The sequence below is a fragment of the Cheilinus undulatus genome, linkage group 4, assembly GCF_018320785.1.
Source record: "Cheilinus undulatus linkage group 4, ASM1832078v1, whole genome shotgun sequence".
Taxonomy (NCBI): Eukaryota; Metazoa; Chordata; class Actinopteri; order Labriformes; family Labridae; genus Cheilinus; species Cheilinus undulatus.
In genome coordinates, this window is record NC_054868.1 from 45,804,082 (window position 1) to 45,859,282 (window position 55,201).

Consider the following 55,201-nt stretch of genomic DNA (forward strand, 5'->3'; position numbering starts at 1 on the left):
ACCTGTAAACAAAGAGAATAGTACAAAGACATTGAACTTCAAATCCTAATTGCATCAACACTGCATTCTAAAGTCACTTTACCTGTAAAATAAAAACAGAGTCAAAGCTGCAATAGACACAAGACATTTATTAAAACTTTGTTTTCATTACATGCTAAAATTTGTCAAACATGACTTGCAACAGCTTTAAAAATAGGATCCATTTATTACAAACATGTTTTGATATTAAAGATAATATTAACCTGCACTTTTAAAATGAATCGTAGTAGTCTGAGTTAAAACAAAGCCAAACATACTTAAAAGTAACATTAAACTGGCTTTAAGGCTCAGTCTGATATCTTCATAGAACAATGCAATACAGTGTTACTCTATTAATGTTATGAACTCCAGTAATTCACTGTCAGGAGAATTATGGCTAAACTGACAAACACCACGAGTGAAATAAAAATCTGGATTGGCACTAAACAGGACAATAATTAGAGCCTGTGAGTGGCTGCTAGCTAAATAAATCTACTTTTACACAGCATTTAGTAGTTATGAGTGACACAGACCACAAATATGAATACAAAACATGTTCAGAAATAAAGGACCTACAGCTAAAGATACAGGTAAAAGATGTAAAAGCACAACAAGCAACCACATACACAAGAGTCCACATATTTGGATATGACTCACGCACAGTCCTTAGAGTCCATTCATATTCTTAAGAGAGGATAGGCGAGGTTTGACTGAGTTGTTTCCCCCTCTCATGGACCTTCCTCCTTTTTTCACTGATGAGGTCTGATGTCTTGGTACCTGACACAGGTGGGGCTGATTCACACTAAACGTCTGAAATCACATGAACAGAAATAATGATAAATCATTTCAAAAATGTTGTTATTCATTACCTGTGAAAGTAAACTCTGTGAAAATAATAAAAAAATCTACGTCTGTCAGACGGTTACCTTGTTCAGCTCCAGTGTGATCAAAGCTTGCTCCTGATACCCCAGGCTGAAGATGTAGAAGTTTGAGGAGAAAGCTGCAAGTCACGCTGCAAGTTGGGATGTGAAGGCAAAACCACCTGACCATCTATACCCAACATCCAAAGAGCTGCTAGGGGAACTTCACCTGAAAAAATAATCATATTCTTAAGTTTACACACAGACAAATATACATGTTGTGGACACATGTCTTAAATATAGTCTCAATAATTCCAGTGCTTCACATCAAATTAAAAACAAAGGTATGCATACCTCAGACCATTAGTCTTGGACAGTCAGGAGGCCTCACTGTCAGCAGGTGACAAAACTGACAAAGACAGAGAAAAACATAAAAATCAAAATTCAAAAAGTCACTTCTCTTACAGCTCATCTTCTACTCCCTCAGCTTTACTGCTGGGAGTAGAAGAATAAAAAAACAATAAAAAACTTCAACCTATAATAATTCAAACTTCATCTCAACACATTATATAGAATGCGTGAAGTAAACAACAGTAGATAGTTTTTAATCTGATTAAATAAGCTTCTCTATTTAAAAGTAGAATAAAACCATTTCAAACATACCTTCAGTTCGCTGCTCTGAGGAATCTCAGACACTGGAGAGGTATGATGATGGTAGGAAGACCCTCCTCTGATGAATTACAGGTCATGATGACCAATCTGCAGATTTGGTTTCCACCGTGGTTCTTGCCAACTGGTTCAGGGGAGACTGTGGCTTAAACTCTGGTAGGATAGGTAAGACTGCTGCCACAGCTTGTCCTCCTCTGTTAACATCCTGATGACAGAAACCTGGGAGGAAATGATCAAATATATATTTTTTTACATCATACAGATTTTACTACATCAATTAGGGGTAATGAATGAGGCCTTCTCCTTGCTGTACAAAATTACATAGCAATTATTTTAATCAGCAGCTTATTTATTCTGCAGTGTAGTAGACCAAACAAACTGAGTTCAATTTCACTAACTAAATGGTTAAACAATCATTGAGTTCATGGTTCAGCGGTCTGATGATGTCTGAAAGCTGAACCTTTAGATAACAGGAATATGGTCTATTTTTCAAAAGGGTGTTCACTTTCAATTTTTGCACATTTTTTGTCATTTCATCCACCATAAAATAAAAATATGACCTTTTAAGACCATCCACTGACTTGGAGAATACATTTTAAGGGACAAAGCTGCTTGTATGTTGATTCCTGTCTGTATGATGATGAACTTTGACCTACTTAGTCTCTGTCACTGTCCGTGGCAATAAGGTGTTTCTATTTAATTGGTATCAGTTCATTATCAATATAAGTGCTAAATATTTTGAAAAATACGCTGCAATCAAGACATCAGTGCGCTGAATGTTAGAAAATTTATAATTCAATGTGTAACGTGCGTACGCGGAAAAGAGCGAGGGAGAGAGAGGGGGAGAAAGCACCAAAACAGGACTTGAATCGTGAAGCCTGACGGTGTTCTGTAAAACTATCGGGTCAATCAGAGATGTTTATGAAATTCCCTGAAATCTGCAGACACAAAATGAGCGCTACGAGTCATGCAGGCAGGCATAAACTCAGCGATCTGCGTAGGTTTACAGGTGCAGACGCAGTGCCTTACCTGCCATGAAGCCGCAGCCAGCGGATGCGTAAAAACGCAGGACAAGTGCCTGTAAACATCACTGCATCAACTTCTCTTCCCTCGTGATTTTCACGCCTGGTATCATTCATGTTACGTAACAGTGAAAACAATGCACTGTGCCACAAACATTGCGTGTTTCTGTTCATTCGGACATTTACTAAACTACAGAGCAATCACAATACCTTTTAAGATCATTAAGACAAGTTTAGAGCTCTCTGCAGACAGATGGCCTCAATACATAACGTTAACATTAGCCAGCTTTAGCCACAGTTAAGCTAGTTTTCGTTAGTTAATAACGGATAGGAACACTGCCGTATGAACTCATGTGTCATCCTTAATAAGACGATGCTAAAACACCAGTCATAATATAATAATAGGAATATATGTAACCTAAGCATGCTTAATCACGTAATAACCCATTTAGATAAGCCAAAAATACAGAGGATAATGCAGATTGTCTGGTTGTAGCTGATATAAAGCCTTCAGTAAGTCATCTCTCTTAACAGCCGGGGGTAAAGACGTAAACACTACTCCGAAGTTAGCGTTAGCCTCCGCTAACATTAGCGGAGCGGAGGCTAACGCTAGTGCTGAAGCTTTACTCCAAATTGTAACAATAGACTGTATATAACTTACCTTATTAACTGCAGCCATTTCCTCTTGTATTTTCGTTGCAAGGAAAGCGGTAGAATGACAGCTGTGTGGTTGTTTTGTCTCCGATCGATTGAAACACGTTGGCACACAGCATTGAGGCATTTTAGCCGGCAGGGCGTTTGGACCCGGAAGTAGAATTCCAGGGAGATTACGTCACAGCTTAACAACCGAATTGCATTTTATTGAAAGCGTCACAAATAATTAATTCTATGAATTAATCAAATCGAATTAATCAATTCGCCAGCGCAGCATGCGAGCATCTGCCGGGGTGTTATGAATTTAAAAAAAAAAAAAAAAAAAAAATTTAAGGATAAAAGACCTCCGTGTTCCCACGTGATACAGGTGGACTGTTGGTGGTGTAGTGGCATTGGCGCTCGTCTGCGGGGTAAGAGGTTGCGTGTTCGCGTCCCGGTGGAGGATGATGGGGACTCTCCAAACAGAAGGTACGGTACAGATGCGATATTGCGGTTGAAAAACTGCAGCTGAAGAGGGGGAGCTGGGACGTGCAGCTGTGCTCGATGTACTCTGTGCAAAACCGTAAACTGAGTCCGCAGACGAGCTCAATGACCCAAATATATGCTGAAATGGGAACTGCTACACTGAGTCCACCTTTTACATTTGGAAAAAACATATTGCATTTGCCAATCTCAAAGTAGCCTGGCGGAGGCTAGCTACTCACAACTCCATCCACTACCACCACTTAAAATAAATACAGAAATATTTATGGGTAGAAATAAATGAATGAATAAATAACTGCAGTACCCCATGAAATGACTTTAAAAAAGCACAAATGTGGAAATATTGATATATTTTTTTCGTCTTTTTTGGACCTTTCATGATTCATTTATTTATTTATATGCTTATTTATATATTTTCATATTTCCCTATTTATTTCTTCATTTTTTAAATGGTGTTCTAACCCAGAAGTAGAGTTCCAGGGAGCGGTTACGTCACAGCTTAACAACCTTGCGAGATTTAAAAGGTGATAACACGTGATTTTCCAGCTTTCCGCTGGATGTGATGGCGTTTGATTAAAAGTGTCCCAAATAATGAATTGTATCTTAAAACAGTTCCTGCAGCATGCCAGCATCTGCTGGGATGTTATGAATTAAAGTCTTAAATGAAAAAAAAAAAAAAGAAGATATTTGAAGAAATCTATTTTCAAAAATGAATGATTGAATTTTAAATGTAGACTTTTAAAATGTTTAGAAAATTAATTAAGAACAGTAATTTCTCAAAGCATGGGGAAACATTGTAAAATGAATTTGCAATTTGCATTGAATTCCTGAAAGTCATCTGAACAGAAACATGATGTATTTCTCGGAATTGGTGCATATGCAGATGCATTGTTTTGCATTTAGCGGTCAACAGATGTGTAAAAAATCTCCATGCAACTCTTAATTGTGAAAAACAAGGCAAATAACATTTGCTAAAATAAAACAAAGCAGGTGAGAAGTAGGAGAAAATATAACCCCGTATTTCTGTTGAAACATCACACTGGACTTAACGCAACATGGATTCTATGCCTCTCCACTCTCATTATCTGTTGTAACTACAATAACGCCAGATGTCATCAACTGAAAGTTACAGCTAACATGGTCACTCAATAAAATGAAAGACTGGGTACACTAGGCAGCCAGTAGAAAGACAATTTACAGATTGACTCAGTATTCAGTGCTAACAAGCTTAAATAACGTACTACTTGAGGTCAATGTTGATCTAAAAAGGTACATGACAATATACACCAAATCAGCACAGGAGGACAACTGACATGGCCAACATCACTCCAGAGAGCTGTAGTAAAATTGTAAAATAGTTTAGAGATTTTGAATGATCCTCATACACCCTGCAGTATTTTTTCTTTATTCTTTGATTGAAGTCTGTAAAAGAATGAAATCAAACGAATATATAGAAAAGGTTGCCTCCATGAGGACATTTGTGTACATATATTATCATGTCCAACTTTGTCTTGATGCAGTACTGATGATTTGATTGTGATGCCCTAAAACTCTCATGTCTGTGTGACTGTTTAAAAGGAAGATATTAGCTTGAAGAGTTGATTACTGGTAATGGCAGATCTGCAATTTCCACAGATATCTAGATAAATATGGTGGTAAATATGGGCCCGTATTGGTCAAATGTAGCAAAAAATGAGTGGAGTTTTAGGGTGGACCAACGGAGTGACTTTATCTTTTTCTTTGTTTATCTTTGAACTACTTACTAAGTCTGTTTTAGGGAGTAAAATTTGAGATGGGACCTACACTTGTATCCCTGGCTTGATATGGGTATCAGCTAAAATCTAGCTATGTCAACTTGAAGCAGCTTTTGTTTTTTTACTGTCTCACCTTTTCTCTGATGTCTTTGAGTTATTGCCATTGTCATTTATCCCAGTAATTTGATGCTCTCAAGAGCTGGGTGAAGTGAATTATGGCTTGTTGAGTAAAGAATGAATGAAGATTTGATGGTGTTTTTGTTCAGTTTTGTAGTTTTGCCACTAGTTAGCAGAACTTTAGCTTGTGACCTGGTAAATTGTGTCTATGCACTAGGATGTTCAGTCAGTCACTGACTATAAATTGTTTTTGATTTCTTCCACAATTAAAAGTGAAATGCCACACAATGTTTTTGTTGGCTTGTTTGGCTTATAAAGGAGATTTGGTATTATATGAATAATGCCAAAAAAGTGAAATGAAAAAACATCATACTTAGCCGCCCGACATCCGCGAACTCACGACCTCCGGATTAAAAGACGAGCACCTTTCCGCTGTACCACCGTGACAACGTGATATGTGCTCGAAAAAAAAAGGGATTTTATCCTTTCATCATATAATACCCCAGCAGATTTGTGGGGCAGTCAGCATGTGTACAACTTAATGGATGACTTTATGACTTTATTTCCCGAACTTCGGCCTGCTATGGAACCAGTTATAACTAACATTGTCAAGCCACGATAGCTAATGTTGCTAATATCAGCAGAGACGCTTACAACGATACGGATCAAGCAATAACGTCAAGCTAAACCGGCACAGTCAAGCAGACCCGGATTTGTCCCCAAAACGACAACATAGAAGCTAACTAACATCGTTGTCGACAAGGGGCTTCAAGTCCGGGTCTTCTTCTTCTTTGATTTCCGGCAGACTAAGCACTGCTTGGTGCATTGCTGCTACACACAGCTGGCTACACGCTATTGTAGCTTCCTCCTCTGAGGCCTATATTCTCCTATACAGGCCTGTTCAAAGAAAGTGAACTACTGATTGTGCACTCCCCCTCTCACCCAATCCCTCACCCAGCATTGTTGCAAGTGAGAATGATTTAAGCCCCATCTTTTCCAAATTGATGAATAATATCCTTCTCTGCTCAGCGTAAGCTGGACATTCCATTATGACATGAATCACTGTCTCTGAGGTTTCGCAGTGTTCACACTTCCCATCAGAATGTTTCCCAACTAGTACCAAGCCACTCGCTAACCCACAATGCCCCAGCCCAAGCCTTGTCAGCTTGACGTCCTCCGCCCTCGTCATTTGCACTCTCTTTATGGGTCGTACTGATGGCTGAATTTGGAACAGTTTCCTCCCACTGCTGTCTCCCTCCCACTCCTGCTGCCACTGGTAGTGGAGTCTTTTATTAATGATGCTGCGACATTCCATTTTTCCCAAAGGGACTCTGACATCCAACTCCTTCCTGCCCAGACTGCACTTTGCTGTCCTATCTGCCACCTCATTCCCTTCTATCCCAGCATCAGTATCTCCCCAGCTATATCCACCCTAGCATTACCTCCCTCAGCTCCCCTCAGTGCCATTAGAGCTGATAGACAGTCTGTACATAAAACCACCTGATCCAACCCCCCATCCTGGACCCACCACAGGGCCCACAGTAGCACTATCAACTCTGCTGTAAAAATAGAGACTCCATCAGACAGTCTCTTGCCTTGGCAGATGTGGACATGTGGAATATATATTCCAACTCCTGCTTTCCCACTCTCTGGGTCTCTTGACCCATCTGTGTAGATCTTAATACACTCCCCCTACCTATTCTCAAGGTATCTCCCTACCCCTTCTGCCAAATTTCCTATTGCTCCCTCTTGTATTAAGTGTTTTACTGACACATCCACATCTGCCTCAGCCCATAACCACTGAGGGACAGGTGGGCAGCACACAGCGGGTGCTACACTAACCTCCTCAAGGCCCAGCTCCTCTGTGTATTTCCTAACGGATTCCAAAAAACTGACCCTATTAAGTCTACTCTGCCCATTCTCAAATTCCCAGCATTTAGACATCAGGCCATTTGAAGGAAGAGCTGATGAGAATCCTTTCAATTTTACCCAGTAATTGAGTGCTAATTTCTCATGCCGCAGCCTCAGTGGGGTCTCCCCTGCCTCCACCAACAGCGCAGAGACTGGCATTGTCCGGAAAGCCCCAGTGCACAGCCTCAGGGCTCTGGCCTGCACTACATCCAGTTTAGAAAGATTAGTCTTGGCTGCTGAACCATACGCCAGACAACCATAGTCTAAGATGGATCTAACCAGCGCCTTGTAAATCATCAACATTGCAGTCCTATCTGCCCCCCAGGGACAACCAGTAAGACATCTCATGATATTGATTACCTTCTCACACCTACTCACCATCTTGTCCACATGCACTCTACATGTTAATCTCTCATCCATCCATACCCCCCAAAATTTAAAAACCTTTACTTTGTCCAGTAGTGACCCATATAACTTGAGGCCCTCACTGCCTACTGTCCTTTTCCTACCAAAAATCACATAATTTGAATTGGCAACAGAAAGCCTGAACCCCCACTTATCAGCCCAATCCTGCACCTTATTAAGTGCTCTCTGCATTAATTGATTAATTGTTGAAGCCATTTTAGTTTTATCATACCATTCATTGCTTCAAAGTCAATTACATTTAAACCACCACCTTTAATGGCTTAACTACATCATTTCTCCTAACATAATGATGTTTGTTTTTCTACTCCAAGTTAACAATAATTTGATTAATTGATTTAATTACATTTTCTGACATAGCCAATGAAAAAGCAGGATATGCTCATCGAGAGAGTATTTCTATTTTAGAAATCAGAACTCGTCCAAAAATTGACTGATCTCTTCGTAACCAAGAAGTAAGATTGGGTTTACTTTTTTTGACAGTCTCAAAGTTCAGTTGTTCTCTGGCTTTCATGACTTTTGTTATAATAATAAATAATTAATTATTATTTGTACATATATATATATAAAAATAGTATATATATAGATATATCACCACTTGGCCCCTGCCCGTACTGCCAAAGGTACCAAAAGCTGGTTCAATGACCATGGTGTTACTGTACTTGATTCTGAGAGGAAGATGAGAGACTCCAGACCCAACAATGCAGATGACCTGAAGGCTACTATCAAAGCAACCTGGGCTTCCATTACACCTGAGCAGTGCCACAGGCTGATCGCCTCCATGCCACGCCGCATTGATGCAGTAATTCATGCAAGAGGAGGCCCAACCGAGTATTGAAGGCATAGAAATGAGCATACTTTTCAGAAGCCTTACATTTCTGTATAAAATATCATTTTTTATTGATCTTAAGTAATATTCAAATTTTTTGAGACACTAAATTTTGGGTTTTCTTATCTATAAGCCATAACGATTAACATTTCAAGGAATCAAGGCTTGAAATATTTCACTCTTTGTGTAATGAGTCTATATAATAAATGGGTTTCCCTTTCAGAAAAGAGTGACAAAAAATATTGAACTTTTCATGATATTTTTTCAGATGCACTAGTTTACTAGGGCTTGGAAATGGATAAAAAGTAAACTTCAACAGAAATTTGGGACCAATAACTGACCCTAATCTCAAATAATTGAACTTTGATTAAAAATATACTTTTTTGTATTTCCTATATTATATAAAAATGAACCACATAAGAAAAGATTTTGTATAGTTTATTGAATCAACCCTGTACAATGGTGAGCTTGTAGATTGGATATTTTCACTTTTTAGTATGCCACCATTGTACAGTGAAGTATAATACAGAGTTGGTTCAATGAACTGTACATCTTTTAAAATTTTTTGATTGAAAACAGGTGATCTACAAGCTCACGTGTCACAACGTTTTATGAGCTTGTATATGGACTGTTTTCATTTCATATTAATTTCAGTCCAGGTGCAAGTTTGAAATAATCAATATATTGATTTGAATCATATCACCCAGCTCTATAGTATACAGTAGCACTATATTGAGATCATGATGAGACTACTTAGATTTTGATATCAATTACTTAGATTTTGGATATCAATATGTGGCATGTGTTGTCTTAAAGGCAGCATTTCAGTAAAATAATGTCATTTTCTGACCTAACTACACTATTCTAGCTGGTAAATTGATTGTTGTTACTCCCAAAATTGTGATACATTTGCATATTATCCACCCCTAGGTGAATGTCCCTGCTCAGCCAAATCCAAGTCTATCCGCCAGGCAGCGGAGAGTAGGGACTTCTTTCTGCAGTTGGATGAAGTGACGGGTTCCATGACGCTAAAAAAATAAAAAAATGAAAAACATCACACACACTACTGGCATCAGATCCAGGGCAACCTACACCTGACCGGAGCCAACATTTGTCACCTGGCTGTGTTGTCCCCTCTTGACCTTGTCATCCTGCCAGTGCTGAAAGACACAATATGGGCTGAAAACATTGATATTCTGGAAACATTTTGCAAAGATTGTTTCCTACCAAAAATCCTGTCAGAGTTGTAACAAATTGAAGATGCTAAAAGATTTTCAGCTCTATTTCATTATTGTTATTAATGATGAAGCTTTGGCACTACACAACATTTTTTCTACCAATGTTTCAGGGTATAAAGAAGAGCAGCACTTTAATTCAATATTGCTTTAATAAAAGTCTTCAAAGTTCAGACATGAATTTGAGTTCATTTCTTTTTCAAACCATTCATTTAAATCATGAAATTTCACCAAAAATGGCTGTTTATAGGTTTGTAAGACACACACATACTTTCAAAATCTTGCTAATGTTTTTTCTGAACTGATATGGGATATGGTCATGGCAATGGAGATGAGTTTGTTTTTCTTCACTTCTTCCTGTGTGAACTGTCCATTGACAAGGAAATATGGGATGTTCAGCAAAACTCCTTCTGGCAAAATGTCCCCAATTGTGAAGCCCTTATCTGCCATTACCATATCACCTGCTTGTAGATGTTGGAGAACACCACAATCTGCTGTTATTGCCTTGTCTGACGCACTCCTGTCATACAGGTCACTCGCAAACACTAACAAATTGACTGTAGAATTTACAGTAAATACCTGGCAAAAAAAGTTGCCAATAATGTCCTGTAAAATTGCTGTTTGTTACTTTAAAAGAAATTACAGTCATTTACAGCTATTTATCTACAGTTAAATATTGTATTAGAATTACAGCTGTTTATTGTAGCTGTTTTACAGAAACAACACCTAACTGTAATCCAATTTACAGCATGTTCTTGTATTGATCTAAAATACAGAATTTACCTGGCAACTCCAATTGCCAGGTAATAACCATTAAATGTTCCCTACAGTATGTTGCTGTAGGAAATTTTACACTTAAGTTTTGTTTTAACATTAGCTGTGCAAGGTTTACCTGTAAACAAAGAGAATAGTACAAAGACATTGAACTTCAAATCCTAATTGCATCAACACTGCATTCTAAAGTCACTTTACCTGTAAAATAAAAACAGAGTCAAAGCTGCAATAAACACAAGACATTTATTAAAACTTCGTTTTCATTACATGCTAAAATTTGTCAAACATGACTTGCAACAGCTTTAAAAATAGGATCTATTCATTACAAACATGTTTTGATATTAAAGATAATATTAACCTGCACTTTTAAAATGAATCATAGTAGTCTGAGTTAAAACAAAGCCAAACATTCTTAAAAGTGACATTAAACTGGCTTTAAGGCTCAGTCTGATATTTTCATAGAACAATGCAATACAGTGTTACTCTATTAATGTTATGAACTCCAGTAATTCACTGTCAGGAGAATTATGGCTAAACTGACAAACACCACGAGTGAAATAAAAATCTGGACTGGCACTAATGCTGCTCATACCTGTAAATTAAGTTAAGTCTGGCCAGCCCGTGTCCAACTTTTTTTTTTTTTTTAACCACAGTGAGGAAAATTCTCACCTCCAGTAAATCAGTAGCTGTCTTTTCCAGGTATTGGATACAGGACAATAATTAGAGCCTGTGAGTGGCTGCTAGCTAAATAAATCTACTTTTACACAACATTTAGTAGTTATGAGTGACACAGACCACAAATATGAATACAAAACATGTTCAGAAGTAAAGGACCTACAGCTAAAGATATAGGTAAAAGATGTAAAAGCACAACAAACAACCAGATACACAAGAGTCCACATATTTTGATACGACTCACGCACAGTCCTTAGAGTCCATTCATATTCTTAAGAGAGGATAGGCGAGGTTTGACTGAGATGTTTCCCCCTCTCATGGACCTTCCTCCTTTTTTTCACTGATGAGGTCTGACGTCTTGGTGCCTGACACAGGTGGGGCTGATTCACACTAAACGCCTGAAATCACATGAACAGAAATAAAGATAAATTATTTCAAAAATGTTATTTATTACCTGTGAAAGTAAAATCTGGAAAAAAAAAAATTCTACCTCTGTCAGAAAGTTACCTTGTTCAACTCCAGTGTGATCAGAGCTTGCTCCTGATACCCCAGGCTGAAGATGTAGAAGCTTGAGGAGAAAGCTGCAAGTCACGCTGCAAGTTGGGATGTAGAGGCAAAACCACCTGACCATCTATACCCAACATCCAAAGAGCTGCTAGGGGAACTTCACCTGAAAAAATAATCATATTTTTAAGTTTATACACAGACAAATATACATGTTGTGGACACATGTCTTAAATATAGTCTCAACAACTCCAGAGCTTCACATCAAATGTAAAACAAAGGTATGCATACCTCAGACAGTTAGTCTAGGACAGTCAGGAGGCCTCACTGTCAGCAGGTGATAAAACTGACAGAGAAAAACAGAGAAATCAAAATTCAAAAAGTCTCTTCCCTTACAGCTCACCTTCTACCCCCTCAGCTTCACTGCTGGGAGCAGAAGAATAAAAAATAAAAATAAAAAACTTCACCCTATAATAATTCAAACTTCATCTGAACACATTATATAGAATGTGTGAAGTAAACAACAGTAGATAGTTTTTAATCTGATTAAGTAAGCTTCTCTATTTAAAAGTAGAATAAAACCATTTCAAACATACCTTCAGTTCGCTGTGCTCTGAGTAATCTCAGACACTGGAGAGGTATGATGATGGTAGGGAGACCCTCCTCTGATGAATTACAGGTCATGATGACCAACCTGCAGATTTGGTTTCCACCGTGGTTCTTGCCAGCTGGTTCAGGGGAGACTGTGGGTGCGTCTCACATCTCTAGTTATATGGCTTGTGTCTATGGCGAGAGTCTTTTCATTGAGTCCTAGTCCCGCCCACCAGAGACTCATGAAAAGACCAAGAGACCGAGGAACAGACGTGGAAGACTGAAGCCACAAGACCGATGATTAACGGTCCATGGGACGTCCTTCCCTCTGCAGCGTCACGTGAAGCAACGTCAATTTATGATGACGGTGTGCTGATCATCATTCAGCTGATCATCATTCAGCTGTCAGGAGGCAGAAACAGCTGTGTCTGCATAATTTGTACTGTATTTATTCAAAACAAATATCCACATTTACAGAGTTTTGTCTCAGTGTGGGATCAGAAAACACCTGCATGAAGAGAAACCTGCAGCAAACATCAGGAGTTTTAAAAGGCTCAACTGATGGGCGGGGATTTTAAAAAGTCTTTGAAAGAAGCATTTATAGTGAAATATTGTGAATAAATTTAATAAAATCAATAATAAAGAGTGAATCAGTGGGGTTTAATATTTTATTTGATTTCTGATTCACCTTTAAACATAAAACATGTTGAAAGCTCATAAAATCAACAGAATGAGATATAAAACTTCCCTTTCCCCCCAAACACCGACATCGTTTAGACGTTTTTTTCTACATTCGGTTAGTCATAACCCTGAATTTAGACAAAAGATAGTCGTAGACACTGCAAAATACGGGGGGTCTAGGGGGGTCTGAGACCCCTTAATTGACACAAGGGACCCCTTGAAACCCTCAACTGCAAAATTTTTTGGGGGGGGGGTCTCTTGAGAAGTATTTATAACGTCATATTTTCACTTGCTATTGTCACTACAAATGCCATTTGAAAGCACGTCATGTTTGTTTTAATTAAGTTCATTGTAAAGAATTTATTCACATATAAGAATACGGAGGAATAATGTCTCTGATAAAGCTTCCAAACGTGGGGGGCGCTGTTTCAAATGCTCCGCAACAATGACCTCGCGTAACCCTGCCATATAGCTTGTGTATTTCTTACCGCTTTGGTCACTCCCCTGAAATTGTGGACTCAGTGTGCTTAAATTCAGCGAAATATGTCAAAGAGAAAGCAAAGTTCTTTGCTTGAAAACTTTGGATTCACATCTCAAAGACTAAACCAAAACAGTGATGAAGATGGAGCAGAGACATCCCGAGCTAATTCTGGCGAAGTAGCTACTAGCACATCTACCGGTGAGTTGGGGTCTCCAAAAAAAAAATCTATTAAATCCAGACTTAATTAACTGATTGTGATAGACCTGCTGTGCTTCATACTGACATAAATATTTCGCCATACATCGGTTGCCTGGGTTCATATGTGCACGTATGCGTGTGTATGTGTGAGCGCGCGCCCGCACAAAATGGACGCGCAAGTGTCCTATTTGATCACAGAGCAGAGTTGTGCTGTGGTCCTGCAGCTTTGTTGACAATGATGCTAGACTGAGTGATGTGTGTTTAACGTGCGTGTATGTATTACTTGTGGTCCTGTATACTGCATGCTGTCTAAGACTTCAGCCTGATACTGGAGCACTAGTTAGGGTGGACCCCCCCGATTGTGGCCGGGTATTTCGCACACTGGTCGTAGAAAATTATTAAATTATTCTGTCCACCTGATTTAGACCAAATTTAGCCCAGTAATAGTCGTTAAAATATGACCACACAGCGACGTCTTTACAGAGAAGTCTTTTCAATAACCTGAAATGACATCTTTTCACCGTTAACTTTTCTATTAAATCTAGACGTTGTTTAGACAGAGTGGAGATGATTTTAACGTCTTTACAACCTATTTTTTGATATCCAAAACATGCAGACTCTTTCTAACTACAAATGCTATATTACAAAAATTATTTATTATCCTAAATATTCAGTGTGAAGGCTATGATCAAACCTGACGCTCACTATCAGACTGATAGAAACTTTATTAATACCGCTATGATTTATACGCGGTTCATCTTAAAATCAGACAGACTGCCGCTGTCTGACTATAACACCCAGCAAATAATATTGGTAAAGATGTAAAAAAAAACCCGTCTCCACTCTGTCTAAGCAACGTCTAGATTTAATAGTAAAATGAACGGTGAAATGCAGTCATTTTCAAGTCGTTGAAAAGACGTCTCTATAAAGACGTCGCTGTAATATTGTCATTTTTAATTAGACGGACAAAACATGGCTCACTTTTCTACGACTATCTTTTGACTAAATTAAGGCTATGGCGGACTGAATGTAGAAAAGAATGTTTGAATGATGTCGGTGTTTGGTGGGAAAGGTAAGATTTATATCTGAATCTTTAGATTTTATGAGCTTTAACATGTTTGATGCTTGAAGATGAACCAGAAAACTAATCAAATATTAAACTCCATTGATTCACTCTTTATTATTGATTTTATTAAATTTATTTTCAATATTTCACTGTAAATGCTTGTTTCAAACACTTTTTAAAATCTCAGTCCATCAGTTATTGAGCCTTTTAAAACTTCTGATGTTTATATTCTGTTTACAGTCCGTTGAGTCAGTTTACCCTCTGTTATAAACACCGTTTCTCCTCCATTATTTTTCTCTGGCGGTGCTGTGAAGTTTCACTGACATCCACTGTGTAGCAGCGTCTAATCAGAGAGTGATATCAAATAAGGGGACGTGCCTCTGAGTAACGAGAGTTCCGGGAAACCTCCTCTTATGTGTCTTTGCTCATTGGTCTTAAAATCTCAGTCCTCGGACTTATGGCTTGAGTCTCAAAACCCTGTAAGGGCATTGGCACAGCCGTCAAGATGGCGGATCGGAAACTACTTCCGGTTCGAGCGAATCCATAGGATCTGAGGCCGATCTATAAGCGACTTGGGAAGTGGCCTTTGGCAAGCGGCAACCTCTGGTCTTAAAAAAATGAAGCCAATGCGAAAATAAATAAATGGAAAAGCGTTTTTCTCCATTTGTGGTCTAAAACGAAAAAAACGGATTAAGGACAGTTTCTCCTGTTTCCTCAGTCATGGTTTCAAACTGAAAAACGAACTGCCAGAAAGTACACTGACCGTTTACACCACCGCCGGGCTGTTCGTGTGTTTGTCACATAACGGGATGGAAACAGCCACCAGGTACTGTCAAAAGCCAGGTAGAAAAAAATATACGGCAGTGTCACTCCTTTTTGACCTAGTTGGGACTATTTTACCTTAATAGGCCGTTAGCTAGCTAGCCATTACTGATTTAATGGTAACGGAGCAGGTTAGTAGGTAGTTAGGTTAGGTTAGTTAGTGGGATAGTATTTACTCTGTAATGTGTTTCGGTGTTAGCACTATCATACTCCTCTATTTATCTCTGTTTAATCAGCATATACTATATTGTAGGCCACTTAATGGCAACAGGTAGGGTATGGCGGTTGTTAACATGGTTACAGGCCTATTTTATGACTTCCGGAGGCACATTTCCAACATGGCGTCCACTCAAAACTGGTGTGACCAAATTGTGACAAAATTATCATAAACCCCTGACTGCAGCTTGGTGGTTGTTGTACACTGGTATTTGAAACAACTCAGAATTCAAACATTTATTCGAAGCAAAGCTAATAATTAGCATTAATTTAATCATCTTCTAGGGGCAGGTTTTAATCAGCTTTTCAGTGGCAGCAGGTCATTAGCTCAGTTAGGGTCATTAGGGTCCTAAGGCCTTTGCACACAAAACATGATCGAGCTCACGTTTTTTTCATGGTTACATCAATGCCAAACAGGTTAGATTTTATGCAAATTTACACATCAGTCCAAGTCATTGATCGATTAAATAGGTGGTCAATGACTCAAAAGTGCGCCAGTTGCTTCCTTCTCACTCTGAATCTATAATGAATATTTAATCTTGAGGGAGTGCTGGTTATACAGTGCTTAACAAGTATATTAGACCACCACCCAAAGTAAGGTTTATACCACAGCTGCCCTTTATTAACAGCATTGGTAATTATCAAAATCATTTTTTATGTTTCTGCAATGGTTAATACACCAATATGTAGAAGCTCTTTAACCCAAATGATATTTTTGATGCTAAAATATAATTATAATTGTTATCCATGAATTTTCAAATTTACTGATTTACAAAAAAAAAAAAGAAAAAATAGTAAAGCACATTAATATTTCTTGATTAATATATCAAATTATAATTATTTACTTGTATTCTTGAACAGAAAAATTAGTTTTAGTGGTTGAATGTTATGCTTGATTAATTTCTGACTTCTCAGAGAAGCCCAGTGAGCCGGCTCAAATTTGGGTATAAAAAGGTGAATTCAGTTTGAAATTCCGCATTCCTGTTCAAAATGGTAAAACGTGGAGAGCTGACTGAAAATGAAAGAGTCCGCTTAAAGCACTTCATGATGCTGGATGGGCTCTGAGACAAATAGGGAAAGACGTAAAGTGTTCTCACAGTGTGGTCAAGTATGCTTTGGAGTCAATTGCCGAGACTGGTACTTACAAAATATGCCAAGGAAGAGGCAGGAAAGGAAAGTTAATTGAAGCAGATGTCAGACATCTCAAGATTTGAAGTACTAGAGACAGAAGGAAGACCACAGCTGATCTTCAGGCAGAGATGAATGCTTCTAGATCAGAGTCTGAGAAAGTCTTCAGAATGACCATAAGCAGACGACTGATGGAACAAGGCTTAAAGGGAAGAATAGCTGCTAAGAAGCCATTATTGAGGCCTGCAAACATCCAGAAACACCTCAGATTTGCCATGTTTTGTTCAATTAAAAACATTAAAACATATCATTTTTTGTGCAGTATTAGTTTAAGCAAACTGTGTTTGTCTATTGTTGTGAATTAGATGAAGATCGGAACACATTTGATGACCAATTTATGCAGAGATCCAAGAAATCCCAAAGGGTTCACATACTTTTTCCAGCAACTGTACCAACAAGACAATAACCCCAAGCATACTTCAAAGCTGTGCAGAGACTATTTGACCAAGACAAAGGAATCTGGAGTACTGGAACTGATGGACTGGCCAAGTCAAAGTCCGGATTTGAATGCTATTGAACAAATTTGGGATTTAGTAGATTCAAAGATTGATCACACAAAAGTTTCATTCAAAGCAAGTCTGTGGGAACAGCTAGAAACTATTTAGGACTCAATAATAAAAGAGACTGTGGAAAAGTACATAAAAACGATGCCAGCAAGAATGCAAGCTGTTATCAAGGCCAAAGGAGGCCATACAAAATAGGAAGTTTTTTGGTTATTATGTGTGAAAAAGGACTATTTAGTTGTTTCAGTTTGTTATTTGCCAAATAAATAACAATAACATTTTTAGTTTTAAACAAGATTTTGAAAGATTTCTAAACTATTTATGTCTTCTTGTTTTTAAGACAGGCGGTCTAATACAATTGTTAAGCACTGTATATCCAAAGTGAACCTTTCAGTTTTTTCACAGGCTTTAAGAAAGATGAAAAAAAATGTATCATTGAACATACAAAACAGCTTTTAATTGCCTTATTATCAAAATGTGCCACCATCAATAAAATTCAGAAATAATAACATCAAAGTACAAACAATGCAATACTAAATAAGGGCAATTCATGCAAGGATAAAAACTGAAAAAAATGCTTAACTAAGGTTGAAAAATAATAGGATGCTATAAATATACAAACCTTCAAAAAATTATTTTATAGCACAAAGGTTGTATTTCAGTTCTTTGGAATTATAGCCAAGATCATTATCAGCGTTTGCAATATTTTTCTATATATCATTTAAAAAGTAATACAGAAAATGCTATACAAATACATTTCATACAAGTTTAACAAAAACAAAAAGAAAGATAAAACATGGTAAGAGAATAATGAAATGGGAAAGAAACTTACTTTTTCTGTACAAAACAAATCATTTTCGTATTTGAACATACATGTCTAACTGAATGCTTTGTTTTATGTCAACATACAGATATTCCAATAAAGATGTCACAAAACAAAAGTGAGAAAAAAGTTAAGGTCAAACCCTTAATTGCACTGCTAGGCCATCAGTTTATAGTGCACCAAAAATATTACACTTAGTAGTTAAAGGAAATTGTGATAGCTTCATAGCTGTTGAGATGTTGTTACAGTTTGGCTCATTGCCTTTCAGGAACATAATCGTACCTTTTATAGTGCAAATTATCAACATTTTTGATAGTGCATGCTGTCCATTTCTCACTGTGGAGATGGTTTGTATCGGTCACACCTGTCTCCAGTCAGGTGGCGATCACAGGTTAGAGTGTATTGTATCTCCACACCACCATTCTTTGCTGGACACGTGTACCTTTGGGCCCCCTGCCTCAGGTACCTCACGCATGATCCCAAAAGGTCATCATAGCGCACGTCCTCATCCCAGACTTCAACCTTCAGACCCGAACGTGTGTCCACCTTTATAAATTTAAAGGGAAAGGTCACAGTGTGCTCATATGTAGAAAATGGTTTTTTTTTAACAGGTAATCATAAACAGTAATTTTTAATCTGTTTGCCCAAAAGGGCTTTAGCCACAGGTGTGCCAGGGTAAGAAACCTCAAGTGTATTGTAAAATGTAAGGAACAGTAGAGAAACCTTTAGCTAATATGCACTCTTTAATATTTGTTTGATTCATTAACAAAATATTACAAAGTAATCACATTTAGTGAAAATTGCTAATATGATCCAGACCTGATGTGTACACAAAATAACTGCAATTTTTCTGGTTTGATGTCCTGTATTTTTCACATTATGATATACAGGTGCATCTCAAAGACCCAAAATTTCATGTAAAAGTTCATGTAATATGATGTAAATTTTTGAGGTGCAACTGTATATATTGTAGGAGGATAAAGTATTGCAATGGAAGTTTTTGCCAATGTAATACCACCCTAGTCCCTAGCTTTTGCTGGTTTTCTAGTTATATCTGAGGTAATCACCACAAATAATTTGAAATTACTGATTTGCTTTTCTGTCTTGTTTCAGAAGATTGGACAGGGGATGGCTAGTACTGACCTTGCCCAGATTATACTGTGCGTTCCAGCGAGGATTGTTTGACCGGATCATGTGAGTCCTGCGGTAAGAGGAGCCATACCACATCTTTGCGTACCTGTTCATTTAGAAACATGAAAAGCAAATAATATTTGATATTTTGTATTTGTTGCAGCCTGTTTAAAGTGAATCTCTTCTGAATCTTGACTTGTTCTCTACGCACGCGTCAGTGTTGCCCACAATATCTCCTTTCAGATTCCAGGCTCGAACGATGGTCACCACCAGCGTTCCTCTCCAGGCCTGATATGGACAGCAGTTGTGGTCCAGGTTAGATTGACCATTGCAGTTTGGTTGGTTGGGTGTGCTGAGGGCGTTCTCCTTTAAGTAGTCTTCTGTGGCAGCCTTCAGTCCTAGTTTCTGTGTCCTGTTTGACACCAGCTCGTACATTAGTCCTAGGTAATACTTTACAACATCAGGGTGATCCTTAAGAGTTTTCAGCCAATTTTGGTAGCCCAGGGAGTCATTGCTGGTGAGTGAAAACTCCCCCACCCAGTCACTGCCTCCCACCACCTCAGTCATGTGCTCTCGGAGGCTGAGGCTGGATGAGGCAGAGACACCGTGGTTCTGAAAGACTTTGTCACAGTTCCTTTGATTAGCTGTCACATTGATCTTTCCCAAGCCTACGCTGATGCCCTCTGTTAAGCAGTTGTGGACCTAGATGACAGGAACATAGACTGAGCATAGGTTTTGGTGCAAGTAATGTCAGACTTAACGGTACTTATATATTCTGTTATTTTCATGTCATATTGTATCAGTAAGTACCAAAGCTTAATAAACATATTTCCTAAGAAAAGTCCATAAGAGATGAATGGATTCATTTAAAAATTGCAAACACCTGCACACTGACTAAATTGCACAAATACATTATCAATGTCTTGCTTTTAATGTATTTATGGTATTTAGAAAGCAGTTGATTGCTTGTAATTTGGGGTTTAGGACTTCTTTAATTGTTGCCTCAGCATGGAGATTGGTACCAATATAAATGGATTCTTGCTTTTATCGAATCAAAGTTCCATGACCATCATGCATGTACATCATACATGTACATCATACATCATGCAAACCCAAATTTCAAAAAAACTTGGGACATTGTGTAAAATTTGGATGCCCCCCCCCTTAAGAACAGGGGATCTACAAATCGTTTTTAGTCTATTAAGTTGAATTCAGCACAGACAATATACTTTGATGTTCGGAATCACTGATTTTACAGTGACGTGGTGACAGAAGTGTCTCAATATTGGCATGGACGTGATGGTTTCAAATGATAGGTCTTCAGGGCAGAAAGACTATCTTTTTAGTGGAGCTGAGCAAAGGGAAGAAAGAACTACAGTTACATCAACTCTTGTGTACCCATCATCCTTTGCTCTCCATTTGGTGGCTTGATATAACAGCAGGAAAATTGTGGATGCTACAAGTGGCGAGGGAGAACCAAGTGATGAAGAGGGGCAGCAATGCACCATTGATATGTCCTGCCTGCCTAAACCAAAGAAGAGTGACATTGTTTTTTACATTGTAGGGGCTTCAGCGACTTTTAAATCTGATGTGTTTCCTGGTGTCAAGAAAATGAAAAAACGGTATGCAGACACTTCCACACTCTGGTGACACACTTATGGAGAATACAAGTAACACGAGGAGCCACTAGACAGGTCATCACTCTGAAAAGATTTGTGAAGCTATGAGGAGCAGAATCTGGCCAGGCCAAAAGACTTAGGGAAATGTTCTCAATCCCTCTTCCTCATAACATCGTGAGGGCTGGTGGACAGGATGAGAATCTATTTTAAAAAGCAAAGTTTATTAGTTTGAATAGTGTGCTTGTACTGTATTTATTGAATATAGATTGAAAACTGTATTCTGTTTTATTCACATTTTATATAATGTCCCAACTTTTTTGGAATGTGGGTTTGCAGTACATAGGATGTTTGTGTGTTACATGTATTCTCTTTATACCTACTTACCTGGTTCACTGATAGGCCAATCAGTCTGGACAAACATGTACGTGTCGCTGTCACCCTCCTGACACGGCCACCCAGGTCAACCTGAAATTACAAACGAGGTAATGACATTTTGTCCATCATTATTCTGTATTTATCTGAGGTAAGAAAATAAAACTGATGTATGAGTGTATTTGTGTTTTAACCTGGCGGATATAATGTGTGCCATAGGTCCCTATTAGCTGCCTGTACTGGGCCCTGGTTGAGGAGTTGTAATACAAGGGCAGTGTTTCGATATCTCTGCTGAACTCACAGCTGAGGGGCGGTCTGCTCAAGACACGGTAACTAAAAACAGAAAACTTCATTCTATAAAATGTGTATTTTTTTTAATTGTGAGAGCAAAAACAACAAACAGTACATGATAAAGACAAAGAATAACTTTACCTGTACTTGGCACAGGTGGCTGTGTGAGAGCTGAAGGTGTAGCGGTCTTCTCTGTTCTTTGCTGTAGCAAAGTTATACACAGCAGAGCGTGTTCCCCCCACCACCTGGCCGAGCCACTTCCTCTCATCTAGTCCAGCCTGATAAAATTTAAGAGCTGCTTGAGTTTCTAACATATTTAACATTCAGTAGACTAAAGATAAGTAGAAATATTGTACAAAATTGTTCTCAGGTCAGATTTAAGATTAACATTTGTTGTATCAGATTTCTAATAGAAAGAAATCCCTCATGAAATAAGCCTGTAGTATTATGCCTGAACAACCCTGTCCACAGTTGCTGTCAATCAGTGATCGTGGACCCCGAATAGTTTATCAGTCTGTTTCAACGTCTTTTTCACTCTGTGTATGTTAATGACCATAAAGTATGATCATCACCTTTTCACAGTGAAATGATAGGTCTTTTATCTGTTGTGATAACTTTGCTTGGCTAATCAAAGAAAAAATCCGAGTGTAGAATCAGACAAAACATGAATTTTGTCAATTGTTTTCAAAAATAGCACATTGTTTTCATTGCTTTCATAAACAGCTGTAAAGGATTCTTACTTCCCAGTCACTGCTGTCCTGGTCGGTGTACGAGTCGACCAGTGAGCTGTGGACACAAGAACATGAAACACTCAGCATGTTTTAAATAACATTAAAAAATATATAAATTTATAAATTTCTTCTTTCAACAGAGAAATTGAGCAGTATACAATTTCTCCTAAAACTTTGGAAAGAGTTACAAAGCAATCTCTAAGGCTCTTTGACTCCAGTGACCCAGGGGGAGCCATTATCCACAAATAGAGAGAACTTGGAACAGAGGTGGCACTTCCCAGAAGAGGCCCGTCAACAAAAATTACTCCAAGAGCACAATAACAGCTCATCCAGGGGGTCACAAAAGAACCCAGAACATCATCTAAAGGTCTGTAGGCCTCACCTGACTCCATTAAGGCCAGTGCTCATGATTCAACAATAGCAAAGAGACTGGGCAAAAATGGCGTCTGTGGGGTAGTTCCAAGGCCAAAGAGAACACAAAGGCTCATCTCAAATTCACCTGAAAACATCCTGATGATGCCCAAAACGTTTGGGAAAATATTCTGTAGACTAATGACACATAGTTGAGCTGGCATAAAACTAACATTTCATAAGGGAGCATCGTGCCAACAGTAAAATATAGTGGTGGTAATATAATGGTCTGTTTTGCTGCTTGAGGACCTGGATAACTTGCCCTAATTCATGGAAACATGAATTCTGCTCTCGACCAGAGAATGTCTAACCATTGGTTCATGACCTCATGCTTAAGCACACTTGAATTATGCAGCAGGACAATGATCCAAAACCAATCAAGTCCAGCTCTGAATGGCTTTAAAAAGAAACCCAAAATGATGGTTTTGAAGTGGCCTAGTCAAAGTCTAGACTTGAATAAGATAAGATAAGATAAGATAATTATTTCCCCTTGTGGGACTAATAAAGGAATATCTTATCTTATCTTAATCCAATTGAGATGCTATGCTGCAAATGCTTGCAGTTGTTGCCACCAAGGGACGCATTAACATTTATTGGTTTAGGGCAAATCACTTTTCACATAGGGCAGGCAGGTTTAGATGGCTTTTTTGTACTAAATAAAATCATCATTTAAAAACTGAAAAAAATCACATGTTCTCATAGGTTTAATACAGGGAATGACTATGATTTATCACAGATTACCTGACAGAGGTGTGCATACTGCTTTGGAGTTGATCGTTGCAGCGGCTGAATGTGTGCCAGTCCAGTGCAGAGGCTGGTATCTGAAAACAAAATGAAAACAACATGACTCATTGATAAAACAATGAGTTCATCAATCAGCAGGTGGAAATACTTTGTCCATGATCCGATAGCATGAAAAAGATTTAACCCAACAAACTCTTAAATAATCCTTTTATCATGTAAATAACTGTGATGCTATTGAGTTAAAGGAGTGTCTCTCTAATTTGTTTTGAGACCACTGAAATGCATGAAAAAGAGTTTGAAATACATTGTCGTATTCAGTGTTTTTCCTGCAAAACGTTAGGAAATCTTTGTGTTTTTCTGTTTTAATTTACCTTCTGTAAAATGTTGCCCTGCAGTGGATTAGGGCAAAGTGTACATTGGCCCTCTGGGGTCAGGTAGTTGTTCACATTAATAACGTAGGCTCCTTTGCGTTGCAGGGTGACCACATCGAAGCCCTCTCCTACCAGATTGTGTCCTGGTACAAATGGCGCAGATATACACTGGCTGCGGGTCCCAGTCTGACAGGAGAGGACAGGGGAGGCGAAGGACAGGAAGAGAAGGAGGCTCAGGTAGAAAAGGCGTGGGGGTGAAAAGGAGAGCATGACTGGAGCTGAAGACAAAGATTTCAGAGACAGAGATGAAGAGGGGTTAAAGGTGAGCATAGCTTTGTCTGTGTTGTTTTAATCTGTTTAACTGATAAAAACTGAAAATTGGCCATCTATAATTTCTGGCCACGAACAAAACATCAGTAATCAAAGATAATTATAGATAAACAGTAGTCATATTTTCATGTGATACATTTGGTCTTTGTGCACAATGGAAATCCTCTATGGCAGATTTTCTTATTGTTTCCTTAAGGGCTGCTCAGTAAATTACAAGTTTATTATTATTGCAATTTCCACTATAAAGCAGTATACAGGGCATTCAGAAAGTATTCAGACCCTCTTCTTTTTTTTACATTTTTCCCATGTTGAAACCTGCTGCTACAGTGTAAATATTTTTTAATTCTCATTAATCTACACTTAGTACCTCAGCATACAAAGGGAAGACAGAATTTTGGAGGTTTTTGCATCACTGTGGCTGCAGGGAAATGCTGCAGTGCCTTAACCAAGTTTGTTAGAAGGGACAATAAAGCATGAGATTAATTGCACTTAAAAAATATTAGTGCACTAGTTGTGGACCTTAAAACAAGACAATCCTCGATTAATCTTGACAGCCCTAAGAAACAAATACAAAATAGGGAAAGTAGCAAGGAGTGGCTCACCGTATTTTCAGGTGCAGTTTCTGGAACACCAAGGCAATGAAGATGACGTTTCTTGTGCAACCCTGCTGAAAGTGTCAGATATGCTGTGGGTCTAAATAAACCTACATACCAAGAGAATAACTGTTTAATGAGCACTGGTCAGTTTCAGATTAAATAGAAGAACCCACCAACATTTACAACTTTGTTTAGATAAACATTAAACACTACTCACCTTTTACAGCTTGTCTTATCTAACACACGTTGCACACAGCTTTCCAACTCTCATGGTGCTGTGATGATTTACAGTCCTTGTTGAGTGATGCCAAGCAGGAAACATGAGTGCTGTCTCTGATCAATACACATTTGTGTGCTGTAATAGAACTTAATGAGGGTTTCTGTTTGTATTAACTCAGGTCATTTTACTCTCAAAAAACAGCAAAATGACAAACAAAAGCTAGAGAAACAGCTAAATATGGACTGGATGAAAGAGTATCAGGGGCTTAAAGAAACAGTGGATATAAACTACATATGGTGGAAGATGTCAAATGGGCTGTTGGTTTAAATAAATCCAAATACCAAGAGAGTGATTGTTCAGCCCTCCGGTATTTTGATGCATTATTTTGGTTTAATATGTTTATGTGTGTGTGTGTGTACAGTCATGGACAAAAGTATTGTCACCCCTGGAATTTTTCCAGATAAAACACCGTTTCTCCAAGAAATGGTTGCATTTGCAAATGTTTTTGGTATACACGTTTATTTCCTTTGTGTACATTGGAACAGCACAAAAACACAAAAGAAAAAAAGCCAAAATTGACATAATTTTACACAAAACTCAAAAAATGAGCTGGAAAAAGTTATTTGCACCCTTTTAAAACTGTGGGAAAAACATTTTATTTCAAGCATGTGATGCTCGTTTAAACTCACCTGTAGCAGTAACAGGTGCTGGCAGTTTAGAAATCACACCTGAAGCCAGTTAGAATGTATAAAAGTTGACTTCAGACCTGATCAAAACCACCAAATATTTAATTATATTCAGGATTTTAACCCTTTAAATACCAGTTTGAATTCATTGAGTCACTGTTTTATATGAAAACCACACACAAAAAAATGAGTCATTTTCCATATAATACATGATGGAGGGCTGAGATTTTTTTTTTTTTTCAAATTAAAGACTTGGATATGTCAAAGATCAGCAACAAAATTGATCTGATGCATGATTAGTTTTTTTGTACTGCCTGATTTCAAACTTTCTCCAAAATAAGCCATTTAGTGACAAAAATGTCCCATTTACTCCCATTATAATCTTGTTTTTTAATCTCTGAGCCATAGCAGAATAAAACCATAAATTTTGAAGAAAAAAAATGTAATTGATCTTTTTAAGTATACAGACCTTGATGGCACTATTTTCCCATTTTAAGTCTGTGCATGAAATACATGTCATTTCTTAATGGGGAAATGGCTATAAAATATACTTTAGTAATGGGATTTCCCATCCATCCATTTTCTATACCGCTTATCCCGTTGGGGGTCACGGGGGTGCTGGAGCCTATCCCAGCTGTCATTGGGTGAGAGGCGGGGTAGTAATGGGATTTTTCACTTTTTAAAAAAAAGTTGTAAATGAGCATCAGATGTATTCTATGATCAACTTTATTTGACGTTTTTCAACAATTTGGTGGATTGAAATCAATAATCAAAGTCAGGACTGAAGTTGATTAAAAGATTAAAGCCACAGAAAAGTGGAAAATATTCATCTATAATATTTTCATAGCAGTTTTCATGAGAGGACATTTTTGTCTACGTATGGCTATAGGGTCGTAAATTTGTATAGAGTAAACTGTAGGTCTTTGAAATTTGAAATTTCAAAATTTATCAAGAAAACAACCTTCCTATAAAAATGTGCCCCATTTTCAGCAACACAGACAAAATGATCAGAAAATGAAATTGAAGTACCCACCACCATTTACAAATTTGTTTAGATAAACATTAAACACTACTCACATTTTACAGCTTCTAATTCAGATTTGTTTACATGTTTTATCTTAAGCACATTGCTTGGGGCTTTCGAATTCTCATGGTGCTGTGATAATTTACAGTCCCTGCTGAGTGATGCCAAGCAGAACACCTTGATTGGAGCCCACTTGTGATAAATTAAATTTGTTGGACATAATTTGGGAAGGCTTGTACTTCTCTACAGAAGGCCTCACAGCAGACAATGCCTGTGAGGGCAAAACTAAGCCTGCAGAGCTAAGAGACAGGACTGTTGCAAGGCATAGATCTGGGAGGGCTAAAATGATGGTCACTCTCACTGAGCTTCAGAGATCCTGTGTGGAGATGGGACAAAGTTCCGGTGGGACAACCATCACTGCAGCCATCCACGGATCTGAGCTTTATGGCAGAATAGCTGGACGGAAGCCTCTCTTGCACAACACATGAAAGCACTCTTGGCTTTCACATGGAGTTCTCTGCAAACTTCCAACGTTCAAGTTGGAGGGCTACTAAGGAAAAAGATTGGGAACCGCTGATTTGAACCTCAATCATGACCTTTATTAAAAGAGAATACTAAATCAACCAGTCTTGCTCCTTTTTTGATCCTTTTAATCATTTTCCAACATCAGCAGCAAAAGCTTCCCGTGTTACTAAATTGTAAATCTGATCTGTGATTCATATTTTGTACCTGTTTGAAAAAGCTCCAAGTGTTGATGCTGCTGCTCCACCTCCAGTCATAAAAATCCAAACCAGCCAGGGATAAAGTTAATGCTTTTAGCAGAGATAAGGAAAGGCTGGACCTTATCTTGATAGCATGTAGGGAAAACAGAGGGAGTAAAGGAAGTGATATAAAAAAAAACCTTTTCTGCCACTTGAATAAAATAATAAAAGCGAGGTAATTATATTCAGAAAAAAACATGGCGGAGAGCGAGCACGTGGGAGGGAGAGACCTGGAGTGCAGGTGCATGATTACAATGACATTAATGCATGCATCCTTTTTAGTCATTGTTGTGCTGATTGTATAAATGCTTGTTTGCTTACTATGGATTCACTATGAGTTATATTTTGCCATGAAATGCTAGCTCAATATAGGGCTGTGTTACATGACTTTTTATTATAAACATAGCAGTGTAGTACTGACATAATGCTTGATATCTCCTGTAATTATTGTTTTGCAGGCCACACATACTCTTAAAGTTGGCACACGGATGCTCAAGCTGCAAGCACACTGGAAATGAGGGAGTTAAAGCAAGAAAGGTAAACTGTTTTACATTTGTTCTCACTATGACTCACCTCCCAGCACATCAGCCTTAACCTGGTCCACACTGCTAAAGCCCACAATGCGGATCGTCTCCTATAACTCCCCAAGCAATGTGTACAGTGTCATTTTTACCAGAATTTAACTTAATGTTAGGTATACCCATTAATATGGTGCAAATATCTAAACAGCCAATCACATGGCAGCACTTATTACATTTAGGCATGTAGACATAGTAATATGCCGAATTGGGAACCAAGGGTCTGAATGAGTATTTAAGGGACTTGGAGCATGCCATGATTGCTCGTACCACACAAACTAGGCTTTCGCTGTTGGTTTAATTTGTGATAAATTATCATAATGTGCAATGAATTTAAGCAATTTCGCAAGAAGGGTTCCCTCCAAAGGTCAGTGCTTTGTAGGGGTCCCTGCATGGTAAAGTTTAGTAACCCCTGTTCTGGATGGTATACAGCCCCAATTCCAAAAAAGTTGGGGTGCTGTGTAAAAGGTAGATAAAAACAGAATGCAATGATTTGCAAATCTCATAAACCCATATCTTATTAATCATATGACATAAATAACTTACAAGATGTTGAAACTGAGACATTTTATCAGTTCATGAAAATATAAGTTAATTTTGATTGTGATGGCAGCAACACCTCAAAATAAGAGAAGAAGATATACAAAAAAAAAAACAGATTCTATGCGCGTAAATAAACTTGCAGAGATTTGAAGGAGTTTTACAGCGACAGAACAAGGCCTGGTCTTTTTTTGGAACCATGGCACAAACCACTGTTGTGCAATGATGGGCATTAACTTTGTAATGCTTAAAGCTTGTAAAGTCAAGTTAAACTGAGGGTTATCTTCCAATTTACACACAGTATCAAACCTTCACTAAGGGTTTGAGCTGTCACTGGAGAAAGCATCATTGCAAAAATTAAAGAAATCAGTTTAGACTTGAGAAAAAGAATTGTTGATGCTCACAAAGCAAGAGGATGTACAAAGTTGTCACTGCATTCTCAAGTGTCAAGAACTGGAGTGAAAAGTATCATCAAGAAACAGTCTTGACCAAGCCTGGCAGAGGCTGGAAAATACAGATTTAAAACTCTGGAAAGAAAACTAGTGAGAGATGTGTCTAAAGACCCCAGAAGAACTGCCAAGACATTAGTGAAGGACTTAGCCAAGTGCACTGTGATGGACCAAGAAAAACTCCACTTCTGCAGAAGAAACACCTTCAAGTTAGACTGAAGTATGCTAAGGACAACTTGGAGAAGAATTATGAATACTGGAAGCTCATCCTTTGGTCAGATAAGACCAAACAAGAGCTCTTTGATCATAGAGACGTTGCTTGTGTTTGGAGAAGGAAGGGAGAGGTGTATAACCCAGAGAACACCATCCCCACACCGTGGAACATGATGGTGAGAGTATTATGATGTAGGGATGCTTCAGTGTGTCTGGAACTGGGAATCTCGTAGAGGTGGAAGGAATCATGAAGACAGAAGGATATATAAAGCCAACTTTCCCAGATATTCTAGTTTTTGTTTTGGGTGCCTAGATTACTGAGTATGACTGTGTTGTTATTAGAAGTAACACATTCTGTTTAGCTCAATTTAATCTGCATCTACATATATTTTTGGCCACTAGTAGGGTGTGGGTCTGTTAACCAGGTAAGGGGCTTACTTTCATGTCGGTCCACACCAAAACACTCTTTCAAGCGACCTGACTATCACAAAATTTTACTAAACCCCTGAAAGTCTGCAGTTTGGCGTTGTTGGTGTTCTACAGGGGTCTCTGAAACAACTCAGACTTAAAACATTTATTCAGACCAAAGCTAATATCAAGAATTAATCTGATCTATTGTTAAGGCAAGCTGTTGTCAATTTTTCAGTAGGAGCATAGGCTTTTAACCCATTCTTATAGCATGTAATTACCTTGCCAGCTGGCTTTGTTAGGTCTTTATCTTGTTTTTAAACATCAACTGGAGCCCCTATATATAATTTTACATTAGCTTCAAGACACTGTCTGCATTTGGAAATAAACTTATTTATTTATTAAGTCCTTGAGAAGTTGCTGGCCATAGTTGCTTTAAAGTTAACCTTTCAGTAAACAATAAAAATGCATCATCGATCAGACATAACAGCTTTTTATCCCTTTATTATCTAAATGTGGCCCCATCACCAAAATACAGAAACAGTGACAAAAAAGAACAAACACCAGTACTAAGTAATATAATTTCATACAGTGGTAAAAACTAAACAACTAAGCTGAGATTGAGGCTAAGTACTACAGATGCATGATATTGATTTTGGAAACATTTGATTCTATAGTAAATGATAGATTCTTTTTCATTATTTCATAAAAAAGTTTAAAGCTAGATTCTTTGTTTTTATTACATGTACATTTTATCCTCCTGAGACCCTGCATGTATGTATGAAGACATCACATTTGTGGCTTTCAAATTCTGCTGATTTTTTTTGGATAATTATTCCAGAATTTCCTTAGAAGTTTCAGCATTTTTCTTAGAAAGGGGAGGAAGTTTCTTTGAAATTTTTAGGAACATTCTTTGTATAATTTTCTTTTCATTTTGAAGTTTGATTTAAAGTTCTTGTAGGGGGATTTGCTTTTAAAATTTCAGGTACTTTCCTGTTCAAAAACAAGGCTTAGGTTTTATGCAAATCAGGCCACACTTATCCCAAATAAGTGGGAGAAAAAATGGTCTCTCAAGTCTCAGGAGGATATGTAAAATGTATTTTTAACCACGATAGTAAACCCAAACTACATCTGCCTCTCTGAGAGTGACAAACAGCGCTGTAACAAGTTGCTGACACTGAGCACTGTAGAGCACAAAATAAAGAAAAAAAGTTACCCCTTACATGGAGCTCAAACTTTCAAGTAACCACACCATTATGTACAGCAGAGATATTGTCTTAAATATAAACAAATCTTCCTATCTGTATATACTTTAATTAATATTATAAGCTATATTCTGCAAACACCAATAATACCCTGTATTGTGTATTATTTATTATGACGTGTGCTGCTGACCTCTTGGTCAGGTCACCCTTGTGAAAGAGATTTCGGTCTCAATGGGTTTTATCTGGTTAAATAAAGGTTAAATAAATAAAAACCATGATTGTATTATGCAGCCCTATTAAGCTCTGAAAGGAACTAGTGTAATAGTAGTTTCAAAAAACCTGTTAGAATGCGATGTTCATTATATTGCAGGAATGTAATCATAACCATTTTCATGCAGGCTATCAAGATTTTTAATAGATCATGCCACCCAGAATGCATTTCTCACTGTGGAGATGGTTTGTACAGGTTACATTTTTCTCCAGTCAAGTGGCGGTCGCAGGTCAGAGTGTACCGTATCTCCACACCTCCTCTCTTTGCTGGACAGGTGTATGTGTGCGTCCCCTGTGTCAGGTACCTCATACATGATCCCAAAAGGTCGTCACTGCGCCGGTCTTCATCCCAGACTTGAATCGTCAGACCCAAACGTGTGTCCACCTTTATGAATTAAGGAGAGAAGTTACAGTTCACTCATTTGAAGCCAACAAAACTTGTTGTTATGTTGTTGTTCTACACCAGAAGATTCAAACCACTCATTAGCAAGAAGAATAAGGAGGAACAGGCTGGAATTTGCTAAAAAAAAAAAAAAAAAAAAAGTGTAGGGACAAGTCTCAAAAATTTAGGGACAAAGTTTTATGGACTGATGAGACAAAGATGGACCCTTACCAAAGTGATGGAAAGTTTGGAGAAAGAAAGGATCTGCTCATGATCCCAAACATATAAGCTCATTTGTGAAACACAGTGGAGGAAATGTCACGGTTTGGGCTTGCATGGCTTCTTCTGGGACAGACTCATTAATCTTCTTTGAAGATGTTACACATGATGGCAGCAAAATGAACTCAGAATTCTACAAAAAAAATGTGTCTGCCAATTTAATGAAAGATGTAAACAAACTGATTGGGAGATCCTTCATCATGCAGCAAGATAATGACCCAAAACACACTGTCAAAACAACAAAAAAGTTTGTCAGGGGCAAGAAATGGAAGGTTTTAGACTGGCCAAGTTAATCTCCAGACTTGAACCCTATAGAGCATGCGTTTAACCTGCTAAAGAGGAGACCAAAGGGAGTAACCCCCCAGTTCAAAGAACAACTGAAGGAGGCTGCAGTGAAAGCCTGGAACAGCATCACAAAAAAAGAATGTAAAAGTTTGATGATGACAGTGAGTCATGGGCTTAATGCAGTTGTTTCAAGCAAAAGATTGACTGGGTCTCTGTCTCAGGTGAAGGAGTTCAAGTATCTTGGGGTCTTGTTCACAAGTGAGGGTAAAAGGGAGCATGAGATTGACAGACGGGTTGGTGCAGCAGTACAGTACAGTATTGTACAGGGTCAGCAAACTAAAAAGTTTTTGCAAAAACTTCTCCCATCTCTTTGGGACTGAGAATTAAAAAAATAATCATCCTGTGGCAAAAGTCTTCAAAATATTCCCATTTTTACAAAAAAAGTCCCTGGGCTTTTGGAAGTATGAGCCACTACTTAAAGTGCAATGACTCTAAGGGGCACATCACAGCCTCTCTGTGTCTCTTTCTCTCTATTGTAAGTCAGCTTATTAGCACTCCAAGAATATTTCTTGGATTAAAGGACTAATGTCGCAGCAGGACCTTGAAAAACTTTTCCTTGCATTTATCTTTAGTTGAGTTGACTACTGTAACAGTATCTTTACTGGTCTGCCTAAAAAGTCAATCAGACAGCTGCAGCTGATCCAGAATGCTGCTGCTCGAGTCCTCACCAAGACCAACAGAGTGGACCATATCACTCCTGTTCTGAGGTCTCTACACTGGCTCCCTGTCTCTCAGAGAGTAGCCTTTAAGATCCTCCTGTTATCTTATAAAACACTGAATGATTTAGGCCCAAAATACATCAGAGACCTTGTAGTCCAGTATGAACCATCCAGACCACTTAGGTCTGGGAACAAACTCCCAGAAAACATCAGGTCTGCTGAAAGTCTGAGCTCTTTTAAATCAAGGTTGAAGACACACCTGTTCACTGCTGCCTTTGATTAAAACACTGTATCATTTTTCAAATTTTCGATTTCAACTAGAACTCTGCTCTGTAACTTTTACTTTCATGTCTTTGTCTTTATCTTTTGTGGGTTTTATTTGCTGTTTTTAATCACTTTGTTAATTTCTTTTTTCTTTTACAATTTTTTATTGTCTTTTTTTTCCATTTGTCAATGTATTTTAATGTCCTGTGTGACGCACTTTGTATTGCCTTGTTGCTGAAATGTACTATACAAATAAACTTGCCTTGCCTTGCCTTATGAGTCATTCAGACCCTCCTCTGTAGTTTATATGTCTGTACACGAGTGCTGACAATGTGCACAGTAGTGGTTACTGGTTTGAATTTAATCTTTAAAGATCTTGGAAAGTCAGCCAAGTTTCAGACTTGCTAGAAAACGCTCTGTAAGAGATTTGAAGGGTTAGTGTCATTAGAATAGCACAACTGAGCGCTTTCAGAGGAAAAAAAATTGGAATTCGTTATGATTTACGGTTCAAAAGTGATTTAACTTTGAATAGCATGTCTCTTCTTGTCATATACAACAACACTGTCTCTGGAGGATTAAGCAGATTCTACAGGAAATTATTAGTACTGACCTGGTCCACGTTAAAATGGGAGTTCCAGTAAGGATAGTCCGATCTGATCATATGAGTTTTTTGTTGGAAGGAGCCATAAAATATCTTGGCATACCTGTTAATAATAAAAAAGACATTAAAAGCTAATAGCGATATTTTGTGTATGTTGCAGCATGTTTACAGTGCATCCCCCCTCAACAATGACTTGTACTCTACGTACGCTTCAGTCTTGCCCCATCTGTCTCCTTTCAGACGCCAGGCTCGAATGATGGTCACCTCCAGTGTTCCTCTCCAGGCCTGATACGGGCAGCAGTTGTGGTCCAGGTTAGGTTGACGCTGGCAGTAAGATTGTTTGGGTGTGCTGATGGCATTTTCTTTTAAGTAGTCTTCTGTGGCAGCCTTCAGTCCTGCCTTCTGTGCCCAGTGTGGCACCAGCTCATACAGCGGTCTCAGGGAATACTTGACAGCATCAGGGTGATCCTTGAGAGTTTTCAGCCAGTTTTTGAAGCCCAGGGAGTCATTGTGGGTGAGTGAAAACTCCCCCACCCAGCCGATGCCTCCCACCACCTCAGTCATGTGGTCTTGGAAACTGAAGCTGGATGAGGCAAAGGTGCTGTGGCTCTGGAGGTCTTTGTTACAAGCCAATAGTCCAGCTGTCACATTGACTTTCCCCAAGCCTAAATTGATGCTTCCTGATAAACAGTGGTACAGCTAGATGATAGGAGGAGATATCAAATGTTAGTTTGGTCAAGTAAAGGTTGGCAAAATCCTTGTTATTATTGATACTCTGATACCAGATCAGTTTGTTCAATGGGTCACAACTACTGCTAAATAATTAATTGATCTCTTTTCTGAATCAAAAAAGTTCGATGGCACGCACATCCCATAAAGTTGAGTACTGGGTGCTGAACCAAAAAATATATCAAGCAAAACAGGTGAATGAATCCGCACACCAGAAGCTGCTCCAAGAGCTTATTTAATGAAGATTATCACCACAGGGTGGTTGAAGGTGGAGGTCTTATGGGTGAAGTTGCACTGGGGGCAACTACCACATCTATAGTTACCAGAAGGGATGGACTGTAAAAAGTGAGGCTGTGTGATAGGTGGGAGGTGGGCATGTACTAAAGAGTTTCTGAGGTTAGGTGGTCTTCTGTAAACAATGTGCGGTGGTGTAGTGAAGCCTTTGAGTGATGGATCAGATGCTATGATATTCCAGTGTTTATTGAGAATGGACTGCAGGCTTTTACCAAGAGGAGAATATTGAACAATGCAATTGATTCTTTGTTCAGAAGATTTAGCTCTAGTTTTATTGAGACATTCAGCTTGTGTTACATTGTCAAAGCACCTACATGCTTGTTCAACCCATTCTTGTTTGTAATGTCTTTGTTCAAACCTTGTTACTAGATCTGAGGCTTGAGCCTGGTAGTCCTCATCTGTGCTGCAAATGCGACGGATGCGGCTGAACTGAGAGATGGGAAGACTTTTCTTGAGAGGGATGGGGTGAAATGATTGTCCATGCAGGATAGAATTTCTGTCTGTACTTTTGCGGTACAGGTTGGTTTCTAGTAGACCACCTAACCTCAGAAACTCTTTAGTACGTGCCCACCTCCCACCTATCACACAGCCTCACTTTTTACAGTCCATCCCTTCTGGTAACTATAGATGTGGTAGTTGCCCCTAATGATTTTAATGATTTTGTTGATGTGCTCACCGGGTCCTATTAGTATTGTTTGTGTGGATGTTATTCTCCCAGTCAATGGCTTAAATGTGTACATTGTCTGTTTTCCATTTGCTGTGGGATAGATATTTACATTTAGTCACTACCTGTAGTATGAATATCTTTATATGGTTATTGTGATATAAGATTATCACTTGTCTTTAATTGACAGGGGTAATTTACTACTTTTCTATATATTCTTTGCATGTCACTATGATGAAGATGGCTCTCACCCATTTTGAGATATTTTTGACTCACTTCAAACTTTGATCATAAGACTGTGATCTAATAGTGTACACTTGTCTAAAAAATATGTGACTTGCAAATGTCTACAGAATATAATATGTGACTTGCAGATGTCTAAAAAATATGTGACTTGCAGATATGTATATATTTCTTGGTATGTCTTATCTTTTCACCAACATTATTTTGTCATGACTTGTCAGGTGATTCAGACTATACACATATATGGAGGTGCATCCCCTCTGTCTATTTGTCTGATGAAGGGCTTAGACCTGAAACGTCACATGTGGTGATAATCTTCATTAAATAAGCTCTTGGGGCAGCTTCTGGTGTGCGGACTCATTTACCTGTTTTGCTCTTTTCTGAATCAGCCATTCAGAGTGAAATGCCAGTGCTGAATTACTGCAACACAACAGAAAAACATCTGCTGCTGGGCAGAAAATGGTGGTTATCAATATTAAACTGATGCTTCTGTGCATCCCTAGAGACCATCCTAGTACAAAGAATGTACTGTATGTTAGTTGCAGTCTTTTCATATGTGTTATCATACTTACCAAGTAAATGTTCATGCCAATCAGTCTGGACAAACAGGTACTTGTAGCTGTGACTCTCCTGAACTGCCCACCCAAATCAACCTGAAATTACAAACAATATTTTGTCAGGGAATCTGTGTTCATCTGAGGTGAGAAAACAAAAGTGATGTGTCTGTGTGTGTTTCAACCTGGCTGATATAATGCGTGCCATAGGTCCCTATTATCTTTCTGTATTGGGCCTTGGTTGAGGGGTTGTAGTGCATGGGCAGTCCTTCAATATCTTTACTGAACTCAGAGCTGAGGGGCGGACTGTTTGACACACGGAAACTAAACGCACAAAGTATTTTTAAGAAAGATTTTTATTGTGACAAAACAGGACGGAAGTAAAAAAACAGTAAAATGCAAATAAAAAGAGAAACAAAAAGATAATGCAGGGATGTAGTCATGCTATCCAGAGTCTTTCTACCTTACCTGTAATGGCGACAGGTGGCTGTGTGAGTGCTGAAGGTGTAGCGGTCGAGTTTGCTCTTTGCTTCAGCAAAGTTATACACAGAAGACTGTGCTCCCCCCACTATCAGGTCAATGGTCTCCTTCCACTTTAGTTGACCCTTATAAAGAATAAGAGTTAATTGAGTTTCAAACATATAAAGCATGGTGCAGAAGATTAAAAATTCAAAATATTAAGTAGGCAGGAAGTACTAGTTTTACTTGAAACAAGTTTAGATAATTTGTTTTGGGGCTTTATGCCTTTCTTTTGATTGGATAGCTGGAGAGAGACAGGATATATGGGGAGAAAGAGGGGGGACCTTTGTGATAAGGTCTGTATCCTCTGCACATGAGCACATGCTCTACAAGCCGAGCTAAACCAACATCCATAAAGAAAGTTTAAATGATAGGATTCAAGCTATGCAGCAGATTTTACTTGGATTCATTCAACTAATCATTAAAATACCTCTTCTTAAAAAAAACAAAACAAAACAAAAAAAACATTAAAGAGTCCTCCCAGAAATGCTATGTTCTACTTTTAGATCTAAAGATACTCTCTGGCCAAGCATTGCCTCGAATCACAAAACTCAGATCAAGTCTTTAGACTAAAAATAATCGCCTTTATGTTTATATTTCATAACATTTTAGCTTGGCCACTAGCTAAAATTAAACAAAAATCTTCATTCCACTTGTGCAACCCCAATTCCAAGAAAAGTTTGGATGCTGTATAAAATGTAAATTTAAAGACAATGCAATGATTTGCAAATCTCATAAACTCATATTTTGTTCACAATAGCACATAAACAACATATTGAAAATGAGACATTTTACCATTTCATGTAATATATTAGCTAATTTTGAATTTTACTGTAGCAACCCATCTCAAAAAAGTAGGGCCAGGGCAACAAAAGGCTGAAATAGTACGTGGTACCAATGAAAACCAGCTAGAGGAGAATTTTGAAACTAGCTAGTTTGGGTGGCAACAGGTCATTAACATGACTGGGTATTTTTATTTTAGAGAGGCAGAGTCTCTAGGAAGTGAAAACAGGTAGAGGTTCACTAATCTGTGAAACTCTAAAAATTGTGGAACAATTTCAGAAGAATGTTTTTTGATGTAAAATAACAAAGACTGTGAATATCCTTAACCTTGCAGAGCAGATGGATATGCCCATTTCCTTGTTTTTCACCGGCGAAACCATCTTGTTAAGCTCCCATCTGAACCGTTTGGACCCGGTTAGAAAGTGACAGGACCAATCAGTGATGAGGGGCAGTACTTTAAGGCGTGGCAGAGTCGTGACGTAAACAAGCAGCAGCAAGAGGCCGGTGCAGTTATGGAGGAAGACATTAGCGTGGATGTTGCTAAAGTGTACGTTTTATTAGAACTTGGCGATATTTCTTTGTTAAAAGAAGAACAAAGAACAGCAGTTGTTTTCTTTTCAAAAATGACAAAAGTCGAGTACTTACATGTCTACAGTCGCCATGTTTCGCGTTGTTCCTCGGTAGCTGTGCACGTGCAGCTCAATAGCGGCTACATCAGGTGTTTTGTTGCTCTGATTGGCCCGTAGAGATGTGACATACAGAACGTTCATCCAGTCACACTCTGAGTTTTTTTCAAAGCCTCTGCCTTTTCTCAAACGTTTCCTATCGAAGCTTTCCCAGATGGATGTGTGAAACACATCCATCTGGCATGTCAGGTTAGATAATCCTACCATTTACGGTACATATGTGACCTAAAGATTCAGAGAATCTGGAGAAATCTCTGTGTGTAGGGGGCAAAGTTGAGGGTCAGAATTGTGTGCTTGTGATTTTGGGGCCCTTATGCGGCACTGAGTTAAAAATAGGCACGAGTTTGTACGGGAAATAACTGCATGGACTAAGGAACACTTCCAGAAATCATTGTCTGTCAACATTGTTCACTGTGCCATCCACAAATATAAGATAAAGCTGGATCATGCAAAGAAGAAGCCATGTGTGAACACAATCCAGAAACACTGCTGTCTTCTCTGGGCCAAAGCTCATTTAAAATAGACTGAGGCAAAATGGAAAATTGTTCTGTGGTCAGATGAATCAAAATTTGAAATTCTTTTTGGAAACTATGGATACTGTTTCCAGTGGAGCAAAGAGGAAAGAGACTGACCAGCTTGTTACCAGAGCACAGTTCAAAAGCCTACATCTAGGATGGTATAGGGTTGCATTAGTGCCACATCTGGAAAAGCACTGTCAATGCTGAAAAGTATGTAGAGGTTTTGGAGCAACATATGCTCACATCCAGACAACATCTCTTTAAGGGCTTTGCATATTTCAGCAAGACAATTCTAAACCACATACTGCCTTCATCACAACAGCATGACTTCACAGTAGAAGAGTGCGGATGCTGTCCAGACCTTTCACCAACAGAAAACATTTGGCGCATCATAAAATGGAAAGTCTGGCAAAGACAACCCAAGACTGTTAAGCAGCTAGAATCTTGCATATGATAAGTATGGGATAACATTCCTCTCTCAAAACTCTAGCAACTGAGGCCTGTACATCAAAGCTGGATTAACACACCCAGGATATCTCTCCGCTAGCTGGATTGACTTATGAAGACATTTGCAATCCAGATCAGCTGTACGACGAAGCTGGTTATCAACTCGGTAGTTGCATCCAGGGTTTTCCAATCTGGATCAGTGCGCGCTCACATAAAAGGGGTGGTGTTTGCAGCGTCTGACCAATTGCAAACATGGAGAAACCCTGTAGAGCAGTGTATTTCTCAGTGGAGGAACAGACAATCATTCTTAAAAAAATATGAGGAATTTAAAGCAATCATCCACGCCAGAGGCAACACTGTCACCACAGCAAAAGCCAGGAAGGAATGCTGGCAGAAAATTGCTGATGCTGTTAATGCATAAGTTTGTCAGATTATACAATATTAATTCATCGGACAATGTAAACGGACAGCACTCTGATCACTCAGTTTCACTTTATTACAGCACAGATGTTTGGGGCAGAGCTTCCTCGCAAATTTTGTGTTGTAATATTAATTCCTCACCGTGACTGCATGAGTAGTTGTGTGTTCCATTAATCCATGTTTCTGCAGTTATGCCATGTGTGACCATTATTATAAACCCCATGATTTCAGATGCAACCCTAGTGGAGCAAAAAGGACTTGGGAACAAGTGAAGATCAAATATAAAAACATACTCAAAGCGGTGAGTGACAAGGCTTTATTTCTCCACACTGTCTCTGTTGTATGAATGAAATTACCCGAATTTATTCAATATTGTTTGCAGCCCATAGGAAAAAATGCAATTTAAAGAAAACAGGGGAGGGCCTCCTTCTCAGGAAATAGGCTGTCATCGGGTAAATTGAAAGGATTGCATCTATCCCTAAATATTCTTTCTCTCCTAAGCGCTCTTCTCATGCTCTGTGCACCAACATCTACAGGATCTTCTAAGAATGGGCAGGCCATTATCCAAGAGAACTGATTAGTCTGGAGGCGGTGCTTTTATACTCGCTGATCTCGTATCCAGAACATAACCTGCTCGGGAGCGGGTTAGCCGTTCAGCATAAGTTACCGCGGTGATTTATCCCGGTAAGAAGTGAACCAGTGTCATCGTACAGAAAATCCAGGGTTAATCCTGAAGTTATCTCGATAAGAGAAGATCCAGCTTCGTCGTACAGGCTTCTGGTATCCTCACCTCGCAGATGTTTACAGACTGTTATGAGAAGAGGGGATCCTACACAATGGCAAACATGGCCCTGTCCCTACTTTTTTTTTTTTTTTAGATTTTTTGCTGCCATCAAATTCAAAATGAGCTAATATGTTTCATTAGATGGTAAAATGTCTCAGTTTTAACAGCTGACATGCTGTTTATGCTCTATTGTGAATAAAATATGGGTTCATGAGATTTGTAAATCATTGCATTTTGTTTTACATTTTACACAGCACCCCATCTTTTTTGGAATTGATTTTTTTTAACAAAACAATAAAATAAGGGTCTTATCAGTTGTGATTTCTGTTTCCAACTCTTCTAACATGGTATACAAAAAACTGTTCACATTTCTTTCAAAATGTTGTAAAGGATTCTTACGAGCCAGATAAAGTTGCTGGAGAAGGTGAAATGGGCAGCCAGTAATCTGTGGACACAAGGCAAATGAAACAAGCAAGATGCTTTAATTACTAATTGCATCTAAACATTTACATTTATTGTTCCAGAAAAGAAAGTGGTATATACACTATACACATATATACACTTCCTCTAAATCTTAACCTTGGTGACACCAATTTTTCTGATGTCACCCCGTCCTCTGTGCCTCTTCCACGTGGAGTCCCCCAGGGCTCAGTACTTAGATACTACTGTTCTCTATGCACATAGTCCCCCAAGGATCCATTACATGCAGCTTTATCCTAAAAGTCAGGGTCAGATTTTGTTTTTATATGTGATTTATTAATAAATCTGGATTAGTTTGGATTTAACCCTTTCATGCATAGAGGGCACAGCAGTGGACAGCTATTTAAAAGCCATTTGCTTGCATATGCATGGATTTTAATGGCAAAGTAGACCCTAGTACATCATCCTATCCTCTATCCTATCCTCCCATCCTATACACTGACATGTAGTGGCAAGCCATTGTATGTGCATTTATTTCCTCTTCAGACCAAGCCATTTCATAATATTGCAAAGCAGATGGATACGTGTTTCTCACTGGCAAATCCTGCTTGCAAAGCTCCCGTCTGAACAGTTTGGGCCAGGTTAGACAGTGACAGGACCAATCAGCGATGAGGGGCAGTACTTTTGGGTGCGGCAGAGGCGTAAGGCTTAAGGAAGCAGCAACAAGGGACTGGTGCAATTATGTTGGAAGACATTAGCGTGGATCCTGCTAAAGCGTCAGTTTTATCAGAACTTGACATTTAAATCATTAAAAGAAGAATAAAGAACAGCAGTGAGTTATTTTCTTTTCAAAAAGACAAAAGTCGTGTACTGACATATCTACAGTCGCCATGGTTCGCGTCATGCAGTTCCCTATGGAGTTTAGTCCTCGGTAGGGGCGCAGCTCAATAGTGGCTATGTCACGTGTTTTGTTTCTCTGATCGGCCCATAAAGATGTGACAGACAGAATGTTCATCCAGTCACCCTACGAGTTTTTTTCAAAGGCTCTGCCCTTTCCCAAACGCTGTATATGAGTGGTTTACCAGATGAATGTGTGAAACAAATCCATCTAGCATGCCAGGTTAAGCCAGTCAGGTATGCCACTTCCTTCTACTCTGGAATACCTTTGCAGGTAAAAAAAATGTAGCATTAAGTAACATCTAAGGAGTCATGCCATTGTTACATTTTCCAATAATTGGGTTAGGGTGTTTCATCCATCCACTACACTTGACATCATGCATCAGTAGCTATCAACAGTACTATTACTGTGGCTTTAATCCTGCAATGTACTCAATCTGTAGTGGTTTTTTGGCTGTAAATAAATGTATTTAGGCTATCAGAATGCAGTTAGCTGTTTTTGGTGTATTGCCATATTTTGCGGTGCTCAATAGCAGATCGTGACAAGAAGGCCTTCAAAATACGATAGAAAACACCATCTGAGTGAAGTGAGGATGATGTTACAGGCAGTTATGATGAGTGGCTGCCAGCAAAAGAAGGATTAGCTTATGCTAGTGGTTGTGACAGTGGAGCTGAGGGAGCCAGGAATGCTGAAGAGGCACCTTTAAGATCCAATTTGGCCCCAAGGATCACTGGCCCCAGCTTATCAAAGCCAAAAATGCAAACAGGTGCCATAATACTACATGCTCCCATTAAAGTATATCTACATGAAGTGTCTCATGGCTTTGTGCTCTGGGTGCTTTTCCAGATTTTGTATGAGGCAGTTTTTTTTTTTTGAAGCCTCTCTGTAGAATTATTGTAGTATCAATACAGTGTCTCTTCAGCTGAAAACTAAAATGCTTGTTGTCAACTCAAGTGGACATGTAAAAATCTCCTTGAAAAGTTTGGTTTGAAAAAAAAAAAACAGTAAAAAAAAAAAAAAATCATGTTTTCATGCCAATTAATAACTATGGGAAAAATTCTGACTGAAGATTTCAAAATGTGTGCATTGTTAAGAATAAAGTCTAGTCTAGAATAAAGAGGGTTACTTTAAATGTAACTATGAAATGTAACATAAATGTTGTAAATGTAATGGTGCAACTGCTTCAATAGATGTACTTTGCTATTTTTCACTGCTTGAACTAAATGACTTTTAGGGGCACTGATGATATACTTTGATTCTCAAACTACACTGTCTTAGGTTTGGCTTGAATGAAAATGGTTGGATGTTAGAAAGTACTGCCTGATGAATAAATAATACAATAAATGATACATTATTAATTAAACATTATCAAAGATTACCTGGCAGTGGTGGATACACGGCTTCTGAGATGATCATCACAGTGGCTGAATGCACGCCAGTCCACTGCAGAGACTGGCAGCTGAAAAATAAAAAGAACAACACAGTTAACATGTTAGCATGTATATGATGGTGCAATATGTGTTATAACCATTTTATTTGTATAAAAAAGTGTGGGAGTTGTAAGTACTTCATCAAAGCCTAATCTCAACATAGTTCATACTTAAATAAAGCCAGTAGAAGAAACTTTTTGACAGTTATTGTGGAAAATATACTGTCATGTACAGTGGCCCTGAATGTCAACTGCAAAAACCTCTAACAGATTAAAAAACATAAAGCCTAATTGCAAATATTTAATGAAATGAAAAAAAGGGAAAACCTAAAAATTGTCTTTTCACACACAAAAAAAAAATGTAATGAAGCATAAATAATTTTGTTGAATAGAAACTATTTCACAAATGGCTAAAATATTTCATGGAAGATACACAAAAGTTTTTTTGTGAAATATTTTGTTTCACTGATTATTTTTGCATTTATTGAAATGAGGCTAATGTTGCCTCTTTAACAGCTTTTCTCCCTCATTTTGTCAGAGTTTATAAATAACCTTGTAGGGTAGTGGTTAGATTTGAAGGACTTCGTAGTTAATGTAAACAACAGAAGCTGGATCTGTTTTCATAAACTACCTATAAAAAAGGATCCCAGAGCACCTCTGTATGCAGTTGGAGCTTTTGGATATCAAACGGTTTTTAGTATGCATCCACTACTAGCATAAAGGATTACTGCTTGGTATACACATACCCTCATATAAGGTCAGACAGTATTGATTCAAGGTATAAATGGGGTCTCAGAGTCTTTGTGTTTTTCTGGTTTAACTTACCTTCTGCAAAGTGTTGCCCTGCAGTGGGTTAGGGCAGAGTCTACAGTTGCCTTCTGGGGTCAGGTAAGTGTTCACATCAATAACGTAGGCTCTTTTACGTTGCAGGGTGAGCAGATTGAAGCCCTCTCCTACCAGGTTGTGTCCCGGTACGAATGGAGCAGACTTGCACTGGTTGTGGGTTCCAATCTGACAGGAGAGAACAGGGGAGTGGAAGGACAGGAAGAGAAGGAGGCTTGGGTAGAAAAGGAGCAAGGCTGAAAAGGAGATCATGACTGGAGCTGAAGACAGAGACATATACAGAGACAAAGAGGAGAAAAGAGATGAAAAGGTGAGAAGAACTTTGGCTGTTTTTTTTAAACTGTTTAACTGATAAAAACTGAAAAAAAAGACTTTGTAATAAGGACATACAGTACTGTTTTATACACTTTGAAGCAGAGAAGGGAAACTTACCACAAGAGCCACATTCATCGAAGTCTCACCATCAGAGGGCCAAACCGTTAAACACTCTTAATGAGTCAGTTATAGTTATTTTCAATTGTATGAAAATAAATGTGAAGCTTTCTTCAGAATTTATCTATCATCATACTTTGAAACTCAAATGCATAAAGGGTTTTTAGATTTAATGAGTTTAAATCAGAATCATAGCCATAAGCTACTTGCAAATGCAAATTATGCAATGCATATAAAAGCAAGGCAGTGATGGGATGAGGTCTCTGTTAGAGCAAAAGGCCCCTAATTTGTTGGTACAACATATTTCCATTTTTAGATTTTTAAAAATCGACTTTCAAGTTATACTTTAGTAAGAAAAATATATACAAATAATCAAACATTACTACAAGTTAAATGGTTACAGCCCATTTTAAGCCGCGTAAACTCACTACACTGATTTAGACTTATGCAGTATACATGTCACAATATATCACATGATGCTAAGACATCAAAATGCCATTTCTCCCCTGTCTTTTTAGTCCTAGTTTCTTTATTTTTCAAACTTAAAGTACTTGAAATTTAATTGTTGACCAAATTAAGTGTTGCCTCTGGTTTGCTAGTTGCTATCAGTTGGCCTCAAGAGGGTTATCTAAACCTTTCAAAACAAACCACCTATTTGTAATTTTTGCATTAAAAGTGAACGTTCCTTGTGATGAAGCTCTACCTGATTTTCAGACCTCAGCTGGGTTTCTTCTGCGCTGGGAATCTTCTAGATGAGATGGAGATGAGCAGATGTGTCAGCCAAGCATGTGGAGATACTTCCAAGTCTGCAGGTAGCAGTGCTTTTATAGGTGAAGTAAATCAAAGAAAAAATGTTGAACAGCGTAATTAAACCAGATGAACCACATCTTAAATGCCAAGAAAATAGGTCATCTGTAAATCCTTTACTTGAAAATCTTGAGTGACGACATTATTAGTATCTGTACAGAACATAAAATTGTAACGATTAACCTCCACCCATGCTAATTGTGTCAGTATTAAGCATTAAATGCTTTACATCCCCAGTGTCTAACATTCATTTAATTCATTACATTTAACTGTAATGGAAAAAGATAATAACATCCAATTCAACCATTTATGTAATTACATTGGGATGTTGTTTCCTTTTAGCATAATGGTGGAAAATTTAAGGTGCAAAACAGTGAACTTGTAAACAGAGTACACCCACTATTATGTGACACACCAGGGTTATTTAAGATCTCATTCAATTTGTCACCATACACACCTCTGCAATTTGTAAAATTGAGGAATAAGAAAAGAAAGAGAGTTAATCTGTTGCTTATGTGACTGTAGGTGTGTGTTTTGGTGGAGCATTTAGAGAAAACAAAAGACAGGAGAGACAATAACCTGAGTCAAACATCTCTGAAAAACAAGTAAAACTAAGGCAACTTGATGAAACAAAAATACACATTTGATCTTTGAAAATATATTTACTGTGAAATGACAGATGGTTAATCTCCCTAAGGAGATCATTTATCATAATCACATATTTCACTGAATGCTAACATGCAGAAAATATCTGCTGTCTGCAGTGAGATCAAGCATTTTCTTAAAAAAAAAAAAGTATTATACCAACTACACCTCTGTAATGACGTGAGGGATTATGAACTATTGCGCTATTTATTTCACAAAAATACAAAAGTACAGATATCAGTAAAAACTTTCATACCAAGGAGTTTATGGCACTTCAATGCATTTTCTCCAGTGTTGCACACATGTCATGTTTTGTCTCCCAGGAGGGCACTTTATCTTGTTTTGTCAACTTAAATGGCACTTAGATGGCAACCTACAGAGCACTTGATCACATTTTGTCCACCAGTATGGACCCCAGGAGGCACTTTATCTCATTTCATCCATTGGAAAGGCACCCTAGGGGCTTTTGATCATGTTTTGTCTATGGGAAGGGCGCCCTACCTATCATTTTTTTGCCATCTAGAGTGGGGTACAGAGGGGGTACTTAAACACATTTTGTTCATCTTGATGGGGAAAAAGGGGCACTTTATCAATTTTTTTTCACCTTGATGGAAAAATCAGGGGCACTTTATTCCATTTTGTACACCTAGATGACATATATGATTTTTTTGGCCACCTAGATAGTAACCTCGGGGGCACTTCATCATTTTTACCACTGGAAGAGCACCCTACAGGGCACAAATGATCTTTTTATCCACCTAGATGGAAACCTTAGTGTTACTCCATCATGTTTTTGCAATTAGGGGGCATTCTTGAGTTTACTTTATTTTTTCATCTATTAAAGGGGCATCTAAGAAGGCATTTTTAAAAACATTAGGCCATAATTGCCCCTCTGTCCCCCCTCTGAGTCTACCAGTGGTTGTGGGCAGTACTTGTGTCAAAATAAATGAGAATTAAGGACTCAGGCCTTCATGTGATCTCTTGTCTGCTTTGTTCAGTAAAATGCAATTTATTATAACTGAAGAAAATTTAAAAATACATTGAGTTTAAGGTATTTCAAAGCATCGAAACTTACTTTGCTGAAGGCAGATGATTGACAGTAACATGGTTTTTCATACGTTCAACTTTAACACTGACCTTGAGCTGCTGCTGAGTACAAATTATCTTTGTTTCTGTCACAGGTGTGTTTGACAGGAAGATCAATTATAACTTAACCACTTAATTATTGGTCCTGTAAGTTATATAGCAGTCAATGACACCACAATCAATAATGTAAACGTTAATTGATGAGGTCAACAAGTTTCACTCCTCCCACACCAGCCTGATTAATATCAAGCTAAGAGAGTCTAATGAAGTCAACCGCTTAATGTCCATAAACATCAGTAACTACATTTTGAAAATAATATTTAGGGTAAAACCTTTATTCTCCAAGGAGTACTATGCTACACTCTTTAATTTTACCCTCATTTTTCATGGTCATGGATCAAATTTCACTGTCTAGTATCATTGTTTCTAATGAATGATGGCATAAAGTGTCAAACATTTCAGAGATGTGTGAGATGAACTTCTCTTATTCATGCTCATGAATAAGAACACATTCATACAAAATTTCACTTTGTATTTAAATCTAAGGCTAGTAGGCTTTATTGAGTTGAACTTAGTCTTTGTTTTAATAAAAAATGTTGAGTTATTTTGACTGCAGTTTTGATAAGAGGAGCATTTGATGACTGATAATCATAACTAAACCATTTTTAATGGTAACACATATTCAGACAGGTATTTTTTGGTCTAAATTGACCCTGTTTGGTTTGCCTACATAGTATTATCACCCAGCTCTGAGTTAGACTTTTATAGTCAACTTTTTCTATCATTAAGACTGTTTATACTTATTTTTATAATTTGATATGCCTCATTTGCATGAAATTACACTGTTTAGAATCAGATTTAGCAGAAATTGTTTATTATTTTGGCTCAAGTGATGATCATAGTAGGGTTTTTTGGGATTTCCCCGGCATGCCTTTTAAAATTTAATTGCTTATTGTTAATTTACATCCATTTTTTGTTATTGTTGTTGTGTTTTGTTGTATTTTAAAATGTGCAAATAAATCAGATCCTGTCAGATGAGTGTCACAGGTCAGAGTGTACTGAATCTCAAAGCCGCCATGATTTACGGGACAGCTGAAACTGTGAGTCCCCTCGCTCATGTGCCTGTAACATCGTCCAAGATATTGGTGATTTGGCCAGTCCTCATCCCAGAGCTCAACATATAACAGCGAGTTAGCATCCATCTTCAAAAATAAAATCAATTAATTAAATTAATAAAATGAGAAAAAGTCCAACTCTTCAAACAGGCAGACAATTAAAGCACTGAATTATAATCTGATTTTAAAAGAATCATTCAGACATGAGCTCTCTTTGATTGCCCTTTCATAATTTAAGCTGATCTAAGGAGAAAATGTACTGACCAGGCCAAAATAGTAATAAGCGTTCCACCAGGGATGGTTTGACTTGACCATATGAGTCTGTCGATAGTGGGGACCACACCACAACTTAACATAGCTGTAGAAAAAGAAAACAAGACAGCTATTAATGTTTGATACACTTCACTCAGAACTCAGTTCTTGTCGTACATGCGTACAAATGTTAAAGCTGTATGATTGCTTTCCTATCATCATGATAGCTACTTAGAATCAATTTTATATTTCAAAATCTCTCATTTGTTAATTTAGTTTTTTCCAATCACTCTTCATGTGTAAAGCACTAATTCATATCCAGTGTTAAGATACCAGGGTTAGGAAAAGTTTGAGTAGCTAGAAAAATTCCTTTTTCAAGGAGAAAACCTCAGCAGAATGAGGGTCTGTTTGAAAAGAAAAAAAAATTACCCCCCAAGTCCTTTCTTATCCACTTTTCCTTGATCTGATGAAAAACGTCACTGGGTCAAGGAAAGGTGTGAAAAAAATACAGGAAAAGAGAACCACAGTGATAAGAGAATTTGGCTGCTTTTACACTACGCTGATCTTACCAATGTGATGTAGGTTTGTATTTTTAGGATTATTATTTATAACTTTACAAAGCTGATGGATTTGCCAGTCTGTCATCTGGTAAATCCACAACGCTTGTGAAGAACTGAAAATGGTTTGAACCCAAAGCCTACAGCAATAGCTGCCACCAGTGTAGTGATTAGCTATAGTAGCTTTAGTATAGCAACAGTTTTATCAGAACTGGACCACATTTCTGTTTGAAATAAAGAGCAAAAATAGGACTGAAAGCTTTCCATGACAAAAAAGATGTTTTTGCTCATCTCACAGCCTGCTTTGGCATGTGTTTGTCATCGTTACGCGCAGGGTTTGCCAGCGTATACAATGACTTCTGCTGTGGTAGGTATTAGCACAGATGTTGCTGTGGTATAGCGACAGTTTAATCAGAACTGGACAACATTTTCTTATTTGAAACAAGTGCAGAAAGTCACGTTTAAAGCTTGTCTTGGCAAAGAAGGTGTTTTGCATGTCTCCCGAACAGTTTCAGCAAGAAACTCTGGCTCTGAATTTCATTGAGAAACTCAGCCGTTCACATCCTACAGCAGCGCCTGTAAACCTCAGCTTTCATCTGCAGCTGCACATGCCTGAGTAGCTCATTTTGCCTTGCTGCCCTGATTGGCCTGTCATGAATGTAACCAACAGAATTTTCCTCCAATCACCTTCTGAAAACTTCTACTTTACTCACGCTTCAGTCTTTCCCCAAATATCTCCTTTCAGATCCCAGGCTCTGATGACTCTTACTCCCACTGTACCCATGGAGACCTGCTTAGGACAGCAGTTTGGGACCATGTCTGGATTGTGCCCACAGTCTGGTTCTTTTTTTTTCACTGCATTGTCTTCCAAGTATTGCTCTATGGCGGCTTTCAGCTCTGCTTTCTGCACTTCATTTGGCACCAGTGCATACATCGGCCTCAGAGAGTACGAAACAATATCTGGGTGGTCCTTCAGGGTGCTCAGCCACTTTGTGTATCCCATCGTGTCATTGTGAGTGAGTGAAAACTCTCCCAACCAACCAGTCCCTCCTACCACTGATGTGTAGTGCTGGTGGAGACTGGAGCTGTATAAAGTCGAGGTTACTGTGTTCTGTAAGATCTGGGAGCAAGACTCATAGTCTGCAGATAGCTTTAGCTTCCCAGGCCTAAAGACAAACCCAGAGACAAGCAGGAGTGGACCTGAAAGACACGAGGAGGAGAGGCTATTCAGAAGCAGAAATGACCATATTTAGCATCTATCTTTGGATGTATGACTGCAACTTTATAGCACATCCTAATAAACCCTTTTATTATGTTGGTTTTGATCTTACTGGGTAAATGATTCACAAAATTATCAAACTATTTGATAAGAGGTTGTTCAATGTTTCTTTCATAAGTGCATTTTTTAGTAAACTATGTCTACCGTGTGCCAGGTGAGCCCTTTCAAGACAGTCAGACATGCCCATGTAGCTGTGACTCGTCTCAGCCTTTGTGGATGAGTTATAAAAACTTGGCAGTCTGGACAAATCCTTTCTGAAGTCAGGGCTGAGGCGCGGTCTGTTTGACACACGGTAACTAAACACACAGAGACAGAATGTTAACATGAATTATCTAAACTTACATAAATGAATGATCTTCTGCATGATGCATTGATCTGAACTCTGTACCTGTAGTGCTTGCAGGAGATCTCATGGGTGCTAAAGAAGTATCGGTCTTCCTTTAACCTTTCTGAAGCAAAGTTATACACAGAAGAGCGTGTTCCTCCCACATGTAGGCCAGCAGACTCAAACTTATCTAAATTTAGGCCCATCTGGTTGAATAAAAAGAAAATTAATGCTCACAAATGCTTTAAGTTCAGTGAAAATCTCCCTGACATTTTCTAATAAACCATTTATTTATAAAATCACAAGCATAAATAGCTGTCAAATATAATGATAAAACACTCATTAAATTGTTTTATTAAAAGGCCTTATGGTAAGGAAAATGTTAGGCCTATTTTGTCAGAGTATTTTTAAGTACACGATTAAAAACAGTGTTGATTTTTGACAGCAATGTCTCACTTTTTCAGTGTGGGGTTGAGCAGCTTGTCTAGATAAAAGTAAGGGTGTCTCCAAGGGAAAAAATGGAATTCACTGCTTTAGACTGTAATTCCTAAGAGCAATTCATCCAGGTACTTTGCCCAAACAATGCTAATCCTTTTATTTTTGAAGATGTTCTTATGGTGGTACATGGGAGAAAAGAGGTCTTTAGCAATTTAAAAGCTAAAATGAAAAAAAATACAGTTTAACAGTTGTTGTCCAGTGAGGAGTTTGCTTAATTAAAGACTTTCTGGGCTGGGATTGGCCTGGTAACATTACAAATAAAGAAAGTTAAAAGTGTATGTGAGTGTCTGTTCTGACTCACTGTCAAACTAGACAAACACCCCCATCTTGTGACCAAAGATGTTATTTACTGACATCAGATGCCTTATGTGTTAGTTGAGTTGGATCTACCTTTAAAACTTTGAATGTGTGAAAACCTGTTACAGGCAGACTACAGCTCCTGCTGTCACAGTGATCACTCCTCTCTATTACAGCTAAAAGCCACAGAGCTCTTCTTTTACACTACTTTCTCTTTTGATGATGAAAAATATATCCTAAAACATGTTTCTAAATAGTTTGAAACCCAAAACACAACAGCATTGCAGCGGCTGTGCTCTAATCCAGTGGTTCTCAACCTTTTCAGCCCATGACCCCCAAAATAAAGGTGCCAGAGACCGGGGTCCCCTACTGTTCCTGAAGGTGGTTGAACACAGCCATACACAATCAAGAATAGTCATGTACAGACAACGCCATCCATAAGGGGGATATAAAGGGTTGAGCTGTAGGATGTCAAAAAATTCATGGTCCAATGTAAAGTTAAGCTCTGGTATCCATATTTTATATTCAACCTTAACAATAACCACTCTTATCGAAGACATATCTTTTTTAATTCGTTTGTGTAGTCAAAAGCCTTCTTTAAATGTAAATCCCTTTTGTTAAAAACAGAATTAAAAAGGATTAAAAACAGCTAGAATGGATTAATAATGGCAAAAATGGTGGAAAAGGTGATGAAATTGGTTTTAAAAGTAGCATAAATGTGTTAGAAGTGGCAAAAAAGTAACCAAAAACAAGTCAAAATGAGTCAAAGTGGCAAAAACAGACATATATAGTGGTGAAAGGGGATTCAAACGTGTCTGAATGGCTTTAAATTGGCAAAACTGGGGGGAAATTTGGTGAAATGGGATGAAAATTTTATATAAACTGGCCAAAATGAGCATATCAAATAGTGAAATGTGGTTAAAATGGGCAATTTGCTTGCATTTTAAAGTCCAGTGTTAGTTGGACATACTACAATAACTTGACTTTGTCTACCTGCATACATCTGCACTGAATCATCTGTTTAACTAGTACATATTTGATGATCACATGATGTTTTTAAGGCTATGACATAAGATCCAAAAGAAAACATGAGCCCTAAAAAGAGTACCGACTCTTTGGTTGTACAATTCTATTAAATCTAATAACCCTTTTTAATTTTTTTTTTAAGATTTATTTTTGGCCCTTTTCGTGCCTTTATTGGATAGTGGAGGACAGTGGATGGACTTGGAAACAGGGACGAGAGTGGGGGAGAGACATGCGACAAAGGGCCACAGGCCGCCCGTGTACATGGTTCACGCCTTAAACCACTTGACCATCGGCGTGCCCCAATAATCCTTTTCTTTATATCAACTTGTAGACAAAGGTTTGGTGGTTAATACAGTTGAGTCTTATGATAACATGAAGCTAAGTAAGGGTTAATAGTGTCTAATTAAACAAACCATGACCTTTTCTAACTGTGTTAGTTCTCCAGGGGGATATATGACACCCAAGGGTGAAATGAGCAAAATAATAAAATAATTTCACACACTTAAGTTACGGTTACAAACAGAAATGGTGAGATATTTCCTACCTCCCAACCTTTGCTGTCCTCAGAGATGAGACTGTTAACCAGTGAACTGTGGATACAAGACTCAATATTAAAGCTCTTTAATACCAAGGGTTTTCTTTTTGCTTTTTTAATGTTAAAATATAATTAGGGATGCAGGTTATTGTATTTTTGCAGATATTTGATACGCCAATATTTTCAAATTGATTTTGGCTGATAGCAGAGAAGTGAGACGGTAGACAGTCTGTTAGTTGTTTTATGTTTGAGGAAGATTAATGTTTAGTAATTATGCCTTGTAATTGTCTTTTTGTCTTCAATTCAAAATAAGATGTCAACAACAGGTGGGTGGAGTCCGCTTAGCTTGGAAATGTCTAGTGGGGCCACAGTGTTATAAGGGTTGGCTTTTAAAAGTGCTGGAAATACTAAAGGGAATTGATGTTCTCAGCTAATGTATATAGTTGTCATTTGAAATTAATAGCATTTCAGTGTGAAAATTCTCAGCTTTGAAATATTACAGGAATGTTCCAAGCTGCAGATAAAACCAGTCAGCAATTTGATGTTATAAAACAATAAAATACCTGACAGTGGTGTGTTTAGAGTCAACAACTTTAGCGCTGCATCTGCTGAATGCTCGCCAGTCAACGACAGAGGCTGGCAGCTGACAGTGAAAATAAAAACAGTGTTACATGCACACATCGCAGCTTTTAAAGTTGCTGCTGTCTACCAGTTTAGTTTTCTTACTTTCTGCAGCTTGTTGCCTTGCAGAGCGTTGGCACACAGAGTGCAGGTGCTTCTAGGAGTCAGGTAGATCTTTGTATTGATCATGTAGGCTCCTGTATGCCGCAGTGTGACCACATCAAAACCTTCTCCTACCAGGTTGTGGCCCGGTACAAAGGGAGCTCTGATGCACTTTTTATAGCTTGCAATGCGACAGGAAAGGACGGAAGAGGGAGGCAGAAAGAAGAGGAGACTCAGGGGGAGTAGAGACAAGGCTGGAAAGGAGAGCATGGCTGAGGAAAAACTGGAATGATGCAGGAAAAAACCCCAAAAATTTCAGCAAATCCAAACCATCCAAAAATACCACGACATTATGCCTTCATCTCTTACTATTAGCTCTGATCTGAAAGAATCATTAAAACCAGTGTAGTTTTTATTTTCTGAAAAATATAAAGCCTCAAAGTCCTAAAATCTTACTATATGCAATCAAACTTTTTAAAGATGGTTCCTGTGATGTTTATAAAAGAAGTTTGTACCTGTTCCTAACACTGAAGCTGTTGTTGCTCTGCCTCCTGGCATCAAAATGCAAACCAGCAGGAGAGAGAAGCCTTTGCTTTTCTATTAGAGTTAAGGATGGACTGGAGCTTATTTTTTTACTGTGCTTATTGGAGCTTGTAAAGAAATAAAAGGAGAATGAGTTTAAAGATAAAGAGTGATAAGCTACGCAGATTACAAAGAGAAATATTGTTTAAGCACAGCTGGGTTGGAAAGTAATGCAGACCGAGTATGCTCATAACTCTGACCGGGGAAGTTTTTGATCTTTTCTTTACTTTCAGCGAACAAAGTTATAGAAAGCTTTACCTGCTGTTCCAACCCTGTGTTTCTTTAATAGTTTTACCCACAAATGCAACTTACTTAATTGTATAAGTGAGCTGGGAAAATTCAGGATAAAACATTCTGTGCAGATGCAGTGAGTATGGTTTCACTGCTGTGAAAATGGATAAGCCATCTCAAAACCAAACAGATTTTATCAACATGGGGCACCATGGGCGTAGCACAGGGGGGAAAAGGGTACTGATTACCTGGGCTCACAGTAGGGAGGGGCCCTTAAGATACCTGTACGGAGGCCCATACATTATGAGATTATTATGAGATAAAAAGTCAATTATAAGATAAAAAGGCAAATATGAGATGGTAAGTCAAAATTATGAGATGAAAAGTCATACTTTTGACTTTATATCTCACTATGATGTTTTATCTTATAATTCTGACTTTTTATCTCATATTTCTGACTTTTTATCTCATATTTTCAATTTTTACTCATAATTTTGATTATTTATCTCATAACTTTGACTTTTTATCTTATAATTATGATTTTTTTGTTTCATTATTTTGACTTTTATATCATGAGTTCGAGTTTGTATCTCGTAATTTCGA

At 38.2% G+C, this 55,201-nt stretch overlaps 2 protein-coding genes, 2 long non-coding RNA genes and 1 pseudogene across 4 annotated transcripts; 1 reads left to right on the forward strand and 4 right to left on the reverse strand.

The window, feature by feature from the left end:
• Positions 1-967: 967 nt before the first annotated feature.
• Positions 968-3,363, reverse strand: LOC121508967. Its single transcript, XR_005991839.1, has 4 exons — positions 3,231-3,363; positions 1,542-1,766; positions 1,233-1,287; positions 968-1,107 (listed from the first exon to the last, which is right to left on the reverse strand). It is a non-coding gene; the product is annotated as an uncharacterized LOC121508967 (long non-coding RNA).
• A 12,237-nt stretch (positions 3,364-15,600) lies between these two features.
• On the forward strand, positions 15,601-20,009 carry LOC121508691. Its single transcript, XR_005991814.1, has 3 exons — positions 15,601-15,771; positions 19,614-19,703; positions 19,872-20,009. It is a non-coding gene; the product is annotated as an uncharacterized LOC121508691 (long non-coding RNA).
• LOC121508690 (perforin-1-like) lies at positions 18,160-25,214 on the reverse strand. The gene is made up of 10 exons (XM_041785704.1): positions 25,100-25,214; positions 24,168-24,445; positions 23,794-23,873; positions 22,651-22,696; positions 22,052-22,188; positions 21,814-21,952; positions 21,632-21,712; positions 19,840-20,330; positions 19,641-19,734; positions 18,160-19,043 (listed from the first exon to the last, which is right to left on the reverse strand). Exons 2-10 carry the CDS (start codon positions 24,435-24,437, stop codon positions 18,831-18,833), a joined length of 1,551 nt encoding a protein of 516 aa, XP_041641638.1. The 5' UTR covers positions 24,438-24,445; positions 25,100-25,214; the 3' UTR covers positions 18,160-18,830.
• A 6,405-nt stretch (positions 25,215-31,619) lies between these two features.
• On the reverse strand, positions 31,620-44,502 carry LOC121507780 (perforin-1-like). Its single transcript, XM_041784120.1, has 10 exons — positions 44,191-44,502; positions 43,316-43,395; positions 41,018-41,063; positions 36,930-37,066; positions 36,647-36,785; positions 36,480-36,560; positions 35,367-35,429; positions 34,186-34,676; positions 33,987-34,080; positions 31,620-31,832 (listed from the first exon to the last, which is right to left on the reverse strand). The coding sequence occupies exons 1-10, from the start codon at positions 44,482-44,484 to the stop codon at positions 31,620-31,622; spliced, it is 1,638 nt and encodes a 545-aa protein (XP_041640054.1). The 5' UTR covers positions 44,485-44,502.
• Positions 44,503-48,536: 4,034 nt separating this feature from the next.
• Positions 48,537-54,055, reverse strand: LOC121507781 (annotated as a pseudogene).
• Between the last annotated feature and the right edge of the window lie 1,146 nt (positions 54,056-55,201).

Bases quoted from the DNA above. Each gene is read 5' to 3' on its own strand.
- LOC121508690 (XM_041785704.1), bottom strand. From the start codon at position 24,437: ATGCTCTCCTTTTCACCCCCACGCCTTTTCTACCTGAGCCTCCTTCTC. The intron at 22,189-22,650 runs GTAAGAATCCTT...AAATTTTATCAG, and splicing joins AGGACAGCAGTGACTGGGAA to GCTGGACTAGATGAGAGGAA. The intron at 21,713-21,813 runs GTTAAAACACAA...TTGTAATTTCAG, and splicing joins GCACACATTATATCCGCCAG to GTTGACCTGGGTGGCCGTGT.
- LOC121507780 (XM_041784120.1), bottom strand. From the start codon at position 44,484: ATGTCTCTGTCTTCAGCTCCAGTCATGATCTCCTTTTCAGCCTTGCTC. The intron at 36,561-36,646 runs GTTGAAACACAC...TTGTAATTTCAG, and splicing joins GCACGCATTATATCAGCCAG to GTTGATTTGGGTGGGCAGTT. The intron at 34,081-34,185 runs GTACGTAGAGTA...TATTATTAACAG, and splicing joins AGATGGGGCAAGACTGAAGC to GTATGCCAAGATATTTTATG.